Raw genomic sequence first — 72,089 nt, 5'->3', positions numbered from 1 at the left:
TGAATTACCACTCAAGAGTATCATTTTCATCACAACTTCTTGCCTATAAAAACAACCTCTCCGTTTCTGCCTCATTTAACAAATTTATCAATTATGTTATCCTATTCCTAACTGGCTCCTATTCCATCAAATTTTGAACACAAGTATTGTGAGGACTTCAGAATAGTATGCTCATTTATATTTGTAGCTCTAACTTTCAATAACTTAGTAAAAATACCATTATAAAATTCATCTAGTTATTTGTCCATTCATCTGTCAACATATCTGCTCATTCAATCACTCATTTGGTTAACACTGTCTTTTTTTGTTAAATAAAGTAAAACATCTTCATCTTCTTCAACCTAGGACAACATCCTCTCCCGGACTAGTTTTCCTCCCACCTTTGGAACTCCTTCCGCCCGGAAGCAATTTAGGGGGCCTAGGAAAAGAACTTTCCACCAATTTCTGGCTGCTTGCCCCGCTGATTCCACCCCCAATAACCAGTATGTAATAGGGTCCTGAGAATTTAAATAAAGCCTAGGTTTGAATCTTCCATGTTTAGATGAAAAGGTTAAATTAAAGCTAGACCACAAAAGGAAGAAGGTTGGTTACTGACTTCATTTACATCAAATTGAAATCTCTATGTTTTTCATCAACTATTTAGATTGTGCACCTCTGCTTTTTTGGAGTATGGGATGAGTCGAGAGACCCATTGTCGGCTCTAACTTCGCTTTACAGCTCAGTCCATGGTGGACTAATTGCCAGACCTCCGATGGCCTTTCTTCTCAGAGTCAAAAACTTCAACTCTAGAAGCTTGATGTTGATGGATTTCTGAAACTTGGTAAGAATAAAATAGAGATAAATTGAGCGATGAGGTGGATCCGTAGAGAATAGAGAGATGGAAGTTGTATTTTTCAATGGTAACCGGCAGAAAAGGTATCCAATTAAATTAGTTAACAAGATTTAAGGGATGAGATTTCTTCTACTTTTCTATCAACGGAATAGTGAGCAAAGTACACATACTTTGTTTTAAACGAAAGTGAGGATAGCCTTCACCATCATCTCATATCACAAATTGTCATCTCTAATATTAAACATGAAATAATTTGTACTTGGAGAATACTTTTAACATCTTTCTCAGTTGAAGCAATCAAAGGCATCTTTACACTTGTGTGAAGCAAAAGACCTGCAATTACACTTTGATGCCTTTTGTAGGAATGGATCATCTTACAATATTAAAATTCTTATGTCTAATTCCCCCTTAGGCTGCAATATAAAGTGAAACGTCCTCTATGCATTCTTGAATATCTGGCTGATGAGTTGATGTATCTTTAAAATCATTGTCAATAAAGTTTCGTGCAGGAAATCTTGTTGTACTTGGCCTGCCTCGAATATGACAAACCTTGTTCGAGGGTGTGACTATGAATATACGAGAATTATATCTAAGTGGAAACTGCCATGAAAGAGGTTCCCTCCTCCATATAATCTCTCACAATCCTTGAGATCTTGGAGATGATCAGTTGCAATAAGCTTGTTAGTCTACCAAGCAGGCAGCATCAGCAAGGTCAATTCTCTTGAAATTCTCATTTAGATTTCTGTGAGAATGGAGAAAGTTAGAGACAGCATCAGGAATTTGAAGTCATTAGAACATCTTGCTTGGAAATTGAGCTTGCACCACATTGTCCGGACCAAAGTGGATTGGTGGGAGTGCAAACGGGTGAACCAAGTTCCATCAGAGACTGGTTGAAATCCCCTGGACAGCATGGATAAACTAGTTGAGCCGCTAGTTTCCTGAAACACAACATTTCAGATGAACAAGTATTGGACTGTTTGGAGGAGCATACACACTTTTATTATCAAAATGGTTCTTCCATAGTAGCAAGGTATTCAGCATAATACAGTAAGAGAAGAAAAAACTCACCAATAGTTTTTGACAGTTGCAGATTCTTTTGGATTTGCAGAAATAGCCTTCAATCTGGCAAGTTATGACATTAACATCAACAACAGGTGTCACCTGACATATAACAACAACAACAACAAAACCTTAGTCCTGAAATGATTCGGGGTCGGCTAACATGAACATTGATACGAAACCGTAAAATCAAGTCGTGTAAGCGACATAAATTCTCTCTCTCCACTCTGTCCTATCCACATACCATAATTCCCTTACACAAATCATAATGACATATAAAAAAAGGGCGGCCCGGTCGCATTACGCGTCCCCGCTGAGCGAGGGTCCGGGGAGGGGTCCCACCACAAGGGTGTATTGGGGGCAAGCCTTCCCTTGCCAATTTAATTGGCAAGAGGCCGCTCCTAAGACTCGAACCATAATGACATATATAAATAGAAAAACAAAACAATGTAATGTATATATGTGGACATTTTTAGGTTCAAATATATCGCTATCCAAAAATGTTGTAACTGTAAGATATGCTAACATGTGGATTTTCTTATACAATAAGGTAAATAATTTATCAGTGCCTACATTTTTCCTAACACACAATGTTTAGTATTTTTATAATACACTATTTAGTTTTTAACTTTTATTGTATTCAATAGTTTAGTCCCAAAATATTTGAATTATTAAACAGTTTATTGTTGAGCATAATAAAAGTTAAAGACTAAACACTGTATTATTAAAATACGAGGACAAAGGACTAAACAGTGTGTCAGTTAAGAATATAGGCACTAATATATTATTTACGCATAGAATTAAGAACCAGACTATTTACTCAAGGTCACGACCTAAACTTTATGCCATATTTATCATTCTTATTTTTCATACATATAAATTGTAACTATCAGATCTTGACAAGACAGCACGAGTGTCAAAAACCTAACTGGGTTATATCAGGAACGTGTGTTTCTAATACATTTAGATCTGTTTCAAAGCCGTAAAACCTAAAGAATGTGACCAATTGGGCCAAAACGGACACTTCTGAAAGCTATTGCATCTAACCAATTTCACTTCTGAAAGCTCAATTAATCAAAAAAGAGAAAGGGAAAAGGAAAAGCGTTTAATCAAATACCTTTTGCCAGCTTTTAACAACCTTTCATAACACAAAATAGTAATCCCTATGTAGCTCCTCACATCCTTCTTTCAGTGATGGAGGGAAGGGGAGGTGCACGGCGAATTCGTTGCACCTCCTGCAACTCTAATCCATTCTGCTCGAGAAGAGGGTCTGGAGATACTGCAATTACAGACCCAGATTTTGGATCCTTCCTACTACTCCTGCGTACTGCAGGCATATAATATATATGTTTAGATTAGTATACCAATTTAAGCAAACAATAATTAGTATTAAATAAGAATGAAAGATGAGAGAAGCACAAACCTAGAAATGGAGTTTTATTGTGATTCGATTGAAAATGGTCATCCCATTTAATGAATTGGGCATTAATTTGAATATATGGGATATGAGCAACAATAGGCCAATCGTCAGCGTTTTCGTTTCCACATCTTGCTTCCAGCTGGGGGCAGCCACTGATTTCTAATTCCTGCAAATTGGTACACTGCTGCAGGGCCTGAGGCACACACAACAACTTGGGGCAACAGTTGATGTGTAATTTCTGGAAAGAACTGAGATTCTTCAGCAACTCCTCTGGGAAAGAGTCAACATCTTGAACTGTTGCTGAAGTTTTCCATCTAATCGGAGATTTAAGAACTTCCCCGGGTTGATCAGGATGGGGTACAGCTTGCAACATCTCTCTAATTATAGCTGATGTCCTTTTAACACTCTGCCGTGACAGTTTTTTGAATACCCCAGTTTCTGGAAATGGTCCCCCGCTGGCATGCTCGAATGATGGTTTTTCTTGGGCGATTGGAAATTCTGGCTTGAAATTGGGACAATCCTTGATCTCCGCACAAGAAAGAGACGGAAAATGTTCGACACCAATTACTGTTGTATCATTCTCTGCCTTTAACCATCCCTTGAGGTTAGGACAACCAGAGAGATGGAGTTTTTTAAGAGATTTGAACAAAGCAACATTGCTGCCTGCATTATCCTCCTTGTAATCAATCAACACCAAGCTGGGTAAGTTTCCAATGCTCAAACATTGGAGGGTTTCAATGTGATCTAATGCTGGGAGACGCTTGCATCTTTCACAATTTTTTATGGAGATATGGACTAAGTTTTTGAGCAAAGAAAATCCAACCGGAAAGTTTGCACCTTTGTAATCCCTCACCTTGAGCCTTTTCAGATTTGGAATCGACTGTAGGACAAGATCGAAACCATTGTCATCGTCAATAGCATCACCCTCATCATCTTCATCATGATTCCAACTCAGAGCCAGCGATTGAAGATGCTGCTTCTCGTTCAGCTTAGCTTTCTCACATTCTGACTTGCCCCTTTTCAAATACTTGAGATTTCTTATTTCTATTTCTCTCAAGTTTTGTAGACCACCCAGTTCTTCCAATCCCCCAATATGCGGAAACAAAGAACTATATTCAGCTACAACAAACCAACTCAAGGTACGCAGCTGACTCAATTCTCCAATACCACGAGGCATGTACTTCAAATTCCAGCATCTATGGCAATAGAGATGCCGAAGATTAACCAGCTTACGAATCTTTTTCGGTAGTTCCATTAGCATCCCACAGCCGGAGACGTTGAGTACTTGCAAATAGTGTAGCTTGGTGATGGAATTTGGAAGGGTCTTGATTTCATCATTTTCTGAAATGTCAAGATACCTCAAACATTTCAGATTCTCGATGGAAGATGGCACCTTCGTAATTCCTGAACTATGCAGATCACATACATACAAATGCTTGAACTTGGCAAACATGTCTTGAGAGAAGGAGTCTCTGAATTTCCCTTCATTGCTTCTCAAAATTTCTTGCCTAAGCAAAAGAAATGTACGCAGACGGTGTGCATCGAAGGAGCATTTCTCAGTCGATTTCGAATTGAAATGGCTGAGAAATGATACATGTCGGGTTTTAATATCATCAAAATGTTCGATCTTGGAAGATCTAAACATTCTATGACCCAAGCCAGCCACTGAAACTGCAAGATCATGCATTGAATTCTCCAAGTTGCAACTTATTATGTTTCCTAATTCATCCCTTTCACCCTCTTTCAGAAACGATCTCCTCACCAAATAATAAAAATACTCCAACCCAATTTCCTCCACACTCTCTTCTACACCCTTTGGCCTAATGATATACTGTTGAGCAATCCAATGATGGATCAGTTTTTGTACATTAATGTTTTCACTTTTGGGGAATAATCCGCAATACAAAAAGCATTTCTGCAACTGTGGAGGGAGGTAACTGTAACTCAATGGAAGGGTAGGTGAGATTTTCATATCTCCAGTTTCCAATTGAAAAATGGGATCATCTAGTTTCCTAAGTACTTCCTGCATGAAGGGAACTAACTCAGTTTCTGAAGTTCTATATCTTAATACCTTTCCTATGAGCTTTATTTCTAGAGGTTTATTGCCACACATCCTTAAAATCTTGTCTTTAATTTGTTCAACCATAAGTGGTTCGACCCCCTCTGGCACATCTAGATCCCACAGAGACAAAGACTCGTTAAGACTTAAACCTCCTAGCTCATAACTTTTCAAGGTTCCAATCTTATCGGCTATGGATTGCTTACGCGTAACTACTATTATCCGACTTCCATCTCCACCTAACTTTAAACATTCCATTAGCTCATTCCATTTTTCATCATCTATATTCATGAAGTCATCCAAAACCAGCAAGAATTTCTTTTCGAAAATCAGTTTTTCTAGGAGATCTTTCAGTGTTTCCATTGAAAGATCTTCTGTTCTACTTCCCACTATGCATTCTATCATTTTCTCAACTATGATTTGCACATTAAATTCTTCCCCAACATAGACCCATACCCTTGTATCAAACTCATCTACAACTAAAGTGTGATCGAATATGGTTCGAGCTAGTTTAGATTTCCCCAATCCCCCTGGGCCATAAATTGAGAGAACTGGAACATAATCTGAATTGTTGGAACTAGCCACTAAAATTTCTATTAACGATTTCTTATCAGTCTCCCTCCCATCGGCAGTTTCAGTTGCAGAATTAGTTTCCGGTGGACTATTATTGACTACTCTTTTCATACTTCTCAGCAAATAATACTCTAATTCTCTCCAACCATTACGGTTCCTAATTCTATCTAGTATCCAACCTAGGACTCTAATTGAGTGATGCTTTTTGAGACGCAAAGCCAATCTACTCCGAGGAGAAAATATATTGTTGCGTACCTCTTTTGCGTTGAACAAACGATCCAAGGTAACATATCCCAATTCCAGCTGCCTCGCTAACTCGGAAAGTGTCGCCGCCGCCTCCGCCATCGCCATCTTCGGCTCGGAAAGGATCAGTTTCTGAATCTCTAAATCTCCAACAACGGCCCTCAACGAGGAAAATTGATCCTCAAGCTTATCAATGCCCTCCATACAATGAATTGATAATAAGGATATTGACTTATCAAGAAAATTATCAATCTTAATAATGAGTGAGGATTCTGATTCGGCCATTTCTTAATTCCAACAGAGAAAAACCGACAGAATTTTTCACGAATCAAACAAAAGGTTGCAGCCACAACTGCCATATATATACACTCACCTGCCTATAAATTGGACCAAATTCACTCTAAATTTCAATTAACTTGAGTAATTACCTTTTGGCTAATTAATTTATTAGTCCCTATATTTTGATAAAATACACTGTTTAATCTCTGTGTTTTCAAAAACATATAATAAAGTTCCTAACCTTTTTCTCGATAAACTGTTTAGTCCCTAACGTTTTTCTCGATGAATTGTTTAGTCCGTGTCATTAGACTCTCATGAAGATTTTGTTAGTCAATTTGGATTTGCATTCTTTTTTTTTCTTTTTCTTTAAACTCTAATGCATCTGAAATCAACTTTGAGTGTTCTTCTTCTTGATTTTCTTCTTAATTGTTCAAATTCATAAACATTGGGTCTCTTCTTTTTCTTGTTCTCCATACAAATAGCTACTTCTTCTAAATTGAATTTCCTCTTCTAAAGTTTGAAGGTAAATAGTAAAGGGTAATTTAGTCATTTCTGAAGTCATAAATGGTAAAAAATCTAACAAACAGACAGAATGACTAAACAGTTCACTGAAAAAAAGGTTAGAGACCTTACCATGTGTTTTTGAAAATACAATAACTAAACAGTGTGTTTTATTAAAATATAGGGACTAATAAATTAATTACCCCTACCTTTTTAATATATTTATTTAGGGTCATTTCCACAAAAACTCATAGATTTTTTTTTCCAATGTCTGTTTTTCTTTATGCAAATGAGAATTGAAGTTTTTTTTCTTCCGACCCGGAGATGGCTCATGTTTTTTCACGTTACTAAATACAATGATTTTAAAAAAAAATGACCCTTCACAATCTTAATAATAAAAAATTCCAAAATTAATAATATTCTAAGCGATTTTGATTCTTCAATTTTTTTAGAAAAAATTATAAAAATGGGTCAAATAAAATGCTCATTTACATATTTAATCCATTTACTCAACCTACTACATATCTAGACTGTTTTTCTGTGACTTTTCCATAATACCCCTAACATTTCCACTTCCCCCTTACGCGAACGGTCTCTCCCCCCTTCTCCTTGGTTACGCGAAACGGTTGATAGCTCCTCTATTAATGATTACAAGACTTTTGATCTTCCTATCTTCCTTTAAATTGCATGAAATCTGCACCATTTCTATAAATCACCATGTATTTCTCTTATTTCTCTCTTCATCCCTTGATTCTTCATCTTCCTAATCCTACAAAACGAAGCCATGGTTCTTCATCTTCCATTTGCTGCTCGTTTCTTGGTTTCTTTCTTCTTGTGACTATTGAAGAAATGGTGATTCTACTTTATTTTCATCGTTTTTCCTTGTTTATCATATTGTTTTCAATGAAATATGTAAGTATATACTGTTTTCTCTGCGTTTTTTCCCATAAATTCATTTAGCATATGCCGTTTTCGCGAAGTCTGTGGGGAGAAATTTATCGATTTAACTTCGCGAAACGATGATTACGCGAATTTTGCGAGGTAATTAGATAAATTTCTCCCGCAGACTCCGTGTAATCATTGTTTCACGAAATCAGAGCATCATATTTCTCGACGCAGACGTCGCGAAATCATCGTTTCACTAAGTAAAATCACCATGTTCCTTACACATTTATTTTCGCATACTAAGTGAATCATCATTTTGCGAAGCCAAATCTTCCTTTTTTCTGTCTAACACGATTAATTTTTTCTGAAGGTGATTGAATGCATAATATTCATTCCTGGAAGCCGGCGTGCTGGGGTGCTATGAGAGAAATCCATTCCAAAAGGCCTGGACTTCCAACCATCGGTGGTGAATAGGAGCTTACACCGTGGGACACGTCCATCCCTCAGTGGTGAATAATAGCCTATGTATCGTGAGACATCCATCCATCGGTGGTGAATAAGAGTCTATGTATATGAAGTGATTTGTTAGGAGTTTATTGTGGCAATCTTGTTCTGTACCGTGAGACACATCCATCCATCGGTAGTGAATATGAGCTATGTATTATGAAGTGATCTGTTAGGAGTTTATTGTGGAAATCTTGTTGTAAATTTTGATAATGTTATGATTTTAATGTTAGAATCCGTTGTTGTTTGCCATTTTTTGTTATATACCACTTAGCGAATTTTGTTAAAAACACATCCAAGCTTCGCATATGCTAATTAAAATCATCAAGTAAACCAAACATTGGCTTCACAGGCTTCGCATATTCTGGAATCTGCGAAGTCAGACGGGAGTTTCGTAGCCGCGCCGTAAATATTGAGGGTATTATGGGAAAGTCACACGAAAACAGTCTAGATATGTAGTAGGTTGAGTAAATCGGTTAAATATGTAAATGAGCCTCCCATTTTACCCAATTTTGTAATTTTCCTATTTTTTAATTATGAGGTATTTTGTTGGTTGATAAGAGGAGTGAAAGTTGATAGGGGCGTTTCGTCCCTATCTTTTAGCGTGATTTACGGTTTAATTTAGGACTAAATAAATAAGTTTAATTACAAAAATAAGGAGTTTTTAATAAAATAACGAAATAAAAATAAAATCCGTACTTTCGGTTAATTGTCTTTATTTTTGAGTGAATTTAGAAAATAAAATATCAAGCTAACTCGGCTCTCGAGAATTGTATTTCAGGTACGAGCAAGGAGCAAAAATCCACCGACACACGCAGGGCGTATCACCCTCCACGCGGGGCGTGGAACACTAGAGTCAGAAATAATTGCTCAATCCACAAGCACCACGTGGACTTACCCACTGCCACGCGAGACGTATCAACCTACACGCGGGGCGTATAAGCAATAATGATCCCAATCATAGATGTCAGACTGCAGGATCTTCTAAGTCAACTGTCAATATGCGGGGCGTACAACCTTACACGCGGGGCGTGTATGGGGAGTTCTTCAATCCAAAGATCCAGGGACTCACTTACGCGGAGCGTTCCCCATGCTACGCGTGGCGTAAAAGGACATAATCATGCCATTAAATCTCAGAAGCTCAACCACGCGGGGCGTACCCCAGTCTACGCGGGGCGTGTCATGGGAAAACTGCAGAAATAATGTATCTCCATGCTTGTATCTTGTGAATTTACAATTCTATCCCTAGTTTGATGTGTATAAATAGGAGTGATTAGCACTCATTTTGGATTCAGATTTTACATAGAAAAAACTCTATCATCTTGAGAGCTTGTTCGGGTATTCCGTAACTACGTGAAGGTTCCGTTCCCTCCTCGTCCACAAGCTCGAGAGTTCCACCTCCAAGTCCTAAGAGACGGCTTTGAGTCCGGTTAGCTAGTTCCGAGGGCCGATTCTTCCCTTTTCACTTTCTAATTAGCTTGTACTCTTCCTATGTACTAGGCTTGGTTGTATCCCGTATTTACGCTTCTCATATTTATAATTTATGATATACAATTTCTGTTTTCCCTATGTTTGTTGATGTTTGTTACTTGTTTTGATAATCGTAATTGATTATTGTGTAGGGGAGCTCGATTTTTGACGCCATTCGGGCTGTCTTTAGGGATTCACATAGGTGTTGCCTTACCGGAAGTGACGCACCAGAAACCGTAGGAATTGACAAGCCACGGAACTTACGGGCCCTAGTTTCTGATCCCCAGCATTAGACATGCCTTGATTAGGAACCACATAGTCTAAGCACTTCACGGGTCGGTCGAACTACACGTAGTCGTCATTGCAAGAGTAAACCATCAACCGTATATATTCGGAGTCATTGTTTATCATACTTATAACTTATCGCCATCCATATCACTTCATAGAGTTTTCGTTATATAAATCTGTCTCACCCGTAGTTAGGAGTAGTTTGTAGTTGGTTCCCACATCAACCCAAAGTATTCACCGCTTAAATAACGTATAAAACCGAGTCGTTTAATGCTTGTAGTTATAAATCCCGTGGATTCGATACCCGGTCTTAACCGGATTATTACTTGATACGACGGGGTACACTTGCCCTTAAGTAATAGCGTCTAGTAGAGATAGAGCATTTAGGAAGATCACATCCATAGTCGTAACGCACTTATCATAATATACATTTCATAAGCTCTACCTAGGCGCCACGCTCATCAAGTTTTTGGCGCCGTTGCCGGGGATTTATAATTTCTTACAATATTAGACAAAAACGTTTTATTGTTAGTTTAAGCATTCTTTTGTATAAATTGTTTATATATACGTTTACTAACAAATATTCTTTCTTGTTCATATTTTCATTATTTACTTCTTTATTTTATGTGCACCCGATCTCGGTGTGATACTCTCGTTCCTATTGATCTCGAAATTGAACGTACTCTATATTGGATTCGGAGAGAGAAAATGGCAAACCTCAATAATGAAGCTAACCAACCCGAGGCCAACCAAAGGCCGCCTATTCAACCCGTGAACAACAACCGCAATGGAGGAGGCAATGACACGCGATCGATGATGGAGATTCTTGCTCCGCATCGCCCTCAAAATCGCAACGGAATCGTTGCCCCCACCATTCTGGCAAACACATACGAAATAAAGACTAGCATGATCCAACTGATCCAACAGCTTGGTCAATTCGGAGGGGAACCCCATGAAAAGCCTAACGAACATCTCGATAAATTTCTTATGTGTGCCAAAACTTCTCGGGAGAACGGTGTTTCGGTTGAGGCTGTATGACTAAAGTTGTTTCCTTTCTCTTTGACAGGACTAGCGTTGGAGTGGTTGCGCTCGTTGGAGGCGGGGTCGATTACATCATGGGAGGAGCTTGAGAAGGAGTTCCTTTCCTACTACTTCCCGCCGTCTAAAACGGTTAAGTTGAGGAACGATATCACTTCCTTTCGGCAACTCGAGCAAGAAGCCCTTTATGCGGCTTGGGCGAGATTCCGAAAATTGCTTCGAAGCTTTCCGCACCACGATATCCCCAAGCACGGTCTTGTAAGTACTTTCTATCATGGATTAACACCTACTAATCGTGCTACCGTGGATTCCGCAGCAGGTGGGGACCTGTTTAGAAAATCGGCCAGCGAAGCATACAAGCTCATCCACGAGCTTGCAAGGAAAAGCATACAGTGGCAAGAAGATCGGCTTGCCGGACCCTCGCGACAGCAAATGTTCGCCGTGGAGAAAGAGGCTCCAAAAAGTTCCATGGCGGAAATGAATAAGAAACTGGACGCTCTAATAGCACAATTGAGCCTCAACAAAGATGCACAGGTCCTGATGTGCAATCATTATGGTGGAGATCATGACGGACTTAATTGCCATGCCGGTGGACCTTTCGCCAGTGACACCGAAAATGTAAGTTACGTAGGAGGCAATCAAAGGTACAACCCTAACCCGAACTCCTATTCACACCACCACAATAATCATGACAGCGGGTGGAGACCTTGATACCAACACCCTAACTTGTCGTATGGCAATAATAATAATGTATTGAGGCCCTCACCCGACTTTCATCAAGAATATCGGGAAAATGGACTAGGGAAATCACAAACCATGCCCGAGGGTCGGAACACTCAGCCTCCCGACAACGTGCATGGGCAATCGGTAACTTCCTTGTTAAAGGATATCCTAACCCGTCTTGCCGATAGTGAGGTGTTTTGTAGGGACCTAAGCCGCCAGGTAGCCCATCTGAATCGTCAGCAACAGAAGAGGCAGTTAGGAACTCTCCCGGCAAACACCGAGCAAAACCCGCGGGGCAAAAATAGAGAGTCAGGACAAGCAGTAACTCTCCCTAACGGTAGTAGTTCGGACCCATCGAGTTCTAACTCGAATAGCCTGAAGTAAGCCGCCGCATGAGAAAGTCGAGCTACTCCGAGTCTAAACGTAGCACCGGTTTGAATTTCTCGAACCCCTTGTTTATATGTATCATAACCGTTTTTCACCTTATTTTTATTTTTATTTTTATTTTTCTCTTTTTATTCGTATGCATTGTCTTTCCATTTCTATTTTTATTTGTCTTCTCTTCCGTCTCATCTCGTTTCTTTTAAATAAAAATCAAAAGAAAAACAAATCCCATTAACATCCAAAACCCTACGCGGGGCGCCATACCTTTCACGCCCCACGCATCTGCGTGTCTGTCCCCATTTTCGCAATCAAAGACACGATACGCGGGGCGTCTTCCCTACCATTCCCCACGTACATTCGACCGTTGGGTCTTCCTCCTAATAAACACCACGTGTACGGACACGCGGGGCGCCCCCTAGGGCACGCCCCGCGTATCCTAGAGGAGTTGCGAATTGCAACTTCCCATGGCAGCTTTTCCTCTTCCACCTCTCCCATCATTCCTTTCTCTTCCCCAAAAGTCTTTCCCACTTCTCCACTCCACCTCTTCTACCTTCCAATCACATCCCATCTTTTCAAATTCAAAACTTCTTCAACTTCCCTCCATCATCAATTTTGATTTAACCACCCTCTTAATTATTCCTTAAAAACCATAAAAACATTAAATATTAATTAAAAACCATAAAAAAATCTGAATATTCTTGGAAAAAACCAAAAAAATATTTCCACTCGGGGCGTACCCCCATATACGCCCCGCGTTCTCGCCTTTCTTCCACCTATTTTTGGCCAGGAGCCACGATACAGGGGCGTACAACCTTACACACGGGGCGTGTATGGGGAGTTCTTCAATCCAAAGATCCAGGGACTCACTTACGCGGAGCGTTCCCCATGCTACGTTTGGCGTAAAGGACATAATCATGCCATTAAATCTCAGAAGCTCAACCACGCGGGGTGTACCCCAGTCTACGCGGGGCGTGGTTGAGACAACAAGATCTGAATTTGGTCCACATGCAGGAGATTTTTGACGGAATGGGCCAATACGCGAGGCGTCCTCGACCATACGCGGGGCGTGTCATGGGAAAACTGCAGAAATAATGTATCTCCATGCTTGTATCTTGTGAATTTACAATTCTATCCCTAGCTTGATGTGTATAAATAGGAGTGATTAGCACTCATTTTGGATTCAGATTTTACATAGCAAAAACTCTATCACCTTGAGAGCTTGTTCGGGTATTCCGTTACTACGTGAAGGTTCCATTCCATCCTCGTCCACCAAGCTCGAGAGTTCCACCTCCAAGTCCTAAGAGACGGCATTGAGTCCGATTAGCTAGTTCCGAGGGCCGATTCTTCCCTTTTCACTTGCTAATTAGCTTGTACTCTTCCTATGTACTAGGCTTGGTTGTATCCCGTATTTACGCTTCTCATATTTATAATTTATGATATAGAATTTCTGTTTTCCCTATGTTTGTTGATGTTTGTTACTTGTTTTGATAATCTTAATTGATTATTGTGTAGGGGAGCTCGATTTTCGACGCCATTCAGGCTGTCTTTAGCGATTCACATATGTGTTGCCTTACCGGAAGTGACGCACCGGAAACCGTAGGAATTGACAAGCCACGGAACTTACGGGCCATAGTTTCTGATCCCCAGCATTAGACACGCCTTGATTAGGAACCACGTAGTCTAAGCACTTCACGGGTCGGTCGAACTACACGTAATCGTCATTGCAAGAGTAAACCATCAACCGTATATATTCGGAGTCATTGTTTATCATACTTATAACTTATCGCCATCCATATCACTTCATAGAGTTTTCGTTATATAAATCTATCTCACCCGTAGTTAGGAGTAGTTTGTAGTTGGTTCCCACATCAACCCAAAGTATTCACCGCTTAAATAACGTATAAAACCGAGTCGTTTAATACTTGTAGTTATAAATCCCGTGGATTCGATACCCGGTCTTAACCGGATTATTACTTGATACGACGGGGTACACTTGCCCCTAAGTAGTAGCGTCTAGTAGAGATAGAGCATTTAGGAAGATCACATCCATAGTCGTAACGCACTTATCATAATATACATTTCATAAGCTCTACCTAGGCGCCACGCTCATCAAAAGTGAATGATGAGAGAGAGAAAGCTCCAAAAATGATGATTTTGGAAAATTAAAATGCGATTTTATAATAATTATGATATTTACCAACTTTAAATCTTAAAAATATTAATTTAGAGATCTTTAACTATCATTTTAAAGTGTCAAACTAAAAGATTATCGTTTTTTAGCAAAACAAGAAACCTCGACAAGAAAACAAACCACATGTATGCAATTAACAAAAAATATAAACATCTAAGTTTTTTTTTTTAGAATTTACCTATTTATATAGTTATAACTCTGTACTTGTCTAAAAAAATCAACTGCCATTTACTTTCAAAAAGTTCTATTTTTTTATTTTTTGGTAGAAAAGGAAAGCAAAGCAAAACAAACAACTACACCGGGATTAGCCTAGGAAAGCTAACCCCAATCCAATCCTCTAAAAGAAGAGGAGAAAGAGCGATAGGGGGAACGGTAAGGGTAGAAACACCTAACACCCCCTCATGGCCTGCCGCCGCCAAGTGATCTGCAACACGGTTCTGCTCCCGAAAAATGTGGCTGAACTCAAGGATATCAAATGAGGGGCTAAGCCTCTTAATAGCTTTAATAAGGTTGCGGCTATGAAGACCCATGGAATGACTACCCAAAATCATATTGATGGCCTCCAAGTTATCTGACTCCACAGAAAGCCTCTTAACACCCAGCCTAATCGCCAGCTGGATCCCAGAGAAAATGCCCTAGAGCTCCGCAGAGAAGGAAGAACCCAAACCCAAATTCTGGGTAAACCCAGAAAGCCAGGCGCCTCCCGCATCCCTAAGAACACCTCCGGCAGCAATCTTACCATTACTGAGGCAGGAACCATCAGTATTCAGCTTCACAACCCCCTCTCTCGGCCTGCTCCAGCTCACGAGGTGGACATCACTACTCGGGGAAGATCTGGCAAGGGGCTCACCTTTGAAACTATCAATAATAGAAGAGAGTTTCTTCAAGAAGAACTCAGCTAAGTTAGGCAAAAGCACAGCTTTATTATCAAAAATCTCCTCGTTCCTCCATTTCCACACTTGATGACAGATAATGGCAAAGAAAATGACCCCATGCTCCATATAAGACAATAACTTTCCCCTAATACCATCTGAGAACCAGTCGTTCATAGAATGGGACATGAAGGAAGAGAAAGTATGATGAGGGAGAATTTTCTTCCAAACCTCTTCACTCTTAGGGCAATCCCTAAGAGCGTGGCACAACGATTCAACATGGCCTCTACATCTACCGTGATAACTCGGGGAAAAATCCTTGATCGGAGCACTTCCCTATGAGGTGCCGTTGGGATCGGCCGGGGACACTCCGATGCCAAAGTCAGTAAGGAAGATCAAGAGAGCAAACTGAATTGACAAAGGGTAAGTAAAAGTGTACCTTGATAGCCTAGGGATGTAGGCTATATATAGCTAGGAAGTCGTAACCTTCAGCAACTAGAAGATCTCCATTAATGCTCCATTAATGGCGGTTACTGGTTACCTTTAAGCTGGCGGTTACTGGTTACCTTTAACCTGGCGGTTAGCTAATTGATAGCTCATTAATGGTCTTTATGACCGAGTCGGCGGTTAGCCGTTACTGTGATGAATCAGGTGAAAAAGGAGATTCGCCTCATAGGTTCGCCAGCGGATCTCACTGAGCTGAACCGTGGAGATCCGCCATCCGGTTCTTCTTGCGGCGTTCTCAAGGTGAATATCCCTTTTGGTCCTTGGGATAATATTCTGTCAGTAAGATGAATATCCCTTTTCGTATTCTTTGATCCGTCAAGGCGTATGTACGCTCTCCTTGAGAGCTATGGCGGGTCTCTGCTACTCGCTCTCATCGGGCGTATCTCGTTATGGCGTATCTCGCCATGGTCCACGTGGCGTGGCATAATGCTAGAGACTCCTTCCTTTTCCTCATTATTTGCATATTCTCCCCTGCATTAATTATCATTAATTCCACATTAATCATGTATAAATATCTCTTTTAGAAGGAATAATGGTTTGCCATTATTTCTATTAATTTTCCCTTATTCCTTATTCAAGAATAATTTGGGTTGTTATCAGAAGCCCCTCCTAAAGGTATAAAAAGCTCTTTAGGGCTGTCTAAATGGTGTTTTATTTTTCTATCTTGGTGGAAAGTGGACCCGCCCTAGATGGGGGATCATATATGGAAATGATGCGCCTTTTGGGGCTTCCTTATGCGGGATCTTATGAACAAGATCCGCCCTATGTGGGATCATATATGGATATGATGCACTTTTAGGGGCTTTTGCTTCCTTGTGGATAGGTGGCCAACCGTATCCATTGTTATCCTCTAGGGGCTTCTTGAGAGTTAGATTTCCTTTAGAAAGGGAATAACCCGCCCTTTATGGGACCATTTGTTCCTACGATATAGGATTATGATTCGCCTTAGGGACTTCTTTTGTTCAGTTCTGCCATATTGAGGAGAATGACCCGCCCTTAGGGATCAGTAAGAATGATCAGCCATTTAGGGACTTTTGTGCATTTTGTGGAGGCGAGACTTTGTTATTTCTATGATGAAGATGAGGATTCATTACTTTGATGAAAACGAGACTTCATTGACTGGATGAAGATGAGGCTTCATTGATTGGATGAAGACGAGGCTTCATTGATTGGATGAAGACGAGGCTTCATTATTTGGAGATGAAGACGAGGCTTCATTACTTGGAGATGAAGACGAGGCTTCATTATTTGGAGATGAAGACGAGGCTTCATTATTTGGAGATGAAGACGAGGCTTCATTACTTGGAGATGAAGACGAGGCTTCATTATTTGGAGATGAAGACGAGGCTTCATTATTTGGATGAACCCTTTGCTTTCTAGAACTATTTTTACTAATGCATTATATCTTTTAGCAAGTAATTTTCTAGAATCTGGTTTAGGATTTCTCTGATTGTTTAGGGTAGGTGGCCAGCCGTACCCCAATGTGTGAACCTTTGTGAAGGTTTGAAGCTGTTCTATTCCTTCTAGAGGAAGTAAAGCTGCCTAGGGGATCAACTTGCTACCTATCTTTGAGGTGAAGCGATCCGCCCGTAGGACTTGTGAACCCTTCTTTAGGAAGGGAGTGAGAGAGTGTAAAGTCCTTGCGTCCAAGGAATGTTTTAACTCTTTCTCGAATGGTGATCATCTAAAGATGGATCCGCCCATGAGAGTGTTCTCCTATCTTTGAGGAGAAAGTTGAGGGTGTAATGATCTCATATTTGAGACGATTTTAACCCGTTTTTGATGGTGGTCAATCCTTTTCCTGTCTTTGAGGAGAGAGTTGAGCTCATTTGAAAGCTCCTGAGGGTCTGTGCTTCTTATCTTTATGGAAAGGGGATCTGCCCGTGATGGGATCCATTGTCCTATCTTTGAGGTAATTGATCCACCTGTGGAACTTTTCATTCGCCAGCCACTGGGCGTATATCAGCACTAAAAGCTAGGCAAATGAATATAAGAAGTATGGCGAGAAAGAATAAATTATAAAATATAGGATACTATAACAGTTTAATGGACATATAAGAATATGTAAAAATACTGATTTTTAGGCCCATGGTTCCGTCTTTTCTGAGCAACTAGAACCGCATCCTCAATGATGTTTAACTTATGAGTAATCACATCTGGGCTTACTCCTGTGGGGATCTCATTCTCCTATGTAAATGCGCTTTCAGACTCAATGAGAACTTTTTTAACATCCTCTTTGATCTCAAGTTTTAATCCTTTGGCGATCCGCACCCGCTTTCCATCAGCAATAAGGAGCGTTTCTGTGTCGCCCAAAGCTGTAGTGACAAGTTAATATTTCTCACCTTCGTCCTCTTTGGATTGTGGGCGGATTGATAGTGACGCCGAGTATAAGTCTCTTTAGCCACCTTTTGGTTCCCGCTAATCATTACTCCTCCTTTGCTGGTGGGAATGTACATTGTCAGACGACGGATGGAAATTAGGGCTGCAACCTCTGGCCCTTGGTCTGGATAGTGTGACCCGTCACTCCAATGATGTCAACAATGGTTGTTTCTATTTGGATCGGATCAACCTTTAGTTTGGCGAATGCACCTTTGGTGATGACATTGCGAGAACTGCCCGTGTCTTTACTCGCTTTATTTTATCTCCCATCCTTGAATCTCCATTGTTACTACCAATGCATCTGCATGTGGAGAGATTACTGGACCTGTTTCTGCAAAAGGAGCAATGGAGGGATGTTTTATCCAGAGCGGATATTTTTGCTTTTTCCACGGGTGGCTGATACACTGGTCCATCTGCTATGACATTAATGACACTTTTGAATTTATTTTTGGGATCTGTCTTCTGCTTGTCATCTTGTTATTTGTTATTCTAGACAAAGCTATCTAGTTTGCCAGCTCCCAACAAGCTTCAGTGTGGTGGCCAACCAATGTGGTGGCCAACCTGTAGTACGCTTTGGCGTTTCTTCCAACGGTTACATGCTCCCCTCCTTTGGGTTCGGGATATGTAATGTCCCGCTTATATTGAATCTTTTCTTTTATATTGTGGCAAGTTGGAAGCTTTAAACATTCTGTTCGCTTCGTACCCCAGGATCCGTGCTGTGAATGGCGAATTCATGTTAACTTGATGGCGTACCTTTCTGCATTGTTCTCTTGTCTATATAGAGCGGCATGCACTCGCCTTTCAATCTCATCATTCGTGTGTTCAATGTTGAATCATGATGGTGAAGCCGGTTCTTGATCTTGATCTCGATCATGTTGAGGTTATGCTTGGAGATATGGTTTAACGCGGATGGATGTTGTCACAATCGTGGGAGCCATTTTATCTAACTTCTGATATCTTGTCTCCGCATCCTTCAACATTTTGCTAACATAATAGATGGAGAACTGCTGACCTTCTTCTTCTTAAATAACCACGGTGCACATATCTTTATCCATGACAGATTGATACAAATGCAGGTCTCCCCTTCAGATTGGTCTGCTCATCAAGGGTGGTTCTGCTAGGAATTGTTTTATACCTTGATATGCTTGTTGACAATCTTTCTAGTATGATGATCCGCCCGTTCAACCTCTCGATCTTTCTCACCCATTGTGGGGTTTTCATTTAGGCGCTCTTTTCACCTTTTTCCTCGCATGGCTTTTATTTAGGCGCTCTTTTCACCTTTTTCCTCGCAAGGTTTTTATTTTATCTGGATTTGCTCTAACTCCTTTTTGGCCAATGACATAGTCAAGGAATTTTTCTGAAGTGACTTTGCATATACACTTCTTTGGATTGAGCTTTATTTTTCATATCAGTGTTTGCACTGGTTGTAGTATTAGCAACTCCCTTGTACTTGTGGGTTAGCACTGAAAGAACTCCAGAAGTGGGGCATACTATGTCCATTATTAAAAGATTGTGGTAAGTCATAAAAGCTATATTCACTTACCTTGGGGATCAATGGCTTGATCCATGGAACATACTTCATAGCAAAAGAATGTTTGCATTTGCCTTGTTGGCAAATATCATGTATGATGCAATTCTCTTTATGGAATTTTTAATTCATCTTGGAATCAACTTAATAATTCCTTCGCGTTGGTCCCTGACTCTAGAATGAACTTAGTCAAAGGATAAAACCGAGTAAATATTATATGTCAAACAAATTCATAATAGAATTTTAATTGTGCTTGTTTTAATAATAATATCACGTATAACGGTCATAACCATAAAGATTGCTACTGCACATGAATATCATAATGAATTCTTAATAAATAACCATAATGAGAATGGTTTAAGAATAATGTCCTTTTGTATTTCAATGCGCATTAATATCCAAGATAGCATATTTATTTTAAACGTCATAAAAGTTATGACATTCTATATTGGGTAAGATATCTTACATAGTTGCTATTTACTTGCAATTAATATTGTGCATCCATACATTAATGGCATTCAGAGATCATTAAAGCCTCATTTGAATGAGGTGTAATTAAAGAAAGGTAAGTGATGATTTAATAATATAGTTATATATAAAATTACTCTTATATCATTTCATTTGTACGAATAAAATAAAAGAGGAAGAGTAATTTTAGAAGAAAAATACATGTACCATGATTCTCCTCCAATTTGGAGTGTAAGGAAAATTACTCAAAATCCACTCTCACCTACCTTCACATATAATCCTCCAATCTTTAAGGAATTTTCATGTATATCCTAAGAATTTTGCATAAATTAATGTTCTGATCCGAAACCGACACTTGCACTATTTTGTAGTTAGCTCAGGACATAAAAGTTTTGTTTATCCAATTTGGTAATTCATCAGCCCATAATGGCCTTAATAGTTAGGGACAATTACAGGATAATTACAAATAGACTCAATATTTTCAAGTCTCTTATGTTGGTAACAGAAATTCTAACAATGTCAAATAAACAGTTTTTATATGAATAGACACATCCTTGTAAAAAAGGGAATGAAATAACTGTTTGACAAAACAATATTCAAAAATATGAATTTTTGATATTAAAAGTACTATATAGGAGAAAAGCCATATATAGATGGTGAATTGTACAAGGAAAAACCAAATATGATGTTTTTGTAATTTCTTCTAATAGTTATATGCATGTTCATCCAAAAGACCGTCCAGATCTAAATAATTTGTAATTACATGAGCCCTTTTATGATATTTTAATATCAAATGACAAAATCACATTGAATGGATGATTTTTTTTTGTAAATCCCAAGATTACGGGTCTTATACATGCGTTTGTACTAATTCAATGATAATATCATATTACACTTGTCATGCATAAAAATATGAGGGCATAGTAAGCATGCAAGATTTAATGAAAGATTTGTGTCTATGACTTCATCTTTCACAGTTTATTAGATTTATCATAATAACATGTAATGATATTCATAGCACTTTATAAGAGTGAGGGATCTCAATTTTCTTTAATTAAAAATGGAATAAGAAAGGGGAGGAAACTTATCTTTTTCATCATAAAGTTCCAGATTTAATGTAGAAAACTCTTTCCCACCAATATATGGAGAACTGTATCTTTGGATAGATTTGTTGTACTGATTGAGCCAAGGTTTGAGATTGTGATTTCTATTCCGTTGACTCCATTGTTTTGTTCTTTGTGAAACTCTATACAATCAAGATTTCGTGATCTTCTGTTTGTTAGAGATCCACGCTCACCGCACCAATTGATAACTCGGGGAAAAATCCTTGATCGGAGCACTTCCCTGTGAGGCGCCGTTGGGATCGGCCGGGGACACTCCGATGCCAAAGTCAGTAAGGAAGATCAAGAGAGCAAACTGAATTGACAAAGGGTAAGTAAAAGTGTACCTTGATAGCCTAGGGATGTAGGCTATATATAGCTAGGAAGTCGTAACCTTCAGCAACTAGAAGATCTCCATTAGTGCTCCATTAATGGCGGTTACTGGTTACCTTTAAGCTGGCGGTTACTGGTTACCTTTAACCTGGCGGTTAGCTAATTGATAGCTCATTAATGGTCTTTATGACCGAGTCGGCGGTTAGCCGTTACTGTGATGAATCAGGTGAAAAAGGAGATTCGCCTCATAGGTTCGCCAGCGGATCTCACTGAGCTGAACCGTGGAGATCCGCCATCCGGTTCTTCTTGCGGCGTTCTCAAGGTGAATATCCCTTTTGGTCCTTGGAATAATATTCTGTCAGTAAGATGAATATCCCTTTTCGTATTCTTTGATCCGTCAAGGCGTATGTACGCTCTCCTTGAGAGCTATGGCGGGTCTCTGCTACTCGCTCTCATCGGGCGTATCTCGTTATGGCGTATCTCGCCATGGTCCACGTGGCGTGGCATAATGCTAGAGACTCCTTCCTTTTCCTCATTATTTGCATATTCTCCCCTGCATTAATTATCATTAATTCCACATTAATCATGTATAAATATCTCTTTTAGAAGGAATAATGGTTTGCCATTATTTCTATTAATTTTCCCTTATTCCTTATTCAAGAATAATTTGGGTTGTTATCATACCGCAAGCTCCAGAGGTCGCCAAATGCCTTCTGTATCTATCTGAGTTAGTAAGTAATCTGTCTTTAATGCCCAACCACAGGAAGCTCCTCATGCGGTAGGGGATGATTTTAAGGGACCAAATGGTCTTCCAAATATCCGAGGGATTATCAGTCCTGTTAAGGGAAAAAGCTTCAAAGGCAGATTTGCAAGAATAGACTCCATTGTTAGTCAGTGCCTAGTAATGCTTATCCATGTCTTCCTCTTGATTACTCACCTTCACTCCTCTAATTCTAAGGAGAGTCTCAAGGCTAAAGAAAGAATCAAATTTAGGCCAAACCCAGTCCCCTTCAGAGTCCACCACATCGGCTAACCTCCAGTTTTGGATATCACTAGGCGGGGGGGGGGGGGGGGGGGGGGAAGTGCACACATCCACTAAAGGTTTATCCCCAATCCAGGTATCAAACCAGAAGCTTATGGACTTACCATTACCCACATCCAGACCAACCCCCGAGCAAAACTCAGCAAAAACGGAGACCCATTTTCATATTTAACCAATTTATTCAATACTTTCCTATAATACCCTCAATATTTACGCGCGTCTGTCTCCCTCCTGTCTGACTTCGCAGATTCGACCATATGCGAAGCCTGCGAAGCTAATGTTTGGATTTACTTAATGAATTTAGTTCGCATATGCGAAGCCTGCGAAGCTGAAGTTTGTTTTGCTTGATGAATTTAGTTCGCATATGCAAAGGCTGAATATGTTTTGAAGCTAATTCGCGAAGTGGTATATAACAAAAAATGGCAAACAACAACGGATTCTAACATTAAAATCATAACATTATCAAAATTTACAACAAGATTGCCACAATAATAACATTCAAATCATAACATTATCAAAATTTACAACAAGATTGCCACAATAAACTCCTAACAAATCACTTCAAAGTGAACCTAACTAATCCGGTACCAATTTTGAAGCGGATGATTAATCTTGGTGTGCACCATGAGACACATCCATCCCAAAAGGTATGGACTTCCATTTCTCATCCCAAAAGGTATGGACTTCCAGACCTTTTGGGATGGACGTGTCCCACGGTGCACACCAAGATTACTCATCCGATTTAAAATTGGTACTGGATTAGTTAGGTTCACTTTGAAGATTGGCACCATGAGATGGACGTGTCCTATGCTGCACCCCAAGATTGGCACAATCTCTCCTAACCAACCATTTTAGGAGTGAATGTGTCAATCTTGAGGGAAGTTAATCCCTATACAAGAAGGAAAATCATCTCCCCTACAGCCCAGTACGTCGCCTTCTAGAAAGGGATGTTACGTATTCAACCACCTTCAAAAAAAATTAATCATGTTAGGAAGGGAAAAAGACTATTTTGGCTTCGCAAAATGAAGATTAGCGAAGCATGCGAATGTAAATGTGCAGGGAAAGACGTGATTTTACTTCGCTAATCGATTTTTTCGTGAAGTCTGCGAGGTCTGAAACGTGGGGATCTATTCGCAGACTTCGCGAACTAACCGATTCGCGAGGTAGATCCATACGTTTCGGACTCTTTCTCTTCGCATATCTTCGCGAAATCATCGATTAACGAAGTAGATCGTCACTTTCTAGGCTGTTTCTCTTCGCAAAGCTTCGCGAAACCATCGATTCACGAAGTGTATTCATGAAAAAACGCAGAAAAAACAACAGATACTGACATTTTTTGCCCCTTTCACCCCAAAAGCGACAATAACAATATGATGACATGGGAAGAACGAAAGAAATAACGTAGAAAAATCATTTCTTTGATGGTAACAAGAAGAAAGAAACCAAGCAACGAACAGGAAGATGAAAAACCATGGCTTCGTTTTCTAGGGTTAGGAAGTTGCAGAATCAAGAGATGAAGAGAGGAAAAAGAGAAATTCATTGTGATTTTGACGAAATGGTGCAGATTTCGTGCAATTTAAAGGAAGAAAGGAAGATCAAAAGTCTTTAAATCATTAATGCAGGAGCAACTTTTCGCGTAACCAAGGAGATAGGGGGAGCGAGCGGCCGTTCGCGATGTGTGGGAAGTGGGAAGGTTAGGGGTATTATGGGAAAGTCACACAAAATCAGTCTAGATATATAGTAGGTTGAGTAAATGGGTTAATTATGTAAATGGACCTCCCATTTGACCCAGTTTTGTAATTTTCCCTAAAGTTGACTCTTACCTCATCATAAAATAAAGACAAAAGAGGTTTGGATAATTTTAATCTTGGTAGATTGAATCTACAATATTTTATGTGAACACTTTTAATCATTTGTTTTTTAAGTCACATTAAGACTTTGTTTATTAAAATAGTTAGCTAGCAATACCTAATTCTAATTGAAAAAAAAACCTTGATACATCATTTGTTTCTGAATTGTCAAAAAACCTTGATTGCCCTCTCAACATTCAGTATAGAGCTGTTAAAATGAGTCATAACTCATTTATTGACCCATTTAACCCATCATTTAAATAGGTTAGGGTTTGACCCTTTTATGGACTGGGTCATAAAGAGGTTGAGCCATTTAACCTATATAATAAAAGGGTTGAATAGGTTTTTGGCAGGGTCAACCCAATAACCCATTAGTTTCTTATCCATTTTAAAACAACCACAAATACTTATTCTTTAATATTAGTAAATCTGAATTATTGAATGAAATTTGAATTATTCATCCACTAAATCAGAATTATTCTCTTCATATTATTCTTTTCATACTTATTCTTTAATATTAGTAGATTTTTCAATTCATTATATATAGTTTCATTTGAAATAATATATTTATTTATTTATAAAATGTGAGGATGTGAGGCTGTGACGACAACCCAATAAATAATTTCGTCAAAACATTCATTTATTTAATAATTAATAAATATATTTTTTTATTTCTCATACAAAACGTCTAAAACAAAAAATAATATTCTCTAATTCCATGAAATATTAAATTATATATTCTCAAAAGAAAACTTATAAAATTAAGGGTTAATTTAAAAAAACACATGGTTTCATGTTTTCATAGATAAGAAATTCTAGAATTTCAAAAATTCAAAAATTCTAGAATTTTCATATTCTGGAATTTCAGAATTTCAAAAATTCTGGAATTCCATAATCTGAAGAATTCTGGAATTTCAGAATCTAAAAAATTCTGGAATTTCAGAATCTGAAGAATTCTAGAATTTCAGAATCTGAGGAATTCTAGAATTCCAGAATATGAAAATTCTGAAATTCTAGAATTCGAAAATTCTAGAATTTTAAAAATTCTGGAATTTCAAAAATTTAGAAATTCCAGATATTCTGAAATTTCAGAAATTTTGGAATTTTGAAAAATAATAGAATTCCAGAATCTGGAAATTCTAGAATTTCGAAAATTCTGAAATTCCAGAATATGAAAATTCTGGAATTTCAAAAATTCTAAAATTCTAGAATTTCCAAAATTCTAAAATTCTAGAATCTGAAAATTCTAGAATTTCAAAAATTCAGAAATTCCAGATATTCTGAAATTTTGGAAATTTGAAAAATTCTAGAATTCCAGAATCTGAAGAATTCTAGAATTTCAAAAATTCTGGAATTTCAAAAATTCAAAAATTTTGAAAATTCTGAAATTCCAAAATCTGAAATTTCAGAATCTGGAATATCAAAAATTCTAAAATTTCAAAAATTCAGAAATTCCATAAATTCTGGAATTTTAAAAATTCTGAAATTTCGAAAATTCTGGAATTTCAAAAATTCTTGATGATTTGGATGATTACTATATTGTTGTTTGATTTTATAGAACATTACATTATTTGGACTAATAGTTTTTTACGTGTATGTTAATTGAAATTCAAATGAACAAATTTTTAATTAGATTTAGTTAAATGGGTTAAATGGGTCAACCCATGTAACCCATCTAATAAATGGGTTGGGTCATTTTGACCTCTATACAAATAGGTTATTACAACCCATTTATTAAATGGGTTGGATTGGGTCAACCCATTTATTAAATAGGTTGGGTCAATCTTTTTAGCCATTTTGACACCTCCTCAGTATGTTCTGATAGCCCCTTCAACTTGTATAAAATGTTCAGTTAGCTCTCATGAACTTGCGTAAAATGTAACCAATTGATCACTCAGCCGTAAAAAAATAAGTTAAATGCGGAAGACGTATTCCACGCATCTTACAATGTTATTATATAAGTCAAAAATAGATTAAAAAGGAAGTTCTTACTTTCTTAACTACAAAACTTGCCTTCTCTAATATTAGAATCGGATACCCGATTTTGGTCGTTTTACATTTTTTAAGACTCTTGCAATACATCTTCCGCATTTAACTTACTTTTTTACAACTGAGTGATCAATTGATTACATTTTACACAAGTTTAGTGGACTAATTGAACATTTTATGCAAGTTGAACGGATCATCGGGACACTTTGAATGTTTAGGGGGCCAATCAAATTTTTTGGACAAATTCAAGAACAAATGATGTATTAAGGCTAAAAAAAAGTTTCTAATTCTATTTGTATTTGAAATTATATTTTTTACTTAATTTTAATCTCTCCTTTTCTTCTTACTGGATAACTCTAAAAAAAAATCTTTCCCTAGTCTCTGATTTGCTTCTAATAAACATAGAAGAGCCGGCCATGAGTAGTCGTCAAAATTAAGGGAGGGGATAGAACCGCCATGAAGAGAAATAGAGATTAGCTTCTCCATTTTTTAGGCCATGAAGGGAGAGGAGAGGAAAGAGATTAGGGGTTAGGGATTGAGAAAGAGGGGAGAACCGCGACTCTGGCTTTTGAGAAAGAGATTAGGGGATTAGGTTTTATTTTTTCTTATAAAAGACTCGTTAAAAAGAATTTCATTTTTCTTTAATTTTTCTATTTTTTATTAACTTTTATTATTTTGCAACATGAAACGGTGGCTCAAAAAACAACACTAGGGTCGGTAGATTTACTCCAAGAGTACCCTAAAATTTTCCATTTTATAGACTCTTTTGCAACAGGAGGACATCATTACCGACAAATCGGTCGCCAAATTCTAATCCAGTTGCTAAAATCGGTCACTAACCTTGTCATTATTTCTTTTATTTGTTTCATGCTTTGTGTCTTTAGTAGGCCTAACCGATTTCTCATGTTATTGTTTAGATCTATATGAGTACATAAATCATTTATTTAATTGATATGAAAGCTAGATGAATTTATTTACCGAAAATATAAACTAAACTTTATAAATAAGTTAGTTTTTTTCTTTCATAATTGTAATATTCCGGTGTGAACATGGCGGACGTTGAATAAGGTTACAGAGGATCAAAGTTTTAAAAAGGGTTGCTGGCTGGATAGGAAGGGAGGTGTAGATTTTAATGGAACCAAAATCCTATACCCACCATACTAAAATGTAATTTTAGGTTTACTGGGGACAAAATCCTCAACTATAGTTTCGGTCCGCCCCTAGTGTGAATCATTTGATAGAGTCAATAGGCTTGGGTTTGAACAAATTTTAATAATCTCTATCTAACCATAACATGTACTTTCTCCAACCATTCAATAATTAGTTTATAATAATTGTAATCGAATCTTATTATATGTAAGCAATAAAACTTATACCAGTGGACATAATTAATAATAATAATAAAGAGACTAGAACGTTGACTACACTTGATCATATATATAAAATAAAAGCTTAATTCATTTTGAGACTCATGATGATTTTAATTTTAGTGGATTTTTTTAACTTTAATATATTAGACCTGTAATCGTTTGTTTTTGTCACACTAAGACTTTTTTTTTGTCCAAATAGTTAGTTGTGAAAATTTAATAGTAGTTAAAAAATAGTTACTTATTTCATCTGTATTTGAAATTGATATCCACGAATGAATAAATAGATTAATTCGGAAGCGTTGACAATTTCTAATTGAAATCTTCAAAATTCAACAAGAACTTTGGAGAAAAGGAATTCAATTCTTATTCAATGATAAACTGTCAAATACATCTGAATTATGACTTTATATATTAAACCCTAAAACATAATCCAAAAGACAAAAGGACCGAAAATATGAAAATTACATAAAAGGACCAAAAAATAGTAATTTGCTTTTGAGACCCTAAAGGATGGAATTTGGCAGAAAAACGACCAAGGTTACGCCAAAGCCATGAGTTTCAATTGTTCGCCGGTTTCCAATTAAAATAGGGTTCGAAAATTAAAAAATCTCATGAAATCTTCTGATCATATTTATCCAAAACTATCATGAAATCTTGTGAGGGGATATAACCGCCATGAACAGAAATAGAGATTAGTTTCTCCAATTTTTAGGCCATGAAGGAAGAGGAGAGGAAAGAGATTAGGGCTTAGGGATTGAGAGAGAGCGGAGAACCGCGAACCTGGCTTTTGTGAAAGAGATTAGAGGATTATATCTTATTTTTTCTTATAAAAGACTAGTTAAAAAGAATTTAATTTTTCTTTTAAATTAACTTTATCACTTTACAAAATGAAATGGTCGCTAAAAACAAAACTACAGTCGGTAAAATGGAACCTAGTTTTACAGACCCTTTGTGACATGATTAGCCACCGAGCTGGTGGCTAATTAGCTTCTGATTTTCTTCCAGTGGTTAAAATCGGTCACTAACTTACTGCCTAGTGGTAGTACTTTCGGGACACAACCTTGTCATTATTTCTTTTGTTTGTTTCATGCTGTGTGTCTTTAGTAGGCCTAACAGACTTCCCCTATTATTGTTTGGATCTATATGAGTACATAAATAAATCAGTTATTTAATTGATATGAAGCCACATGAATGTATTTAGGTGAAGATATAAACTAAACTGTATAAATAGGTTGGTTTTTTTCTTTCGTAATTGTAATATTCCAGACGCAGAATAAAGTTACACAGTCAAGATTTTAAAAAGGGTGTTTGGCTGGGTAGGGAGGCAGCTATAGATTTTGATGGAGTCAAAATCCTACACCCATGTGCTAAAATACATTTTTGAGCTTACTTAGGGCAAAGTCCCCGGCCATAGCTTCGGTCTTCCCCCGGTGTGAATTACTTGATAGTGAATAGGCTTGGGTTTGAACAAAATTTAATAATCTCTATCTAACACTAACATGTTCTTTTGCTGATGGTTGTTGGCTTACATGACAACCTTTCTCCAACCAGCCAATAATAGGTTTATAATAATGGTAATTGATTCTTATTATATGTAAGCAATAAAACTTAAACTAGTGGACATAATTATTAATAATAATAAAAAAGACTAGGAAGTTGACTACAGATAATCATAAAATAAAAGCTTAATTCATTTTGAGACTCATGATCATTTTAATTTGGGAAAATTATAAAATTGGGTCAAATGGGAGACCCATTTACATATTTATCCCATTTACCCAACTTACTACGTATCTTGACTATTTTTTTTGTCTTTCCCAAAATACCCTTAATATATATATAACACTTAGAAATTTTTTAGCCTTTATTCTTTCTCCCTCCCGTCTGACTTCGCATATTTCGCAATATGCAAAGATAATCTTTGGTTCAGAAGATGATTTTAATTCGCAAATTTTCCAATATGTGAAGCATGGGAAGACAATACTAATTCGCAGATTAACTTTCATTTTCACAGATTTCGCAACATACGAAGTAAAAGACTTGTTTTTAAGCAGTAATCTCTTTGCAGACTTCGCATAATAATGTGAAATATGCGAAGTGGTATATAACAAAAAAAAAACATAACATCAAAGGTGCAACAATAATTCTAACATTAAAATCATAACTTTATTTACAACAAGATTACAACAATAACAACATTAAAATCATAACATTATCAAAATTTACAACAAGATTGCAACAATAACAATATTAAAATCATAACATTATCATTTTAACGTCAATACGACCAATCTTGACGGACATTTCTCCCTGTTTGAGAAAAGAATCCAAGAAAAATCAGAAGGTTCACATCGCCTTCTTGGAAGGGATGTTATGTATTCAACCACCTTCACAAAAATTAAATCGTGTTAGGAAGAAAAATGACGATTTGGCTACGCAAAAGAAGATTCTGCGAAGTCTGCGAAGAGAAATGTGCAAGAAAAATGACGATTTTACTTCGCGAAAAAGGATTTAGCTAAGTCTACGAATAGAAATGTAACAAAAAAAGGACGATTCTACTTCGTGAAACCAGAGTACGCGAAGTAAAATTCATGAACATTTCTCTTCCCAGACTTCGCAAAATCTGTTTTCGCGAATTAAAATCTTCCTTTTAGCCTCTTTTTCCTCGCAAACCTTCACAAAAGTCCATTTCGCAAAGTGATTTTCTGAAGAAAAGAACGAAGAGAAAACAGTAGATACTTTCATTTTTTTCTGTCTTTTACCATTAAAAGCGTAAATAATCATATGATAAACCCAGAAAAAAAATCAAATAACGTCGAATAACGATTTTTTCGATCCGCACAAGGAGAAAGAAACCAAAAGACGAGAAGAAACAGAAAGATGAAGAACCATAAAAGAGAGAAAAAATAGAATATGAGTTTTCCAGAAAGCCCTAATAAGATATGGAAAGATGGGAACATAAGAGGTGCTGTTCTTTTTAGCCTTATAGTGCAGATAATTCTAATTGGATTAGCATGGGAAAAACATACAAAATAATAAAAAAAATGTACTAAAGTATTATCATGGGGAAAACCTACAAAATAATAAAATAATAAAAAATGGAATGCAAAGTTCGCTAGAAAAAAGATTTTGCCTATATATGAGTGGATAATGAAAAACGGAGTGCCAAGTTCGCAAACTAAAAAAGAATCAAAGAGTTAAACGGAGAGAGAAAGGAGTTTTTAGTAAGAAATTTCTAAGTGGTTATATATATATGAACGACATTTTAGGAAAGTTACAAGTATATAGTCTAGATAGGTTAATTGTTTGGGTAATTGGTGTAAATATGTAAATGGACCTCCCATTTGACCCAATTTTGTAATTTTCCCAAAAAAATTTATTAATATGGCTGTATCATACACACTCATTACATGTATTGAAAATATAGTTTTAATGATGAAATTTATAACCTTGGTTGCAGGTTGAAGCAATCGCTAAAAACAACAATAAAGTTGGCCATTAGGGACCGAGCAGTTGCTAATTAGAGACACATTGTAAAAAGGTCGCTAAATTCGGTCACTAACGCATCATTTTATTGCAGCTGTGGTACTTTCACAACACAACCTTGTTTTCATTTCTTTTATTTGTTTCATGCTCGGTATCTTTGATAGAGCTAACCAATATCCCATATTATTGTTTGTATCTATATGACTACATAAATGATTTATTTAATTGATATAGAAAGCCACAAGAGGGCGAGCCTTGGCGCAACGGTAAACATTGTTGTCGTGTGACCAAGAGGTCACGGGTTCGAGTCTTAGGAGCGGCCTCTTGCCAAATAAATTGGCAGGGGAAGGCTTGCCCCTAGTACACCCTTGTGGTGGGACCCCTCCCCGGACCTTCGCTTAGCGGGGACGCGTAGTGCACCGGGCCGCCCTTTTATATAGAAAGCCACATGAATGTATTTACCCGAAAATATAGAGTAAGCTTTTCTGTGTGGATACATTCTAAGCACTCTGAATGTGTCCCAAAACGTCAATTGACTATCTCCACGTCGATTTTAGGAGTTAAATGTTCACTTTAAACAAGTATAGGAGCCAATAAAATATTTTTAAAATTCAGAGTCAGCTGACATTTTAAAATAAATTCATAAGCGCAAAATGTATTAGGCATAGCTTTTTTTCTTTCATAATTGTAATATTCTGATGTGAATGACTTGATAGAGTCAATAGGCTTTGGGGTTGAACAAAATTTAATAATCTCTATCTAACACTAACATGTCCTTCTGCACATGGTTGTTGGCTTATAATAATGGTAATTGAATCTCAATTATATGTAAGCAATAAAACTTAGACTACTGAACATAATTAATAATAATAAAAAGGGGACTATAAAAGTTGACTCTACTTGATTATAAAAAAACTAATTCTTGGACTCTGATCATTTTATTGAATTTTTAATCTTTTATTTCAATACATTAATTATTTAATCATTTGTTCATTTGTCACATTAAGATTTTGTTTATCAAAATAATTAGATGTGAACATCTTATTCTAGTTAAAAAAAAAAGTTACTCAATTCACATATGTTTGTAATTGTGTTTTTTTAAAGTTCCAAATAAGATATAGTTTTCTTCTATATACACATCATATATATGTTAATATAAATTTCGAGTTCAGATGAAATGAATAACAATCTGTTAGACCAAATTTTATGTTCAAAGTTTATTTTCTTAAAATGATTGATTGGTCTCCTAGAATTGTTTACAATTATATTTTAGTCTTCTCATTTTGTTTAAAGTAATAGACACTTCAACTTCTAAAATCCCCCCTATTCACCAACATGGACTTAGAAGATGAATGAATCACTTTATGCAAGTTGGGCGGAATTTAGAAAAACTAGAATGACAAGGGGCTTTTTGGCTAAAATAAATCATGGAAAAAGCACTTCATAATTGGTATCCAACTCAAAGTTCATCTTCATAGTCCAGATATCCAAAATCATTTAAGAGAGAAAAGATAGAATATGAGTTTTCTAGAAAGCCTTGATAAGATATGGGAAGATTGGAACATAAGAGGTGCTGTTCTTTTTAGCTTTATAATGCAGATAATTCTAATTGGATTAGCTCCTTTAAGGAAGCTATCTTCAAGTAGAATACTCACAATTTTCATCTGGTGTGCTTACTTGCTTGCTGATGCTATTGCAACTTCTTCTGTTGGTCTAATTATCAAAACACAAATATACGATGGTGGTGTTGAAAACAGCAGTGCAGAATATTTCTTGGCTTTATGGATTCCATTTCTTCTTCTACATCTTGGAGGTCCGGACACCATTACTGCTTTTGCTCTCGAAGATAATGAGTTATGGATTCGCCATTTGCTTGGTTTGGCAACTCAAGGTATCACTATTGGTTCTCTATTGTTTCGAACATTTTCAAGCAACAAGCTTCGTCTTCCAACATTGCTCTTGTTCATTGCTGGGATTATCAAATACATGGAACGAACTTGTTCTTTGTATTTGGCTAGCAAGGATACATTTCGAGATTCTATGATCCGGAAGCCCAAAGCCGGCGGTGTCAACTTGGCCAAGTTAGGAGCTGGGATTGATTTGGCACAGAATACAGGTAAACACTATGGCTTGCTAGAAAAAAAAATGTATCACTTTAACCAAGTTGAGTAGCTAATAGCTGACTCTAAGCAAGTTAAGGGACCAATACATGGCGTTAAATAAATTTAAGTAGTCAGTAGATCACTTTAACTATGTTTAGGGAGCTAACAAGACCTCTTCAAAATTTACAGGTCAATAGTTTTATTTTTTGTTTGCCAAGTGCCTGATGCATTCAGCCAAATTAGAATTACTGAAGAAAAGTTTTGTCGCTAAATGTATAATTTATGCGGATTTTTGCATCACTGACAGAACCTGTGATGACGTATATCCGACAGTGATGCTTAATCCAAAAAGAATTGTAATTTTTAATGTATGTTCACTAATCACCGAGTATTTTTTTTCCTGCCTCTACCACTCCAGGTAAAACACAGGACACCAAATCAGGTATAGCAAAAGGGGATAAAACAACTCGAGCTTCTGAAGATGATAATGACCCCGGAATTTTGAATGATCTTGAAGTTGTTGCAAAAGCTCATGACTACTTCAAGAGTTTCAAGGGACTAATCGTGGATCTCGTTTTCAGCTTTAAAGAGAGAGATGAGAGTCGGAAGTTCTTCGATGCCATGACTCCAGAAAATGCTTTCGGAGTAATAGAGGCAGAGCTTAACTTCATGTATGAGGTTCTCTACACGAAGGCCTCGGTGGTGCATTCTATTTTGGGTTCGTGTTTCGGGTTAGTCGCCTCCGGTTCAGTCATTGCATCACTTGTTATGTTTCATTTCTTTATAACAAAACATGGATTTGACAAGGTTGATATTGGGGTTACATATGCTCTACTGCTTGGTGCTATAGGACTTGATGCATTAGGCTTCTTGATGTCCATTTTTTCTAACTGGACAACGGTCACTGTTTTCAATAGATCCTCTCCAAAGGACAATTCATTCATATCGAAATTCTACACCGCAGTATTGCCAGTGTATAAATACCTGCTTGATCTCAAGAAACCACGAACATATGTTAGTGAAAGAGACCATCATATAGCTCTAAGAACACCATTTCTGTTTCGCAAGTGGTCTGAATGTGTTCCTTGCTTTAACTTGATAACCTATTGTCTCAAAGGATGTCCTGTTAGGATCCACAGCCGAATGTCCCATGTTTCGCCTCATATAATAATGTCTTTTATTAATCGAGAAATTGGTAAATTATCTTGTGCCATCAACCATGTTTGGAGGACGAGTATATCTTCCAATAAGACCATTCAGTTCCTTAGTGATCGCTCCAAGATGGTCAATTATTTTCTTAGTGTGGATATAGCTGTTAAATATTGGATTTATTTCAAGAAAAAGGTCATCAAGCTCGTTTACCTGAATGAGCTTTTGGAAGAGCTAACATATGTCTCCAGGGAGCCACTTACTATGCAGCTTTGGAGATTCATTTTCGAGGAGCTGAAAGATAAATCTTCATCAATACATGATAATCAAGAAACACCGAAAGAATACTTTTCGGCTAGAGGAGATGTAGCACTTGAGAGAAATGGTGTGGATCATAAAGATAAAATCAAGCTAATGTGAATGTGAGTTATGATGAGAGCCTTTTGTTGTGGCATATTGCAACTGAGCTTTTGTATAGTGGAGAAAAGAAGACAGACAATGCTAAAGATTGTGAAGCAAGAGAATTCAGCAAGATCTTGTCAGATTACATGTTATATATCCTAATATGGAAACCAACTATGATGTCAACAATCGCGGGTATGGCAAAGTTAAGATACGAGGATACATGCGCAGACGCAAAAAGATTTTTTAAGAGAAGAGGATTGAGACCACAAAAAGTGAAGACAGCATGTAAAATGGTACTTGATATTGATACCGACTTTCAAACAAGTGATTTTGTGAAGGAAAATGAGAGCTTGTCTGTGTTGTTCAAAGCATGTATATTAGCAAAAGATTTGAGGAAATTGAAAGTCAAGAAATGGAAGATAGTGAGCCAAGTTTGGGTAGAATTGTTGTCATATGGTGCAAGTCATTGTGGTGCAACTGCTCATGGTCAACAATTAAGCAAAGGAGGAGATCTTATTACTTTTGTGTGGTTGTTGATGGGCCATTTTGGGTTATTGGATCAGTTTCAACCAAACTCGAGCTTATCATCCCCACAAAAGGAGTCATTGTTATAGTTCCAGAAATTCTATTACGATCTTAGTCTATATGTTGGACCTACTAATAATTTGTAATATTTGTACAATTTTTTTTTCTTCATACCAATAATTTTCCAATGAAATGATATGTACCTCATTGTTCATTGATGAGATCTATTACATCATGCACTAGTAGAAAAAGCTTCATTAGCAACGGCTTTTTTGTAACGGATAATGAAATTTGCGTCGCAATGATAATATAACTTATCATTTTCGCATGTAATTATAAAATATGTCGCAAATGATACATTGTAACCATCCTATGCGACGCGCATTAAGGAATCACGTCACAAATGACAATATATTTATCATTTGTGACACGCTTTCATCATGTCTATCGCAGATAAGGAGTCGATGTTATAGTTCTAGAAATTCTATTATGATCACGGTTTAATGAAATGTAATAGTTGTACAATTGTTTTTCTTTATACCAATAATTTTCCAATGAAATGCTATGTTTCTCATTTGTTCATTGATCACCCCTGTTACACTAGTGGCAAAATCTTCATTAGCAACAACTAATTTGCGACGGCTAATAAAGTACACATGATATATAATTTATTATTTGCGATGCGTAATTATATAATGCAGGGTAAAGATAAATTGTAGCTGTCATTTGCGACGTGCGTTAAGAAAGTGTGTTGCAATGGTAATTTATTAATCAATTGCTTGGCGCTTTCATCATGTCAGTCTACAAATGATAAATGGCATTTGTGACAAGCATAAAGATAACTCACCACAAATGTACGTGAATTTGTCATTTGCCATGCTAGTTAATCATAAATTTGTTTTTAATACTATTTTCCTTATTGTTTAATTTAAGAATATTTTAAGTAATTACTATTTAAATATTCAACTTTAATTTTAATTTTATTTCATTTAAATTAATATATTCAATTTCAATTTGTATTGTTTAATTACTATTAATGTTATTTTAATAACTCTATTATTTATATTTGTAAACAATGTTAATATACTTTTTTAAAGTAAAGGCTGGGAGTGTGCGGGACTATAAACGGACATTTCAATTTGTATTATTTAGATTATTGTAAACAATGTTAATATACTTTTTTTTAAGTAAAGGCTGGGAGTGTGCGGGACTATAAATGGACATTTCAATTTGTATTATTTAGATTATTGTTTTATCATTTAAATTATTATTAAATTTATTCTTATTTATTTATATTTCTATTAATACTTTATATACCTAATTTAACCGCTTTGATGATTAATAGAAGAATTTCAATATATATATATATATATATATATATATATATATATGAACAATTGTAATATTTACATTTTTTATCGAGTCTATAATTAGACATAAATTTTAATATATAAATAAGTTAATCATTGGTGTAAGTTGTTTTTATAGGCACCTACCCTAATGATATATTACTGGCATCATTCCTAGTTAAAAAAAAAGGGATGCTAAAGACCCTTTCAAAGGTCTGGAGGATCTTTGGCATCAGTTTATTACTTATAACCGACGCCAATGAGGTTATTTAACATTAGCCTTTTACAAGACCGTCGCAAATATTGTTATTGTCGCCAATTATGACGTTGTTAATAGAACGTCATTAAAGACCATTATTTTTCTAGTGTTTAAAATTTGTTATATTTTCCTTAGTCAATTTATCTCTTAATTTATTAATTCATATATATTGACAGATGTATAACAACGTAAATTAGAAAAGAAATTGGGAGTTGCTAGAGAATTGGATTGGGATAAAAGTTTTATTAATAGACTATGTATTTTTTATTTCTCCAATTCTTTCTCTTATAAAATTTGAAATAAAGTTTTGTGATAAAATTTGAGGTAAAGTTTTATGCTAATAAATTATAAGTAAAAGTATTCAACATTGATGGCTGATCATAATATAATATAATGGACCAATTTGGAATATTTAATACAAAGAAATAGAGACAATACCTGATTTGATTATACAAATTCAACATGCATTAGATTAATAATTAAATTAATCATACATTAATAATTGACTGCTGATGATCTAAGCAAGATGACAACCTTGGGACATAAGCAGCTGTGCCATAAGAAATGTCCTTTATAGATTAATAAAATTAATCTATTTAATAATAGTAATTTTTACTATAATTAACATTTTAGAGATATATTAATTGAATTCAATGATTAAGAGTTTCAAATTGTTTAAGTTGTGAATCTCGAGTTTAAGCCTTGATGTAGAGATGTAGATAACAAACTTTAATTGAAAAACGATATAAATAAATAGTGTGTTAATACTCCATCCGTTTCATATTACATGTCCTTTTAAAGAGTTGCATAGAAATTAAGAATATTAAAGAAAAGAAATTATTGTTCCTTATTTATTGATTTCATTATTTATTTATTCTATAGTAAGTCTATTATTCTATTTAATTTTCATAAAACCCACGTTTTATAGCAGAAACAAAGATAACTTAACGTGTAGTGATCATATAAAATAACATGTATAATGAAACAAAAAAGAGTCTCTAGAAAGACATGTAATATGAAACAAAGATAGTAATTTATTTACCACTTGTTGCTGATATGATGCACACTATTAGCAACTGAAACTGATATTCTCAAACTTCCAGACACGCCCTTTTAGTCAATCAATTATATTTTTATAAAACTTCCATATAACTTCCACTGAAGATGATGGGGAAGTTAGCAAGTACTAGAGCATCTCCAAAGGAACTTTTAGTACATTCTCTAAAATTAATATAACTAATTGATTCTTTGCCATTTAAAAAGTAACTAAAACATATTATTTCTAATAATACTCCTCATATTCACTTTTTATTTATTATTTTATAATTAAAAGAGTAAATAATTATAAGTTTCCTCTGTTTTTACTTTAACTCACTAGTAGGTTCATCATGTTATTACAAAGTCCTTATGTTTTACTTTAATCCACTCTTTAGTCCCTTTATTTATTTTTATACATGAAAGTATAAAATTGCCCCTAATTATACAAATAAAATAACTTATCTTCTAGTTTTCAAATTTATTCAAAATAGTTTTAATGGAGTTTGTTTAATTTATATACACAAAAATTCTTACACTTGTGTATATTGATTATAAAAAAATTATATTTTTATTCTCTTAAAAAATAACTTTTATAATTTTATATAGTTCTACTTCTATGTTCATAATTTTTACAATATTTGTCATTCATATTTGTAATGAATAAGTTCTACACTACTAAATTAAAAATTATGATTATATGAAAATTAATAAAACAATTAATTAATATTGGAGAGATTATTATTATTATGAAGAAAAAGAAACATAAAATAGAAAAAAATGGATATTTTATTATTAAAAGGCCTAATACGTCACCAACTCGCTAAACTTGTCTAAAATAGTAGATTGGCTCCCTGAACTTTGCAAGTGTTTCACCAGCTCCCTAAACTTGCTTATTTCGTATCACCAGCTCCCTAAACTTGCCCATAAAAATAGACAACTAAATAGAAAAATCATAATACTAACTATCGATTCTCATCCATTCAATTTCTCAAACCTGCAAGACTAACTCTTATAATAGGTTGAAAGGTAGGAGAAGCGAAAAAATTACCTCTCGAATAGATGAAAATGTATTTTTAGAATTTAGGTTTAATGAGTTTTTGTATTTAGGGAGTTGGTGAGAGACTTGCAAAGTTCAGGGAGCTAATCAATTTTATGGACAAGTTTAGGGAGCTGGTGATACGAAATAAGCAAGTTTAGGGAGCTGGTGAAAGACTTGCAAAGTTCAGGGAGCCAGTCTGCTATTTTGGACAAGTTCAGGAAGCACGTAATGTATTAGGCCTTATTAAAACATAGAGTAAAGGGTAATTTTGGTATTTAAAACTTTATTTAGTCTAATTTCACCATTCACTCAAATATAAGGACTAGAGGGTTAATGGAAATAAAAACTCAGGGACTATATAATCATTTCTAAAAACACCGGGACTAACTAGTGTATATTACATAAAAACACACGGACCTTATAATTATTTATCCTAATTAAAATTATGAATTATTGTTATATTTACCAATAGTGAGAGAATATAGACTGATCAATAAGAAATTATTAATAAAAAATAAATTAAAGAGATACTAAGTGATGGAGATAGGCTCTTTATTAATAGAAAGAATGAAGAGACTCTTACTGATTTGAGAAGCCACTTCTTGGAGCTCATTTTGAATTCTCCATCATTAATTTTAACTTAAGAGCCAACTTAAAAGGCTGTGGAGATACTCTTAGTTAGTTTCTTGAAAGTAAAACCTCCTAGCTATCTAGGAATGAATATATTATATATTATTCACTCTGTTCCATTACATAAATTATTTTAGGGTGTTCGACACAAATTAAGAAATACTTCATCCGTTCCTCGATGGAGTACTTCTTAATATGTGCCAAACATCCTATAATGACTTATATAATGAAACCAAGAGAGCAATTTTATTAGCATTTAATTATAAGGTTTACATTTTATAAATATTTACTCACATTGCCTAATAATAAATGTAAATTATAACCATATGGAGAAGAGAATTAGAAGAGAATAAAAACAAAAAGTAGTTAAGTAGAGTAAATATCCACTTGATCTCTTTTCTATAGCCTCAACTTTTGTCTGTTCTTTCCTTGTGGGTTTCTTATTTAGTTTTTTAAGAAAAAAGTATCTGCCTCTATAAATAGGAGGAGGTGCCTCAAACTCCTTACCACATTCAAATCAAACTAGTATCACTACCTCTTTCAATCCATGGCTTCACCATCTCACCGTTATACTGCCCCACTCAGTCCATCTCATCGTTATACTGCCTCCCTCAGTCCAGCAAAGACAAGGAACGTTGGGGTAAAGGTTGTGTATATTTTTCTCTCTTCAATGCAGAGTTCTTATATTAAGCACTCGGTCTTCCATATCACTCGGAAGACCCCCAATTCACATTTGGACACGTGTAATGTGACCCCACGTAATAATTAAAATAGTGGGACCTCTTATAATATATGTGGGTCGGTGTTACATGTGTCAAAATATGGATGGGAGGTCCTCCATTTGACATGGAAAACCGGGAGCTTCTAATAATTTGTCCTTCAATGTAATGACATAAGATTAATCAAGAAGTACTTAATTTTATTGGTTACTAATTTGATTTTTTTGTTGTTGAATTGCAGCCAAAGGTTGTGTTGAAGGTGTGTATATTTTTTCTCTTTTCAATGTTATGACATAAGATTAAGATAAGTTTCATGTTATTGGTTACTAATTTGATTTTCTTGTTGTTAAATTGCAGCCACATGTTGTGTCAAAGGTGTGTATATTTTTCTCTTTTCAATGTAATGACATAAGATTAAGATGTACTTAATTGTATTGGTTTCGAATTTGTTGTTGAATTGCAGAAAACGATTGTGTTGAAGGTACTTCCCCTGTTTGACACAAAGTCCCAATCTAAAGCGTTGCAGATTGCAGCTGGAATTTTAGGGGTTGAATCAGCTAGATTTCTAGGTAATGACAAGGGCCATATAGAGGTAGTAGGAGTTGGAGTAGATGCTGCAGAGGTTGCAAATTTACTTAGGAAGAAACTTGGGCACGCTGAGATAATAAGTGTTAGCGTAGTCGAAGTGAAAAAATAACCTGAAATACTTTGAAATCCAAATTTTAATTTCTGGCAAAGTAAGTTCTTGTTCAATAAATTTGGTTATCATTTTATGTTATGTATACAGTTTTTATTTGGTGGCAAATTTGTTTCTCGCCATTTTGTTATTTCGATAGTGTTTTTTGCGACAGTTGATGTATTATGTGTCATGGAACTGTTTTAATTAAAAGCCCGAACTGATAGTTAACGCCCAATCATATATCTTATATCAATCTCTAACACACCGCACACGCAAATGTCCATTGGGTTACAAGCTGTCGACCATTTGGTCCAAAAGTCTCTGATACCATATCATGGAACCATTTTAACTAAATGTCCGAGCTGATAGTTAAGGTCCAATCATAGATCTTGTATCAATCTCTAATATTCATTGAATTCAATTACTTGGGCGGAGCTTATCAATCACTCTTAAATTGGCTATGTTTCAATGGAATTCGTATGAGTAATTATTTTTCCAATAGGAAAAAAGTACTCTCTAAAAGAAAAAAGATGAAGGAAAAAATATTCTCACCTTAAAGTTTTTAACTTGTGTTAAAGTATTTCATATTGTTTAAATTATAAAACATAGGTAAATAATTTATCAGGCTATCCGTGTTTGCCTAAGGTAATGTTTTAGTGTTTTTATAATGATACACTTTAAAGTTCTTAAACTTTGTTCAAATCTTTCTATATTGGGACTGACTTTTAATTTTAATTTATGTAAATAAATAGTGTAGGTTATAATTATATGATATAGTTGATCAAATGAAGATGAAATAAAAATTAAAAAAAAAACAGAAAAAATAAATTTAAAAAGTATCAGAAAATAAAAAATTTGGGAAAAGATAAGCTATTTTTTAAGAAACCCCAGCCGCAAACTTTGATGATTTTTTCGGGGTATCAAACCAAGGAATTTTGGCAAGGACAAGAAAATTATGAAACTATAGAGGCATACGAATCCAGAGACTACACGGAGCTAAAACAGATGAGTATTGAAGGAGATACGAATTTTTAAAGTTAGACCAAAAAACACAACAGCAAACTCGTGGACAACAATTTTTATGACATTTTTTGTTCCATTTTCTTCAATAATAGTAAATAAATCATCAGTGTATCAGTTTTTGCCTAGTTTAATATTTTTATAATACTAAATTTTAAAGTTCTTAAACTTTCTTCGCAATTGGATTAGTTACTAAAATATTAGTTGTCTAATGATAAATGTAAATTATAACCATACACTATAAGAAAAAAAAACAAATTAGAGACCAATTTGTAGTCCCTAAACTGGTGTCTTGCTAGCTGATTGTTAATTTTTGTTGGTACTTAGAGACAGAATATGATAGGTCTTTTATTAGTTAATTGCTAAATTTTTGCTATCAAATTTCGTGTTCGGTGCAAATTATTTATGACCTAAATAACTACATTGTCAGTCTCAAGATTGGCTTACAACTAACTACAACTATGGAAAAAATAAAGATCACCTAAGGAAGAATTATATGGCGATTACATAATAATTTTAATTCTCGATGAAATGTAGGAAGTACCACTAGTGGTGAAGCATTATATTGTGAAGCCACGAAAAATTACGAAGTAGAAAGAAATTTGCGCATATTACTAGAAAATACATGTTTATTGATCAAATTTTTGATGGAAAAGAAACCGTAGTAAATTCCGACGGAACTATATTCAGTTGACGGATTATTCTGACTGAATGGATATTCCGTCAAAATTTAAGGCGGGAACATTCCTTCCATTTTTTAGACTGAAATTATTGACGAAAATGTTTTCCATCAAAAAATTTGACGAAATATAATTATGTGGGTACATGCTACGAAATTATTGACGGAATTCTATCAAACCATTAATTTGTCAAAATGAATATATTTTCAAAATTTTAAACCAAAAATAACAATTTTTACTTAAATGTGTATTTATTTTTTGTTATAGTAACGAAAATATCTCGATTTATATAAATATATATATTTTTATAAACAAACATTTAACTGTTTGTTATATTAGTTTTCCAATTCTTGGATATTGGATATTTTTTCTTTTGTTATTTAAATTTTTTTCATTGTATGAGTTTATATAATGGCAGCAATTTTGATGGTTTTTATGTCAATGGAAACGTCAAATAAAATGTCAAACTTTGTTGATGGAATTTTTTCATCAATGTTCCATCAGCACAATTTTCCGTCAATGATCCGTCAAATTGTTTTCGCATGTTTATACGGTTTTATTCTGTCAAATTTCCCTTTAAATCACTTTACCGACGGATTGGTTATGTTTATTGACGAAATTTCCGACTAAAAAATATGTTCTTGTGGTGTGAATCTGTCTATATTATTTGAATACATAAGCTTTATTGTTTCCTATAATTAAGGGATTAGATTAGATTAGCTTGAGGCGGGAATAAGGGTTAGGAATGAAAGAGGGACAAGGGTCCCTTAAAATTTGGAGCAGATATTTGGGGAGAGAAGAGTTTTTGGTAGCTCAATTTTTTATTTTATTTTATTTTTTTGTAGCAGAAATATTTGGGACAGAATAATTGGACGGTAACCCTAAGTTTTGAGGTAATTATTTTTACGAAAATATCATACTAAAATAAACTAATAAGAGAATGAAGAATGAAATCTAGTAAATTAATAAAAAATAAAAAAAATAAAAATAAAAGCTAGGCATTAATGAGAATAACTGTAATAAATAAATTGTTTGGTTATTAATAGTAAACATATAAATTATAATTGTTGAGATTATAATTTTAATATAAATATTTTATTATCCTCGTTAATTTGTTCTCACATAAAATATATTATGTTATTATGCTTTTACCTAACATGATAAAATTAACATAGATAAACTTAGATTTTATTTATATTAATTATCAAAAGAAATAATTGTTAAACACCTATTATATATTCCAATCAACAACACAAACAAGACAAATAGAAGTTTGTTAAACTTGCAGAATATAATTAGTATAATTCAATTGTAATTTAGATATATTATAAGTACAATCAAACAAAAAAGTAATTATAAAATATAATTTACATAAACCCACTCAACTAACAAAATTCAATGAATATAAATATAAAAGTTGTAAATAACAGTGACATCATTGATTATTGGTTGATTAGAGCTTCAGAGACGAATAAATTCAACATCTATTGTCATACAATTGAAGTCCTACCAACTAAAACATTCATACATTCCTTCTTAATTCGTGATTAGTACTCGACATAAATGTATAGTTAATTGTTATCTCTTAAAAATTCAGAATTAGTCAGAAAAGCTCATAACTGGATAAATGTATGAAAAGCAATAGGATATGCAGACTAGTGTTATGGAACCGTTTTAACCAACCGCTCTTATACGTAAGGTTCAATCATGTCCTGCAAATTAATCAAACCACTTAGTTAAAGTGGCCCTGATACTATGTGACCGTTTTAACCAACAGCTCAAATGGATAGTTAAGGCTCAATCATAGTTATTATATCAATCTCTGACACCTAGCATCAGTGGCGGAGCCAGGACCGATACTTCGGAGGGGCTTGACCGTGTTAGAATTTTTTTTCATAATCACTTCATTTTTTATACCAACCTACTTACTATAACTAGAGTTCTGACCAATATTGTCTATGGTAAATGAGATTGTTCGACATAGCATTCTGACACAACACCTTAAAAAGCTAATTTAAATAGAGATAAAGTACTAAAATAAGTCTATGGTTTCTGGTGAACTATCAATTTAGGCTCCACATACAAAATAGCACCAACATAGACTTAACGTAAATTATAACCATGTGGAGAAGGGAATTAGAAGAAGTCTCAGTGAGAATAAAAACAAAAAGCAGTTAAGTAGAACATTGCCTTGGAAGCTACATGGGAATATGCAGTTGATTACTTTGCTACAAGCTCAACTTTTCTCTGTTCTTTCCTTGTGGGTTTCTTATTTAGTGTTTTTTTTTTTTTTCATTTGAAGAAAAAATGATCTTTCACTATAAATAGGAGGAGGTGCCTCAAACGCTTTACGACATTCAAATCAAACTAATATCAATACCAATTTCAATCCATGGCTTCACCATCTCGCCGTTTTACTACCTCACTCAGTCCAGCAAAGACAAGGAACTCTGTGGCTTCACCATCTCACCGTTTTACTGCCTCACACAGTCCAGCAAAGACAAGGAACTTTGGGGTATATTTTTCTATGTAGCTACATGAGATGAACTTAATTTTATTGGTTTCTAATTTGATTTTATTGTTGTTGAATTGCAGGCAAACAATGTGTTAAAGGTGTGTATATTTTTCTATTTTCAATGTAATGATATAAGATTAATTAAGACCTACTTAATTTTATTGATTACTAATTTGAATTTCTTGTTGTTGAATTGCAGCCAAAGGTTGTGATAAAGGTGTGTATATTTTTCTTGGTTTCAATGTAGTGATATAAGATAAGATGTACTTAATTCTATTGATTTCTAATTTGTTGTTAAATTGCAGAGAACAATTGTGTTAAAGGTTGCCCTGTTTGACAGAGAGTCCCGATCTAAAGCGTTGAAGTTTGCAGTTGAAATTGTAGGGGTTCAATCAGCTAGATTCCTAGGTACCGACAAAGGCCTGATGGAGATAGTAGCAAAAGGAATAGAAGCGGGACAGGTTTCATATTTACTTGGGAAGAAAATTGGGCTCGCTCAGATAATAAGTGTTAGCTCAGTCCAAGTGAAAACATAACCTGAAATACTTTGAAATCGGAATTTTAATTTCTTGCAAAAAGAACTTCTTGATCAATAAATTTGGTTATCAAATAGGGATTGTGTTTTTTATTTGGTGGCAAATTTTTTTGTCGCCATTTTGTTAATTCAATAGTTTTTTTTTCGACAGTTGATGTATCATGATACTCAATATTCATTGAATCCAATTATATTTGGGTTGAGCTTATCAGCACTCTGAAATTGGCTATTTTTCAATGGAATTCGTATGGTTATTAATGATACATTTTGAAGTTCTTAAACTTTGTTCGAACCTTTCATTAACAAAAAAAAAAAATAGTTTTATTAGAAATCTCACTAATAATCACAATCGAATCAGTTACTAAAAAATTAGTTGTCTAATGATAAATGTAAGTTATAACCAAGCTCTATAAGGAAAAAGTGAATTGGAAATCAATTTATCATCCCTAAACCCGTGTCTTATTAGCTGATTTTTAATTTTTTGGTACTTAGAGACCGAACACGATATGTCTTTTAGTAGCTTGTTGCTATATTTTGCTGCCAGATTTCGTGTTCGGTGCAAATTATATGTAATTGGTCTTCAAATCCTAATGTCGATCTCAAAGTTGAGTGGCTGAACTTTGCAACCAGATTGTCCCTCTCAAGACTGGGTTACCACTAACTCTTTAAATAGTTCAGCAATAAATTACCGATATTATTTGGATCGACAATGTTAAGATATGGTCTAAAGGTGATCTAGGAACATCTTACAAGATTGTACGAAACCAAATCCTTTGGCAGTAAAAGTTTCCTTAACATGCAATGTACATGTTACGGATGTCGAAATCCACTTCAGTGACTGAGCACATCAACACTTTGAATAAGCTAGTTTCTTAGCTTAATTTGTTGGACTATAACATCGCGACCCATGGCGCTGAAATATTACTTTAAAATTTACCTAATTTGTATGATCAACTGTGTCATTAATTTAACAAATAATTTCATCATAGAAATTCTAATTTTTTATGATATAATACTTGTTATTCTAGAAGAAAAAAATGGGTGCTAGACTAACCATGATAAATGGACAATTCGCACAAATGGAGGCATTAGTAGTGGTCAGAAGTAGATAAACAAAACATGGATATAACAAATCTCCATACTGTCTCAAACAGGTACAAAGATGTTGATATCAGAGATTTGATTCCTTCATCATGAGTCTTGGATATGACAAACTCAATTCGCACCCTTGTTCGTATTTCAAGAGGTTGGCAAATCCATCACATGATATATGCTCACTTTTATTACTACAATTAGTACAGAAGCACAATACATGCCAGCTACACAAGCTAGTAAAGAATGAATATGGTTAAAGATGGCATTGGTTGAACTGGGGCACCAACAAGAGAATATTTCTTTATTTAGTGACTGATAGTGTCTTTTATCTAGCATGAAATCCAACATTTCGTTCCAATACAAAACATATTCGAAAATCCAACATCCGCTGTTGAAATAATAAACTTATAATTAATAGAGTCTTTAATGTGGTTCAGCGTATTATCCAAGAGTTATTTCTGTATCTGTATTTATAGAGAGTTAATGTTGTTTACCAAGAGTTATGTTTGTAATCTATAAATACCAACAAGCACTCTCTCTAATCCACATGTGTCTGGATGAGAATATGTTCGTGAAAATTTCGACTGTAACAACAGCAAAGGAGGCATGGGAGATTCTCGAAAATTCCTTTAAGGGGAAAGATAAAGTAGTCAAGGTGTGTTTGCAAACCTTGAGAAGTGAGTATGAGAAACTCAAGATGAAAGAGTCAGAGAAAATTGATGAGTTCTTTAATAGAACTTTGGTAATTGTCAATCAGTTGAAGAGATATGGAGAAAAAATGGAGGATGTTCTTGTGATAGAAAAAATCCTTCGTTCTTTGACTCAGAAATTTGATTACGTGGTGACTGCCATTGAAGAATCAAAAGATCTGGAGACTATGTCTATAGATCAACTCTTGGGTTCATTACAAGCCCATGAGGGGAGATTAAAAAAATAGAGAAGAACCTGTCGCTCAGGTGTTGCAGGCGAAACTAGATTTGAATGATAAAGAAGAAAGGTTATGAGGTGGAGATGAACAGGAATGGGCTGGTTATGAAAGATGGAAAGAAAAAATGATTGCAAAAGTTCTTATGTCTGCAAACAAGATGTTCAAATTAAAAATCAGCAGTGATCGTCCTATGTGTTTGAAAGCCTCATCAGATTCTGCATGGTTGTGGCATCACAAGATGGGTCACTTGAATTTTGGTGGACTGGAGCAAATGTGCAAGCAACAAATGGTGCATGGATTACCTTCTATAAATCATCCCAATTCCAGAAGGAGTTTTCCAAAGAAGTCTTTGTCAAGCACATCAAAGCCACTTGAATTGGTGCATGCAGATATTTGTGCTCCCATTAATCCAAGTTCACATGGAGGAAGCCGATATTTCTTATTATTTATTGATGATTATACTCCGAAAACATGGGTTTATTTTTTGAAGGCAAAATATGAAGCATTTGAAGTGTTTAAAAAATTTAAAGCACTAGTTGAGAATGAAAGCGGCTTGAAGATTCAAGCATTGCGAACTGATCGAGGAGGAGAATTGACATCTGAGAAATTGAATCAGTTCTGTGATTATAATGGTGTTCGTCGATTGCTTACTGTTCCAAGATCTCCTCAACAAAATGGTGTCGTGGAACGGAAAAATAGAACCATTCTTAACATGATCCGAAGCATGATGAAGTGCAAAGGTATGCCAAAAGAATTTTGGGCAGAAGCAGTAACATGTGCAGTCTATTTAAATAATAGAAGTCCTTCGAAGAAGCTTTTGCGAAAGACCCCTAATGAAGCATAGTGTAGAAAGAAACCAAATATTTCTCATGTAAAAGTATTTGGTTGTCTTGGTTATGTTCATGTTGCTGACGAATTGAGAAGCAAATTGGATGATAAAAGTGAGAAGATGGTGTTTATTGGCTATGCAAAAAATTCCAAAAGTTATTTTGCAGGTCAAAATGAAGATGTAATTATCACACCACCGAATTCACCTTCCACATCTCAGACAAATGTGACAGACTCATCCCTAGAAAGTTCATCAGAAAGGCAGTCTCGAATGAGAAGCTTGAGTGAGATTTATGCAGAAACTGAAGAAGTAGATAACACTACTTTATTCTGTTTGTTTGCTGATACAGAACCTGTACAATTTGAAGAAGTCGTTCAGGAAAAGAAATGGAGACAAGCAATGGATAAAGAAATAAATTCCATAAAGAAGAATGACACTTGGGAATTGACAACATTGTCAAAAGGGAAAAAAACAGTAACAGTGAAGTGGATTTTCAAAATAAAGAAAAATGCCAAAGGAAAAGTGGAGAAGTATAAAGCTCGCCTTGTTGCAAAAGGTTTTTCTCAAAAGGCCAGAATTGATTATGAAGAAGTTTTTGCTCTGGTGGCTCGAATTGAGATAATTCGATTAGTTATTTCTTTGGCAGCTCAACAAGGTTGGAAAATTCACCAAATGGATGTCAAATCAGCATTCTTAAATGGAACTCTTGAAGAAGAAGTTTATGTCAATCAACCATTGGGTTATACTGTGAAAGGGCAAGAAGATAAGGTGTTGAAGTTAAAAAAGGCTTTGTATGGCCTTAAGCAAGCTCCAAAGGCTTAGTATTCTTGCATCGATGACTATTTCCAGAAGAATGGCTTCACAAGATGTCCATATGAGCATGCTTTGTATATCAAGGAGAATGAGGATGGAAAAATAATATATGTATGCTTGTATGTTGATGATTTAATTTTCACAGGCTGATCAAACGATGATTGAAAAATTTAAGAAGTTGATGACAAATAATTATGAGATGACGGATTTGGGGCTGATGTCATATTATTTGGGCATTGAAGTTAAGCAAAGTGATGAAGGTGTCTTTTTGTCTCAGAAGTCATATGCAGAAGCTATTTTAAAAGAATTCAAGATGGATAAATGCAATTCAGCTTTTACGCCAGTGGATTGTCGAAATAAGTTGTCAAAGCATGATGATGAAGAAAAGGTGAATCCAACTTTGTTTAGAAGGTTGGTTGGAAGGCTAAGATTTTTGACATGTACAAGGCCAGATATCTTATATGGAGTTTGACTCATTAGTCGTGACATGGAGGTTCCAACTTTAACTCATATGGAGGCAGCAAAACGAATACTTCGATACATCAAAGGTACACTGGATTATGGTTGATTTTACTCTTCCCAGAACAATTTCAGATTGTATGGATTCAGTGATAGTGATTGGGGAGGAGATGTTGATGATAGGAAAAGCACAACTGGTTTTGTGTTTTTTGTGGAACTGCTGTTTTTGCTTGGAGTTCTAAGAAACAAGCAATTGTTACACTTTCAACACGTGAAGCAGAGTATGTTGCAGCAGCTTCTTGTGTTTGTCATGCAATATGGTTGAGACGGATGTTAAAAAGTTTGAAGTTTGCTCTAGATGGAGCAACTGATGTTTTTATTGATAATAAGTCAGCTATTGCGTTGGCTAAAAATCCGATCTTTCATGATAGAAGCAAACATATTGACACCAAGTATCACTTTATTAGAGAATGCATTGGAAGGAAAGAAATTCAACTCAAGTATGTACCATCCAAAGATCAAGTTGCTGATATTTTTACTAAAGCCTTGAAGTTGGAAGATTTCAGCAGATTGAGAGCTGTTCTTGGTGTAACTAAAGGATAAAAAAAAGTATAAGTTTAAGGGGGTGTGTTGAAATAATAAACTTAAAATTAATAGAGTCTTTAATGTGGTTCAACGTATTATCCAAGAGTCATTTCTGTATCTGTATTTATAGAGTGTTCAAGAGTCATTTCTGTATGTGTCTGTATCTGTATTTATAGAGAGTTAATGTTGTTTACCAAGAGTTATGTTTGTAATCTATAAATACCTATCAATACAAGTAGTAAGACAAGAGAATTTTCTTCCATCAATTATACTCTTCCTCTGTTACCTTTGAAAGTTTATTTATTTGATCCAACATCACCTTGCAGCCTCATGGTTTTTAAAACATACATGGTATTGGACCATGGTGTTACAGATTGGGTACTTTCATTGGTGAGAAATTGGAAGAAATGAACATTGGAGATGAAAAATATTCAAACTAAAGAGAATCTGGTATATTTTATGACAAATACTGTTAGCACTGACACATTTATTTGGTGTTCATCTTCTAGTGTCTTAGTATGACATAACCAACATAAATGGCAAGGAAGAAATAATCAGAAAAATAATGGTGTGAAAATTTATTGATCGTCAATCTAATCTTCAAATGAGAGATTGTGGTATTAATTACTATTTAATTAGAAAAGTAATATCGAATCATAAAAGTTCTGGTAACCAAGAAGAACTTTTCGAATCTCAAATGAGGAGATTGACTAGTACAAGGTCTAGTGTAATTAGAGAAAAAAAACAAAGAGATATGTTTTTAGGGTTTATTTTGACCGGGGACTTCACTTCTGATAGGTTTGCTTGCTTTTCGGCTACTTAACATTTGAGCTCTAGGAATTTCTTGAAAGAGGTGTCCCCAATTAGCATAATTTTCTTTATCTGAATCTCTATCAAAGGTAGGACTGAGAGCAACTAGATTAAACTTTCTATGGCATTCAAGAATCATTTCATCCAAAAAAAAAAAAATTATTTACTAAATATAATCATCCTAAGTTTTTTTTATAATCTTTTATGAGAAATAATAGACAGTTTAATTATTAAATATTGTTTCTTCTATTATTTGATGCATTAGGATCAAAGAGATTCGTTAGGTTTATATTTTTTTTAAAGCCAGTACTCATATATTTAATAGATCAACAAAACTCAGCTACAACTAAATCCATCAGTTTCTGGTATGATACCTGGATCAGTGATAAACCGTTATTAGATGTGTGTAGCTCCTCCCCCCCCCCCCACTGGAGGATTGCCGATGTGGACTCTGAGGGGGACTGGATCTGGTCTAAGTTTGATACCTTCTTTAGCTTGGAGACTCTCTTTAGAATTCGGGGAGTGAAGGTTAGTAATCAAGAGGAAGACATGGATAGGCATTGATGGGCCCTGACTAATAATGGAGTTTATTCGTGTAAATCTGCCTTTGAAGCTTTTACCCTCGACAGGTCCGTTCCTCCCTCGGACACTTGGAAATTCATTTGGGCCCTCCAAATCCCATACCGTATTAGGAGTTTCGTGTGGCTGGGAGTTAAGGACAGGTTGCTTACTAATTCAGATAGGCACAGACGACATTTGGCAAACTCAGGTGCTTGCAGTAGGTGCAGAGGCCATGCTGAAACTTTGCTCCATGCTCTTAGGGATTGCTCTAAGAGTAAAGAGGTTTGGAAGAAAATTATCCCACACCACATTCTCTCTTCCTTCCTGGCCCACCGCGAGAATGACTGGTTCTCTGATGGTATTAGTGGAAAATTACTGGCTAACATGGAGCATGGTGACATTTTCTTTGTTATCATTTGTCAACAAATTTGGAAGTGGAGAAACGAGGAGATTTTTGGTAATAAAACCATTTTTATTCCTAACTTAGCTGAGTTCTTCTCGAAAAAACTCTCTATTATAATTGAGAGCTTCAAAGGGGATTCCCTTGCCACGTCTACCCAGAAAAAAGAGGTCCATTTAGTGGGATGGAGCAGGCCGAGAGATGGAGTTGTGAAATTGAATACGGATGGCTCTTGCCTTATCAATAGTAAGATTGCTGCCGGAGGTGTTCTTAGGGATGCGGGGGGCGCCTGGCTTTCTGGGTTAACCCAGAATCTGGGGTTGGGCTCTTCCTTTTCTGCAAAGCTTTAGGGTATTCTCTCCGGTATCAAGCTTGCTAAAAGCCTGGGTGTGAAGAGGTTATCTGTGGAGTCTGATAACAGAGAGGCCATCGAAATGATTTCTGATAATCATGCTCATTGTCTGAATAGCCGCAACCTTATTAAAGCTATTAAAAGGCTTTACTCTTCTTTTGATTTCTTAAAGTTCAGTCACATTTTCAGAGAGCAGAACCGTGTTGCTGATCGCTTGGCTGCGGCTGGCCATGCGGGGTTGTTAGGTGTTACTACCCTTTCTGATCCTCCTATCTTTCTCTCTTCTCTCCTTTTAGAGGATAGGATTGGGGTTAGCTTTCCTAGGCTGATCCCAGGATAGTTGTTTTTGTTTGTTTGTTTTCCTTTCCTGTTTCTACCAAAAAAAAAAAATCCCTCACAAATAGAGGGTCTGAAGCCCAAATGATGGGGTTGGAGCCAAGGTTTGGCTAGTGCATCCGCTACACTATTATGCGTTCTTGGGACAAAGGAAACATTCCTAATTCTGTAATGCCTAACTAAATAGGCACAAGACTTTATAATCTGATTGATTTCCGACAATCTTTGCAGTTTCTGTGTAGAAGATCCACGATCTGCTTGGGGTCGGAATCCACCTGTAGGCCCTGCCAGCCATGAAGACATATCCCATCTAAGAGATTTGTAATTAAGAGTTGAATTGTGCAAGTAATTTCAAAATCATTAGAACTTAGGAAAACAGAAAATTGCTCTGATTATAATAGCAACGATGGCGCCTTACGATCAAAACTAAAGCTTAAATAGTATAATCCTAGAACAAAATCCTAAATGGTAAAAAAAATTATTTTGAGATTTTCACGTAGATATATGTATCCAATTATTTTTATTATCTTTTAAAGTTATTACAACACTAAGTATGGACCTAGAAAACCAGAATGTTACAGTACTACGGGAATAATATTCCAGACCAATGAAAATGGTTTTAAATACCACTATATGGACATGATTGGTGGAAAAAAATTATATATATACATGTGTTCTGAATTGATTGGTCGGGAGTATTACTCCAAGAGTATCCTAAGAGAAGATAATTAGGTGGGCTGCTAAAAATTTACTAAAAGATTAGTTGTCTAATGAAAAATGTAAGTTATAACCATGTGTGGAAAGGAATTTGAAGAAGTCTCCATGAGAATATAAACAAAAACTAGTTAAGTAGAGCATTGCCTTGGAAGCTACGTGAGAATATCCACTTGATTACTTTGCTATTATAACGCTTTACAACTTTAAAATCAAACTAATATCAGTACCTCTTTCAATCCATGGCTTCAACATCTCACCATTCTACTGTCTCACAAATTTCAACGAAGGTGTGTATATTTTTATCTTTTCACTATAAGAAAAATAGTAATTAGCAACCGAAAATTCGGTTACTGAATCGGTCTCTAATATGTTTTTCCAACCAGATTTATATTTTTAGCAACCAAAATGGATCGGTTGGTAATTACTAGGACGCTAAATCTTTCAAACCAGATCTAGGTTCATGATAGCAATGTTTGCAACCAACAAATTAGTTGTTAAGTTGGTGGCAAAGTTACGAACCGTTTTTTAGCAACCACTATTTGGTTTCAAAATCCAATTTATATATCGAAAGTTGTTAGAGACGAGCTTTTGGTTGCAAATATGCTGGTCGCAACATTCACGACGATTTTTCTGACCAATTTCTGATGGAAAGTTGAAATTCAATTCGTCAAATCCTAATTTAGTGATGAATATGGACGGTAATGATAAAGTGGTGATACGGCAATTTTTGTTTTTTTTTTATTTTATTTAACTTAGTCTATATCTTATGGCGGCATTGGCCAATAATTGGAACCAAAAAATTAATCTTCCAACTTATCTAGTTGTAATATTTGCAACCATTAAAATTTTGAAACCACATATTTGTTTCAAATATATCTCACAATTCTAATCATTAACTTTGCAACCGCACACGAATATGAGGACCATTTGGTCACAAAGGGGCTAATACCATGTCATGGAACCAATTGAATCATATATCTTATATTAAGATCTGACACATCCGCACACGCAACCCCTTGGGCTTGCAGGGTGTACAACATGGGCCTAACTCGACATGTGTTTTTAATTCCACAGATTAATGAGGTTGTCAGGACTCGAACCCTTGACCGTTTGATCCAAGTCGCTCTGATACCATGTCATGAAACCATTTGAACTAAAAGTTCAAGCTGATAGTTAAAGCTAAACTCCATATTAATATCTGACAATAATATTGCAACCAATTTTAATCTGGTTTCAAATTTTGGTTGGTAATTACTGTTTTTCTTGTAATGTTTCAATGTAGCCACGACATAAAATTAAGATGTAATTAATTTTATTATTTTCTAATTTGATTTTATTGTTGTTGAATTGCAGCAAAAGATTGTGTTAAAGGTTGCCCTGTTTGACAAAAAGTCCCAATCTAAAGCATTGAAGATTGCAGTAGGCATTTTAGGGGTTGAATCAGCTAGATTCCTAGATAATGACAAGAGCAAAATGGAGATAGTAGGAGATGGAGTAGATGCCGTAGAGGTTGCAAATTTACTTAAGAAGAAAATTGGGCTGGCTGAGTTAATAAATGTAAGCGCAGTAGAAGAGAAAGAAGAACAGAAGTTTAACTATGGAGTCCCTCAATTTGTTAAGAACGGTTTATCTAATTTCTTTAAATTACAGAAATCTGATTCTTATAAGTTTCCATGAGTTTACTTTCTTGCAAAATAACTTATTGTTCATTAAATGTTCCTTATCAAGTAGTAATTGTTTTTTTTGGAATTACTTGTATCATTTTATGCTATGTATACATTTTTTATTTTGTGGCAAATTTTTTATTTCCGTAGTTTTTTTTTTTTAGAGTTGATGTATTATGATACTCTAATTTCATCGAATTCAATTATTTGGCTCGAGTTTATCAAGCCCTCTTAAATTTATTATCTTCCAATTAAAATCTTATTGATAAAGGTCATTAACATAAATTGGTTAGTCTAGATATTATCTGTTTACAATATCAGATTGTTAGCTTGTTGAAATAATAAGGAGAAGAAAGTTTTCTTTTCTCTGAAGAAGAACTCCATGAAAGGAGAAGAAGAAGAAGTAGAGACCTTTCAAAGTCTCAAGGTTACGTATTCAAAGGGTTGGATTTGTCTGACTCAAATACATTGAACTAATTAATCAAAAGCCTGGTGACACTTCACTTGATCAGGGGCAGTTCGTTCATTTCGCAGTAAGGAAGGGCATTTCGGTCTTTTAACAACAATGGGGTATTCTAGAAGCTGTCCAAATTCCTTATGATAGTCACCATCACTTGATTATTCCTTAGAGTGATCCTCACCATTCATCATATCCAGATTTGATCAATGGCGATGATTCACCCACTTGTCTTGTACCTTTTAGCTTAGCCTCCAAGATTACTTGATCAATACACCTAGTAACAATATAAATGTAATAGTTAGCACAATGTTTACCTTAATGAGAAAGATATTATTTTTTCATTCAAATTATTATGGTATCAGAGCTATACTAACCAAACAAAAGGCTATCCTTTTTTTTCCTGGTCGAGCCATGGCAGGCCAAGCAGCTCCGATGATCACGTCGAGCAGTCCTTACCATCTCCCTCAAAACGAGACTCCGGCGCTATCCCTGGTTTCACAAGTTCTCACTGGACCAAATTATCACCAATGGTCCCGGGCTGTCAAGGTGGCTTTAATGTCCAAGAACAAGTTAGCCTTTGTAGATGGCACCATCATGGCTCCGGCAGTCAGCGACAACATGTACAGTCAGTGGGAAAGATGCAACAATATGGTAATCTCTTGGATTAACCATGCTTTATCGCCTTCTATAGCAATAAGCATAATGTGCCTAGACAAGGCGAATCAAATTTGGGCAGATCTGAAGGAACGGTTCGCACATACTGAAGCTACGAAGGGAGATCCATAGCCTGAAACAAGGAAATGGAAATGTTACGGAGTATTATACAAACCTAAAAATACTCTATGACGAGCTCACTAACCTCAGACCAATGCCAAAATGTGTATGCAGACCATCGTGCAGCTGCGATGCTTTCAAGGTCTTGCGAGCAAGATGCAGACCAAGTTACTTTTATCCAAGGATTGAATGATTCTTATTCAACAGTCTACTCGCAAATCCTATTGATTGAACCTTTACCATCCCTGAACAAAACTTACGCCTTGGCCATTCAACATGAAAGGCAGATAGGTCTTGCACCTGTCAAAGGAAATGAAGGAGGCAACAACAACATGTTTGCAGGATTCACAAATAGCAAACAGAACAATCAACAGAACAGGCCAAACAACAACACAAGATTTGACAATCGCAAAGGTAAAAACTCAGCATTATGTAATTTTTGTGGCAATACAGGACACACAGAGGACATTTGCTTCAAAAAGCACGGTTATCCGCCCAACTATGGAAACAAGAATAGAGGGAATCCTTTCAAAACTAACCAGCCCAGGGCCAACTCAGCAGTGAATCAAGGCAGGGAAAGTGGAGACTCTGGGGAAGGGGACAATAGGCAGGCTAACATAGAACCGTTTTCTCTAACCAAGGAACAGTATCAGACTCTTGTTGACCTATTGCCACTAAACCATCCGGGGAAGGTCTCAGCCTCGGGCAGCAGTGTCAACACTTTTGTCAAGGGAGACAGTTCTGGTAACAGCCTAAAACTTAACCCTATTTCATCATGCTGGATAATTGATACAGGGGCAACAGATCATATTATTTGTGATGTGCGAATATACAGTTCATATGACAGGATAGACAAATGCTGGGTAAATCTGCCAAATGGGGAAAACACTACAAGAAAATCGCGAATTACCAGCGGAAATTACCGGCGGACTGAAATCCGCTGCTGATTACCGGCGGAATAGCAGCGGAATTGTTTGCGCTACAGATCACCGGCGGATCTGGGGCGGAATTGAAAAATCGTTGGTGAATATTAAGTTCAGCAGCGGATTCGTTGGTATGAATATCGGCCGGTAAAATTGCCGGCGGTTAATTTTACATACCGGCGGAATTCCGTCGGTATGAATAATAAAAAAATATTTATTATTATTATTATTATTATTTTAGAATAATTTATTAATTTTTTATTAGCGGTAATGGGAAATCGTTCTCCCCCTTTTTTTCATATGCCTTTTCATTTCCCTTTCTTTTCCCTCTCAAATGTAATATACAGCTCGCCTCGCCTCTTTCACCAGCCCTTTCGTCTTTCACAAGCCCTTTCCTCTTTCTCTCTCAAACCTCGCCTCTTTCATGGAGAATACAGCAGCTGCCAACCGTTTCATCTTTCTGACTTAAACACCAGCCAACCCTTTTTGTTTGTCTCTAGGTTTTTCATTCAACAGGTAATCCCTCACCCCTTTATATTACTCATTAATAGGAGTGGTATTTTGGGAGTTGTATTTTGCTCCAATTGTGTTCAGTTTGATATTTCTCTTTTTGACCCATTGTTTTTTTTTAATGGAAGCAGTGCGACCTAGATTTCTCTACACAAGCCTTGGATTTTGCTTTAATTTAGGTCAGTGAACTTAATTTTGACTGAGTTTTCTTTGATTTTGGATGGGTTTAAGGATTTCCCCCTTAATTTGGGATTTAGGGTTTAGAGATTCACATTTAGGATTTCCCCCTCTAATGATGGAACCTCTTTAGATACTATGTTTTAACATCAATTTTGCATGATACATTCATTTTCCCTGCTTAAGTAAATGGCTTCTCTTATTCTTTAGTCTCGTAATGGATGTATTGATGTGCTTGAGAATTTCGATAATTTGGCTTAGCGTATTATGTTTGAACTTTGTTTGCCACTGTGCATGGTCATCGTATTGCTGTGCAGAATTCCATACAATCTTAGTGGAATCAATAGGCTTTGCTATTTTTTCCCCTTTTATTCCATGACCAGATCCTTTAATTAGAATTATTTCAAGTGCGAAAATGTTGTCCTGCACATTGTTCTTGCTTTAAGAATGATGATTGTTGGGTATGGCTATGACAAGGTTTCTAAGAAATTGAAGGGGTTTAATGAATACTTGCTTGAGGGTAAGGATCCAGTTCATGCTTGGTCAGTCATATGCATAGTGTTTGTTCTTGCTTTTTCAGGTAAAATTATTATATTCATATTCCCTATCTGGATTTGTTTTCCTTTGACTTCCATGTTATTTTGGTTGTGAGGAATAGAAAAGTAGATATTCTTTTTTTGGCATTGTAAGAAGAAGAAACAGAATTCTTCAGTTTTTGCATATTACCACAAAGCAAGGAAGGAGTGCTCTTGGATTTTAAAAGATAAACCTCCATATTTGAGTAAAGACCAACTTTTCCTGCTAATGAATCAAAACCAATTTGGCCTGATATTTCTTGTATATACACCTATTCCTCCTTTAAGTTCCTTCTTTGCTGAGAATCCATTTTTGATAATTAGACAAACACAACATCTGTCTGATATGCATAATTCCACGTGATATTCCTTATATTGTTATCCTTGTATTGTATTTTTAATGCAGAAGCATGTAATTAGTTAGTTTAGGGAGATTAATGGGTAACTAACATAGTTATTTTCGTATATAATAATCTGTTTCTATTGAAATTGTATTTTATGATAATTGTGAGCCAAAGTTTTTTTTTCTGCTAGTTTTCTCTGCTATGTAGGAGAAAATTCGGATATTGAAATGTTGTTTAGTAGCAACTAATGGTAGAGCATCTAATTATTTAAGTTAAGCTACATTCTAAGTGTAAAATTAGGTTCAATTGGTTATGTTTTTTTTTTATTTAGGGACCTCATTGCTTATTTCGGTAGTATAGGGTTCTAATTGACTTTGAGACTTTAGTTTGACGGTTCAAATGAGTGTTGCCTATTATATATATATATATATACACACAGAGGTTTTGTTTGTCATATATCTACGCGTAAGAAAAAAACGAAGACCGCTTCAAACTATAATCCAAACAGATACTATATATATTCATGGTCATTTAGCTGTATGCGAATTTGTCAGCTTCTTGCAGCTTATCCATTTGGATCGCCAACTAGATCAACCATATGATTAGTGTTGAGATTATCATAGGAGATGTTTTTTTATGGAGCTTTTGAATGCTTACTTAGCCTAATAACTAAGATTATCATATGTGTGTATATGACTAGTGCAGGATCTAATTTATTATTGTGTGTATATGAGTTATTCGCATATGTGTTTATTACTAGTGTAGGATCATATGTTTGTATATGAAATTAGTCTTAGCCCACATTCACTACAAGAAAAACGAGAAATACCGGCGGAATTCTCCGGCGGAATAAATTATTCCCCCTTTATTTTTCGTATTCTTACTTTTCTATTTGAACCCTATAGCTCTCACCCCTCTCCGCTTTCTTTCTCTGTCGACCAGTGCCCTAATTTTTTGCATTTGGTGCACTTGTCAAGCAACTGAATGGTGCTGCCTCGTACCCTTTATGCCCCAAAATTGAACATGTTATTCTAGCCACAAAAGTCATTTTCAGGAATGAGGATAAACTGCAAACATCATCCTGTTCCTGGTTGTCATTGGCATGCTCATTTTATTATTTTTATCTTTTCTTTTTTTTTCTATCTCAAACAAAGTCAACTATGTTCACATAGCTTAGCAAAGAACTATACATTGCATTTATCCTCAAATGTAAATTGACCATGTATATATATTGTTTAATCATGTTTAATAATATGCATTGCTGTGCGGTTTATCTTTTTCTCATTATGTTTAAGCTTGAAATTAAAATGCAGGTTTTGTCATTCTTTTTAATTTTTTACAGACAAAACTACTTGGTCGTGTACCGACTGCACATGAATTATTTGCATTCACTCACACGAAGCGCCATGACGGTACTTCTTGGTCTGATCCTCGTGCTCAAGTTGTCGCGGTAGTTAACAAAATTTCATCTTATAAACTTTTTTTGAGTTAATTATTTTATAATCAATATGATTTACTAACAAGAAATTCATAAATATTTAGGAAGAATATGTCCGTGCAGTGGCTCTCAGTGCTCAGAGTGAAAGAGACAGAGTAATAGATTTATTAAAGACTTATTATGATGTTGTTGGTGGACACAGTAAAAAGCAGAGACTATATGGATTGGGTGATGCTGCTTGTAGGTACTTCGGGTCAGCTACATCTCAGTGTTCATCTACACCAAACACACCAGGCGCATCCACTTCATCATCATCTTCTGACCCGCATTCGCATTTGCAGTCACAGTTAGATATGTTGCATAAGATAGTGCAAACTCTTGCTGATAGTCAACAGCGACATGGTGAGGGAGTGCAAGAAGAGGATCACGGTTCTCGTCAGCTTCATATTGGTGTCACTCCTAAAATGATTGAGAATGTTATGAAGAAGCAAAATGACATGGAGGTGCAAATGAGAGAGCAGTTAGGATCTTTGCAGAATGTTATAGTGCGGTTTGAGTTGGAGATGGCCGAGATACGTGAGAGCCAAGCACAACATTCATCATCCAATCCAGGTAGATCTATAGATAGAGATGAGCTACATGAGAATGATTTAACATAGGATGGATGGTTTTATCTAGATATATAGTTTTATCTAAGTCGGACATATATAGTTTTTCCGTATGGTTTATCTCGATCGAATAGTTTTGTCCTAATTACAATGGAATGTTATTTAATTATATATAAATATTTGGTTTGACAAGTTTATTGTTCACTTTTATAATTTATTCCAATATTTTCTAGTTAGATAAAAAATATAATTGAAAAATAAATAAAATAGTATAATTTTAATTTAATTTAAAATAATTTAGAATTATGATATTTCCGACGGAATCCGCTGGCACATATCCGTAGGTAATTATTTTTCACCGATGGAAATCCGTTGGAATAAATCGGTCGGTGTCCAAACATACCGACGAAATTCTCCGACCGAAAATGGGACGGAATATATTTCCAGCGGACAGAAACCGTGGTCGGTGTGCCGGAGCAGCGGCCCTTTTTCCAGCGGATTGAGTCCGCTGGAAATCCGTCGGAAATACGAATTTTCGACGGAATTTGGTACCTTACCGACGGAATTTTCCGCTCGTAATTCGCGATTTTCTTGTAGTGAAAGGTTAAAGCAGAATATGTTTGCACTGTGATATTGAGTCCACATTTTATCTTGCATAACGTGTTGTGCATACCTGCCTTTGACTACAACCTTATATCTACTAGTAAGTTGTTGAGTGCTAGTGGATTGTGCGTCCTAATAACAGGGTCAATGTGTGTGATACAGGACACCACAAATTGGACGAGGATTGGCTTGGTTAGGGAGCATGAAGGTCTTTATTATTTAGAGTACCCATTATCGCATGGGAGTTCTGTTTTTTCAATTAAAACAAATGTATGGCATTTGCGCTTTGGCCATCCCTCTTACGAGAGATTGAGAGGCCTCAGCATATCATGTAATGATTTTGATTCCTCCAAAGAAATACCATGTGACATTTGTCAGAAAGCTAAGCAAAAGAAAGTCCCTTTTTCATTAAGTCATAGCCTAGCTAAAGAATGTTTTGACCTAGTACATATGGATATATGGGGTCCCGCACGGGAATCACACTCTAACAAACGATACTTTTTAACCATTCTTGACGATCATAGCAGGTATACATGGGTCACGTTTATGCAAACAAAAGGAGAAGCAAGTCTAGCAGTGCAACATTTTTGTGCTTATGTTAACAGACAATTTAACAAGAATGTTAAGACAATATGAACGGACAATGGCCCTTGGTTCATCATGAAGGATTTCTTTGCAAAGAATGGGATCACACATCAAACATCATGTCCAGAAACACCACAGCAAAACGGCAGAGTGGAAAGAAAGCATCAGGACATTATGAACACAACAAGAACAATCATTTTTCAGAGTTCATTACCAAAGGACTATTGGCCCGAGGCAGTTAGTCACGCTGTCTATCTCATAAACAGGTTGCCTTCGCAACCCATTCAAGGACAAACGCCTTATGAGCGTGTGTATGATAGAAAGGCAGACCTCGTGGAGTTAAAGGTGTTTGGATGTTTATTAATATCAATGAATAAATTGTTTCTTTGGTCATTTGTTTAATCAGATATATAGCATTAATATGTAACTATATATAAAGGCACAAATCTTTCACAAAGGAAGTAATCCTAAGTTTATTCAAGTAGTTATAAAGTGTTCATACAAGCATGAAGTGAGACTATACTTTATAATAGACTGATAGACTTAAAGTGAACCCAAGTCAAGTAATATGTTATAGGGATTGACATATTGATGTTGAGACTTGCAGTGTTTTCTGTCGAGACAGAAAGCTGATCTCACAAGCTTTAGATATTCTGATATCTAGACAGTTACATGGATCTGATGAAGGAGTTCATTAGGATTGGGACCCGACTTGAGATAACAGAATGGAGTGATTTATCTAATGTGTCAACTGTTCATCTCATCGGTATTAGTAGGTATAACTAATCCTCAGACTCAAACATTCATTAATTAGTAATTCTGGATTGCGGAGTCTGATACTTTGATTCTGTGCGAGCACGATCCTATAGGTGAGAGCCTAGGGTGTGTGAGAGCAGGGTTGGGTATCACGCGAAGTAATTACAGAATGATTAATGTCATATTGAGCATTCGTCACTCCCGATAAATGAGAGATATATTCAAAGGGCCGCTTGTGGTGAATTGACTGAAATCCTTGCAAGGTGATACAGTTAAGAGTAGAAATAAACATTTCACTTAACTTATATTTCAGAGTGAATTCAACCTGTACAGGTAAAACCGGACTCTTCGTTATATGTAACATTGACACATTCCATGGTTATAAGGAATTTACCGAAAGGATATTTGATGAAGGATCGTATTATACTGTACCTAATACAGAAAGGTTAATGTCAGTTATCAACCTGACTTCTTAATTGCTCTGGTGGAATATCATAGGTTCTGCTAGTAACAGCTCTCGACGGTATTCCGTTATATATATGTTGGAATTAATCGTGATGAATAATTTCAAATGATATATACGGCTAGTGGCAATAAAGAACCTAATGGGTCGCATATGGGACTTGGAATCGGAGGACGAAAATGTAATTAGTGGGACATATACATATGGGCCGAAATTTACATTAATTTAGGGATAAATTAATTTGATTAATAATTATAATTTGATTATGGTTATCAATTAAATTAAAAGATTATCTGATAATATTAATTAGAAGTTTTATGTGATTGAAACTCTATTTAATTATCCCTAACATTAATTAATTATTAATTTGATTAATAATAATTATCTAGATATATTTAGTTATTATTTAGATAATAGTAAAGTGTTTATTTAATTATCTAATTAGGAATCATATTCTGTATAAGATTCCAATTATTTAATCACCTAACACAACTGGGATTATGGTTAAGAAAAGTCTATAAATAGACTTCCCTAACCCCAAATTTCGACACACAAAATAGGAGAGGAGGAATCGTTCTGTCTTTCGTCTCGTCTAATTTACTTTATTTCTTACTCCCTCTTTGATCTCGTATCGATTTCTGTTAGAGGCAATCATTGCGATTGCTATTCATTGAAGGTTGATCACTAATTATCTTTTGGTTTTGTGTTGAATCAAACGTTCGTGGTTCACGAGTTGATAATAGCAAATTGTAGGCACTTCGTTTGCAACGGTAAATAATTCATCAATAAAGGTATTACTATCTATCCCTCTTTATATGAAATAACAATTGACAGATCTTGGAAACGTGAAATAGATAAAATAGATAAAATTTTATTATTCCGCGATGCCTAGGCTTGTCTATTTTCCTACATTGGTATCAGAGCCTATGTTAATCTGTTATTTCATATATGTAAATAAAAGAGTTTTTCAATCGGATTGAATAGATTTATTGTTAGATTAAATTAATTAATCGATTAGTTCAATTAACCTAACGATAAATAAGTTTGATTACTTGTTAATTAAAACTGATTATGCATAGTTCCTGATTATTTCGGTTGATAATCGTTTAAACTTAACTTGAAGGTTTTATGGTTAGATAATTAAAACTTTTGTTTTACTAAATCTAAAAGATAAAACTGATTTCTGATATTCTGAAAATTGTTTTGAAATTGTTTTAAAACAGTTATATATATACTAATATGTATTTATTTAAAAAGAAATAAATACGAACAGTTGTTCGGGGTCGCTGCCGTGAGGCGGCAACCCCGAGCGGCTGTCGCAAGGCGGTTGCTGCTTTGCGCAGCAACCGACAGCAGAGACGCCGCTGCCATTAAGGCAGCGGCTCCCTGTGATTTGCTGCTGCCGCGAGGCAGCAGCTGTCGCAACGGGGTGGGCCGATTAAGATGTACTTAATTTTATTGGTTTCTAATTTGATTTTATTGTTATTGAATTGCAGTCAAAGGTTGTGGTACAGGTGTGTATATTTTTCTCTTTTCAATGTAGTGTTATAAGATTAAAGATGAACTTAATTTTATTGGTTTCTAATTTGATTTTATTGTTGTTGAATTGCAGCCTAAGGTTGTGGTACAGGTGTGTATATTTTTTGTCTTTTCAATGTAATGACATAGGATTAAGATGCACTTATTTTATTGGCTTCTAATTTGATTTGGTTGTTGTGGAATTGCAGCCAAAGGTTGTGTTGAAGGTGTGTATATTTTTCTCTTTTCAATGTAATGAGATGAGATTAAGATGTACTTAATTGTATTGGTTTCTAATTTGATTTTGTTGTTGTTGAATTGTAGCCAAATGTTGTGTTAAAGGTGTGTATATTTTTCTCTTTTCAATGTAATGACATAAGATTAAGATGAACTTAATTTTATTGGTTTCTAATTTGACTTTCTTGTTGTTAAATTGCAGCCAAAGGTTGTGTTAAAGGTGTGTATATTTATCTCTTTTCAATATAGTGATATAAGATTAAGATTGTAACACCCGGTCTGGAGTGGGTGTCGACGGGGTAAGAAGGCCTAAGCAAGGAGCGGCCTTAAGGGATGGCGATGGGGCAGGAATGAACTGAATCCCACATCGAAAATGGAGAGGGAGTGATTGAGACTTATTAGTGAGATGAGAATCCAATGCAGACGCGTTTTGAAGCCGTGAGGCCCAATGTGTTAGAATTTGACCAAAGCGGACAATATCTACATGGTATTGGATCAGAACCGACTCTCCACCTACCATGTGTAGTTCAGGGACAAACCAGGCGGAAGCTGGTGGGCGTGTAACAACCCGTTCCAGAGTGGGTGGCGCTGGGCTAAGAAGGCCCGAGCAAAGAGCGGCCTTAAGGGATGGCGATGGGGCAGGAATGAACTGAATCCCACATCGGAAATGGAGAGTCGGCTCTGATACCAATTGTAACACCCTTCCCCAATACCATGTAGATATTGTCCATTTTGCCCCAATTCCAACACATTGGACCTCCCGGCTTTAAAACGCGTCTACATGGTATTGGGACAGGGTGTTACAAAGATGTACTTCATTTTATTGGTTACTAATTTCATTTTGTTGTTAAATTGCAGAAAACAATTGTGTTAAAGGTTGCCCTGTTTGACAGAGAGGCCCGATCTAAAGCATTGAAGATTGCAGTTGGCATTTTAGGGGTTGAATCAGCTCGATTTCTTGGTATTGACATGGGCCGGCTGGAGATAGTAGGAAAAGGAATAGATGCAGCAGAGGTGTCAAATTTTCTTAGGAAGAAAATTGGGCTCGCTCAGATAATAAGTGTTAGCTAGTTGAAGTGAAAACATAACCTGAAATACTTTGAAAGAGAAATTTTAATTTCCTGCAAAAATAACCTCTTGTTCAATAAATGTTCGTTATCAAGTAGTGATTGTTTTTTTTTAACTACTTGGGTCATTTGATGTTATGTATACATTTTTATTTGGTGGAAAATTTGTTTGCCGCCATTTTGTTATTTTTGATAGTATTATGATACTCAATATTCACTGAATTCAATTATTTGGGTTGAGCTTATCAGCACTCTGAAATTGGCTATTTTTCAATGGAATTTGTATGGTTATTAATGATACATTTTAAAGTTCTTAAACTTTGTTCGAACCTTTCGTTACAAAAAAAAGCTAGTAAAGTTTTATTAGAAAATCTCACTATTGATCACAATTGGTTCAATTAAAAATAATGAGCTGTCTAATGATAAATGTAAATTATAACCATGCACTACGGGAAATAAGCGAATTAGAGACCAAATTTACAGTCCCTAACCAGTGGTCTTACTAACTGAGCATTAAAATTTTGTACTTAGATATGGAATACGATCTCTTTTATTAGCTGGTTGTCAAAAAGTTTGTTGTTGGATTTCGTGTTTGGTGCAAATTATTTAGAACTGTTTTTCAAATCAAAATGTCGGTCTCAAAGTTGAAAGACTAAACTTTGCAACCAAATTGTCGGTCTCAAGACTGGATTACCACTAACTCTTTAAATAGTTAAGCAACAAATTATCGATATTATTTCGATCGACAATGTTAAGATATGTTATAGCATAAAGGAGCAGAAAACTGTGAAGGTGTGGATATAAGTCCGAGAAGGAATGAAAATTCTTGCAAAGAAAAATCTACTTCCAATTAAGCATTTCTCCACGAACTCTGCTACATCTTTTTTCATTGTCGCCCACCAATAATAAGGTCTCAAATTACCATATATCTTTGTAGTTCATGGGTGCATCGTATATGGTGCATTGTGAGCCTCATTTAGAATTTCTTTTGAACTTACTGAGAAATTAGGCTTCTGACCTTGTCTCATCTTTTCTAACATATCCCCATAGAAAATATCTTGATTTTGTGATTCACCAATCCTATAGTCTTACCGAATCTCCAAAGTTGCTAACAACCCGACCATTTTATCAACTTTTAACTTCAAATTCATGGATCTCATCTCCACCAATGGTGTCAAAATGTGCCCTTCTAAGTCGGCTAAGGTACTCGAGCTCTTCCTTCTCAAAGCATCTTCCATTACATTTGGCTTTCCTGGATGGTAATCTATGGTGCGGTTGTAATCCTTTAGAAATTTCATCCATCTTCTCTGTCTCATATTCAGTTCCTTCTATGTTAAGATATAGTTGAGGCTTTTGTGATTAGTAAGGATCTTGAAGGTCTCCACATAAAGATAATGTCTCCAGATTTTCAATGCATGTACTATGGCTACCAAATCCAGATCATGTGTTGGATAATTAATTCATGGGTCCTCAATTGACGAGAAGCATAAGATATTACTCTTCCATTTTGCATCAACACACACTCTAGTCCCGACTTCGAGGCATCTGTATATACTTTAAATCCTCCTCTACCAAAAGGCAACACCATAATAGGCTTTGAAGTTAGAGCATCTCCAATTGAGGGTGCCCAAAAGAGTGTCAGCTATGTGGCATGAGGTTTGTCAACTTTTAAAAGGGTGCCCATTATTGGAGTGATTGTGGGTGTCAAGGAAAGCTGCCAATTTTTGGCAACCTTGTTTAATTATTTTTTAATATAAAAGTTGTGGTCCCTCTCCTAGAAATAATAAAATCTAGAGCCTTTTATTTTTAATATTTATAATAAAATAATAATTTGTAGAATTATAATGGTAACTTTTCAAGCAACCTATATTGGAGCATTTGTAAGTAAAATTTGACAAAAGTGATGTGGATGAAAGAGACAATAAAATATTATATTTTAGGATTATGTGTTAAGTTTTGACACTCTTTTAGGCACCCTCTACTGGAGATGCTCTTAACTTCCTTTTTAGCTCTTTGAAACTCTTCTGAGATTGTTGGTTCCATTGGTAGGAAACTCCTTTTCTCAATAACTTAGTTGAAGGACCAGGTATTATAGAAAAGCCTTCAAAAAATCTCTTGTAGTATCCACCTAACCCCAAGAAACTCCTCACCTCGGTCAACTTCTTAGGCGGATCTCGCTCCATTATTGCCTTGACCTTCGCAACATCAGGCATCACCCCTTCTTGAGACACTAATGGCCCAAGAAAACCACGTGCTCGGTCCAAATTTCACATTTGCTATGTTCGGCATATAAATGTTTCTCTTTTAGAATTTGCAAAATAATTCTCAAATGTTGTTTATACTCCTCCTTACTCCGGGAATGCGGTAATATATCATAGGTAAATACAATCACAAAGTGATCAAGGTATTCCTGAAAGGTTTTATTCATCAATGCCACGAATGCAGCTGATGCATTTGTTAACCCAAATGGCATCATTAGAAATTCATAATGGTCATACTGGGTGCGAAACAGTATCTTGGAATACTCCTGTTTGCTATTCGTAATTGCCAATACCCAGATGTCAAATCAATTTTTTAGAAGACAACAGCTCCCTTTAATTGATCTAGCAAATCATCAATCCTTAGCAATGTGTTTTTATTCTTAACAGTCACTTTGTTAAGTTGTCTATAGTCAATGCATAGTGGCATACTTCCATCTTTCTTTTTCACAAATAAAACTGGTCCCCCCACAGTGAAATACTTCTGATGAATCCTTTTTCCAACAACTCCTCCAACTACTTTTTCACTCTTGGAATTCTAGGAGACCATCTTATAAGGTGCAATAGAAATTGGAGCAACTTCGGGCAACATTTCAATGGAGAAATCCACTTCACGTTGTGGAGGTAAGCCTGGTAAGTCATCAAGAAACACTTCTGTAAATCCTCTTACCAATGGAATCGCCTCCAAGATAGGACTCGTCTTGTTCATATCAATAATATGGGCTAGGTATGCTTCACATCCTTCTAAGATCAACTGTCTAGTTATCGTTGCTGAGATGACACATGTTGGTATAACTCGACGAGGTTCCTGTTGGAAATGAATGAGATGATTTTATAATAACACAATTTGTTGTGGAAAGTATATATTTTATTGATGTGATACTGAGTTTAAATACAGCACACACAGTTACAGAATAATTATTCAATAACTACATCCTACAAATCAGTTACAGAATAACTGTTCAATAACTACATCCTACAAATCAGTGATTTGCATAACCACTTGACTAAAATCATACAGATGAAAAATACAGGATAAGATAGCAGTTACTAAAGCATATATTTAAAACTCCTCATTGCTTTGGTTACTGCAAACTCTAAGTTTTTTTTAAGGAACTCTAAAGAAACATTTGTGTCTTGTTTGTTTTTTTTTTCAATAATGAGATCTGCAAGTGTGTGCTGTGGACATGAGTCTTTGGACAAAAATGACTCAAGTAATTTCTCATTATGCTCATCAATCTCATCATAATCACCAAACAGAGTTTGAGTTTCAGAGAAGCCATTAAAATCGTTAAGGTCCCCTTCTTCATCTTCTTTTCGATCCCTGACATTTTCTTCTTCGGCTAAAGCAAATGCAGTAGCACTAGTAGGATTTTTCTCCGCATGCAGCCTCCTCTTGAATTTCCTTCTGCTGAATCAACACCTCTTTCAAAAATTTTGAACTCAAACCTGATGAGATCATCTTTTCACAGACTTCTAAATTAATTTGTGTTTCAGTAAACACTTTTTGCTGCTCCTTCAATGGATTCAATGCAAAGATCTTGCCTTTCATCTTCACTTTGAAGACATCTTTGTGTGCTGAATCCTTTATAATGCAGTGATTTGTTTCAAATAAAACTTTGAAACCATTCTCAAGAAGTTGGCCCACACTTAACAAATTTTGACTTATGTTAGGCATAAATAATACATCTTTGATTATTTTTGTACCTGAAGTGCTCTTAATAGCCACTGCACCTTTTCCCTTAACTGGAATGTATTATCCATTTCTAATTCTGACTTTGGAAACTGCTACTGTATTTAGCTCTTTGAACAAAGCACGATCATAAGTCATATGGTTCATACATCCGCTATCTATAAACCAATTATCACTTGAATTTCCAGGAGCAAAACATGAAGCCACAAAAAGATACTCATCTTGTTCGTGATCAGCAACTTGAGCATCATTTTTCTGTTGAGTGTTGCTTTTGCAAATCTTTTGATGATGTCCCATCTTTTGGCACTTCTCACATTGTTGATCTGGTCTTCTCCAACATTGAAAAGGTGGATGACCTTTCTTCCCACAATAATGACAAGGAGGAAAGTCAGATTTATTCTTCTTATACTTCATCCCCTTTTCTCCCTGACTGGACTGACCCTTTGCAAATAATGCACCTTCAACAAAATTCTCAGACCTTAAAGGTCTCCTCTGCTCTTGTGCCTGCAAAGCGTTCAAGAATTATGCCAAACTAATTGTTGACAGATCCTTAGTGTTTTCCAGAGAAGAAATGGTTACTTCAAACCTTTCAGGAACAGTCACAAGAAGCTTTTGGTCAGGAAATTCAGTACTGAGTAATCTTACTTTGTTAGCAATGCTAAGCAATTTCTATGAATACTCTTTGACAGTTTCTGAATCCTTCATCTTTTGAAATTCAAATTCTCTTATTAAGTTAAGAGCCTTCATTCCTTTTATCTTCCCATCTCCTTCAAATTCCTTCTTCAAGAAATTCCAGACTTCAAAAGATGATTTCATTGTCATGATTCTGATAAAGATATCAGATGGGGCTACAGCAAATGACGTAGCCCTGGCCTTCGACTTTCTTGATTTCTTCTCCTTGTGATTTTTTATCTGCGCCATAGTTGGATTCTCGGACAATGGAGGAACTTCGTAGTCCTCTTCAACAGCTTCCTAGAGATCATTAGCCTCTAGATGTGCTTCCATCCTTACTGCCCAAATATGATAGCCTTCACCATTGAAAACAGATGGTGCTAATGCAGTAAATGGAGTTTGTGACAAATCCATAAAGAAGAAGAGAAAAAGAAATAATAACAAATTCACAAATCCCTCAAGAAGAGAGCTCTGATACCATTTGTTGGAAAATGAATGAGATGATTTTATAACAACACAATTTGTTGTGGAAAGTATTATTGATGTGATACTAAATTTAAATACAGCAATTAATAACTACATCCTACAAATCAGTTATTTCAATAACTACATCCTACAAATCAGTGATTTAAATAACCACTTGAGACAACTGACTAAAATCATACATATGAAAAATACAGGATAATTTCATCAAAAAAAAAAATACAAAATAAGATAGCAGTTACTAAAGCATAAATTTAACAGTTCCCTACAAAAAATATGTTCTGCTTTCCTGAAGATTCCATTGCTACCTCTTTTGTGTAGTAGTTTACTATTGATTTATGTTGAACCAACCAATCCATCCCCAGTATAACGTCAAACT

General features: G+C 35.5%; 4 protein-coding genes and 1 pseudogene across 7 annotated transcripts; 4 read left to right on the top strand and 1 right to left on the bottom strand.

Moving 5' to 3' along the window:
- Window positions 1–1,045: 1,045 nt before the first annotated feature.
- On the bottom strand, window positions 1,046–6,524 carry LOC136230137 (putative disease resistance protein RGA3). Of its 3 annotated transcripts, XM_066019079.1 has the most exons (5): window positions 6,199–6,524; window positions 3,315–5,334; window positions 3,009–3,218; window positions 1,901–1,993; window positions 1,046–1,770 (listed from the first exon to the last, which is right to left on the bottom strand). In XM_066019079.1, exons 1-3 carry the CDS (start codon window positions 6,469–6,471, stop codon window positions 3,067–3,069), a joined length of 2,445 nt encoding a protein of 814 aa, XP_065875151.1. In that variant the 5' UTR covers window positions 6,472–6,524; the 3' UTR covers window positions 1,046–1,770; window positions 1,901–1,993; window positions 3,009–3,066. The 3 variants fall into 3 exon arrangements, with proteins under 3 accessions (XP_065875151.1, XP_065875150.1, XP_065875149.1); XM_066019078.1 differs by having other exon boundaries at window positions 1,046–1,805; window positions 3,315–6,524; XM_066019077.1 differs by having other exon boundaries at window positions 3,315–6,524.
- Window positions 6,525–32,539: 26,015 nt separating this feature from the next.
- Window positions 32,540–35,921, top strand: LOC136230580 (uncharacterized; annotated as a pseudogene).
- A 4,440-nt stretch (window positions 35,922–40,361) lies between these two features.
- On the top strand, window positions 40,362–41,443 carry LOC136230827 (disease resistance protein Pik-1-like). Of its 2 annotated transcripts, none has more exons than XM_066020015.1 (4): window positions 40,362–40,515; window positions 40,830–40,847; window positions 40,946–40,963; window positions 41,052–41,443. In XM_066020015.1, the coding sequence occupies exons 1-4, from the start codon at window positions 40,417–40,419 to the stop codon at window positions 41,283–41,285; spliced, it is 369 nt and encodes a 122-aa protein (XP_065876087.1). In that variant the 5' UTR covers window positions 40,362–40,416; the 3' UTR covers window positions 41,286–41,443. The 2 variants fall into 2 exon arrangements, with proteins under 2 accessions (XP_065876087.1, XP_065876088.1); XM_066020016.1 differs by having other exon boundaries at window positions 40,370–40,509.
- A 3,865-nt stretch (window positions 41,444–45,308) lies between these two features.
- On the top strand, window positions 45,309–46,277 carry LOC136231150 (uncharacterized). The gene is made up of 4 exons (XM_066020443.1): window positions 45,309–45,482; window positions 45,563–45,580; window positions 45,682–45,699; window positions 45,788–46,277. Exons 1-4 carry the CDS (start codon window positions 45,360–45,362, stop codon window positions 46,016–46,018), a joined length of 390 nt encoding a protein of 129 aa, XP_065876515.1. The 5' UTR covers window positions 45,309–45,359; the 3' UTR covers window positions 46,019–46,277.
- A 12,580-nt stretch (window positions 46,278–58,857) lies between these two features.
- Window positions 58,858–61,567, top strand: LOC136229926 (uncharacterized). Its single transcript, XM_066018784.1, has 3 exons — window positions 58,858–58,990; window positions 60,643–60,779; window positions 60,872–61,567. The coding sequence occupies exons 1-3, from the start codon at window positions 58,858–58,860 to the stop codon at window positions 61,424–61,426; spliced, it is 825 nt and encodes a 274-aa protein (XP_065874856.1). The 3' UTR covers window positions 61,427–61,567.
- Window positions 61,568–72,089: the final 10,522 nt, after the last annotated feature.

The sequence above is a fragment of the Euphorbia lathyris genome, chromosome 5, assembly GCF_963576675.1.
Source record: "Euphorbia lathyris chromosome 5, ddEupLath1.1, whole genome shotgun sequence".
In the NCBI taxonomy this organism is placed as follows: domain Eukaryota; kingdom Viridiplantae; phylum Streptophyta; class Magnoliopsida; order Malpighiales; family Euphorbiaceae; genus Euphorbia; species Euphorbia lathyris.
This window is presented reverse-complemented; position numbering and strand designations above follow the sequence as displayed.

Excerpts from the sequence above, each read along its gene's own strand:
- LOC136230137 (XM_066019078.1), bottom strand. The coding sequence starts at position 6,471 with ATGGCCGAATCAGAATCCTCACTCATTATTAAGATTGATAATTTTCTT. Across the intron at positions 3,219-3,314 it reads CAATAAAACTCCATTTCTAG|TACGCAGGAGTAGTAGGAAG; the intron begins GTTTGTGCTTCT and ends ATATGCCTGCAG.
- LOC136230827 (XM_066020015.1), top strand. The coding sequence starts at position 40,417 with ATGGCTTCACCATCTCACCGTTATACTGCCCCACTCAGTCCATCTCAT.
- LOC136231150 (XM_066020443.1), top strand. The coding sequence starts at position 45,360 with ATGGCTTCACCATCTCGCCGTTTTACTACCTCACTCAGTCCAGCAAAG.
- LOC136229926 (XM_066018784.1), top strand. The coding sequence starts at position 58,858 with ATGATGATTGTTGGGTATGGCTATGACAAGGTTTCTAAGAAATTGAAG. Across the intron at positions 58,991-60,642 it reads GTTTGTTCTTGCTTTTTCAG|GTTTTGTCATTCTTTTTAAT; the intron begins GTAAAATTATTA and ends ATTAAAATGCAG. Across the intron at positions 60,780-60,871 it reads CTCGTGCTCAAGTTGTCGCG|GAAGAATATGTCCGTGCAGT; the intron begins GTAGTTAACAAA and ends ATAAATATTTAG.